This window comes from Camelina sativa, chromosome 1, assembly GCF_030686135.1.
Source record: "Camelina sativa cultivar CO46 ecotype springtype chromosome 1, ASM3068613v1".
In the NCBI taxonomy this organism is placed as follows: Eukaryota; Viridiplantae; Streptophyta; class Magnoliopsida; order Brassicales; family Brassicaceae; genus Camelina; species Camelina sativa.
In genome coordinates, this window is record NC_141880.1 from 13009163 (window position 1) to 13077180 (window position 68018).

At 34.0% G+C, this 68018-nt stretch overlaps 9 protein-coding genes and 1 pseudogene across 13 annotated transcripts; 2 read left to right on the forward strand and 8 right to left on the reverse strand.

Moving 5' to 3' along the window:
* Nucleotides 1–2592: 2592 nt before the first annotated feature.
* Nucleotides 2593–5481, reverse strand: LOC104790197 (disease resistance protein TAO1). Its single transcript, XM_010515901.2, has 4 exons — nucleotides 4805–5481; nucleotides 3556–4675; nucleotides 3184–3477; nucleotides 2593–3093 (listed from the first exon to the last, which is right to left on the reverse strand). The coding sequence occupies exons 1-4, from the start codon at nucleotides 5395–5397 to the stop codon at nucleotides 2722–2724; spliced, it is 2379 nt and encodes a 792-aa protein (XP_010514203.1). The 5' UTR covers nucleotides 5398–5481; the 3' UTR covers nucleotides 2593–2721.
* Nucleotides 5482–5990: 509 nt separating this feature from the next.
* Nucleotides 5991–8053, reverse strand: LOC104790205 (large ribosomal subunit protein uL18z). Its single transcript, XM_010515913.2, has 7 exons — nucleotides 7917–8053; nucleotides 7466–7535; nucleotides 7153–7371; nucleotides 6976–7055; nucleotides 6774–6890; nucleotides 6384–6688; nucleotides 5991–6289 (listed from the first exon to the last, which is right to left on the reverse strand). The coding sequence occupies exons 1-7, from the start codon at nucleotides 7917–7919 to the stop codon at nucleotides 6175–6177; spliced, it is 909 nt and encodes a 302-aa protein (XP_010514215.1). The 5' UTR covers nucleotides 7920–8053; the 3' UTR covers nucleotides 5991–6174.
* A 1075-nt stretch (nucleotides 8054–9128) lies between these two features.
* LOC104790215 (glyoxylate/succinic semialdehyde reductase 1) lies at nucleotides 9129–11151 on the reverse strand. Its single transcript, XM_010515923.3, has 8 exons — nucleotides 10726–11151; nucleotides 10461–10571; nucleotides 10275–10376; nucleotides 10086–10187; nucleotides 9859–9974; nucleotides 9689–9767; nucleotides 9448–9618; nucleotides 9129–9350 (listed from the first exon to the last, which is right to left on the reverse strand). The coding sequence occupies exons 1-8, from the start codon at nucleotides 10828–10830 to the stop codon at nucleotides 9267–9269; spliced, it is 870 nt and encodes a 289-aa protein (XP_010514225.1). The 5' UTR covers nucleotides 10831–11151; the 3' UTR covers nucleotides 9129–9266.
* A 2134-nt stretch (nucleotides 11152–13285) lies between these two features.
* Nucleotides 13286–14550, forward strand: LOC104790235 (uncharacterized). Its single transcript, XM_010515945.3, has 5 exons — nucleotides 13286–13659; nucleotides 13738–13804; nucleotides 13883–14091; nucleotides 14165–14237; nucleotides 14319–14550. The coding sequence occupies exons 1-5, from the start codon at nucleotides 13558–13560 to the stop codon at nucleotides 14471–14473; spliced, it is 606 nt and encodes a 201-aa protein (XP_010514247.1). The 5' UTR covers nucleotides 13286–13557; the 3' UTR covers nucleotides 14474–14550.
* Nucleotides 14460–16497, reverse strand: LOC104790225 (protein DETOXIFICATION 1). Of its 2 annotated transcripts, none has more exons than XR_015561821.1 (6): nucleotides 16224–16497; nucleotides 15581–16125; nucleotides 15401–15482; nucleotides 15265–15321; nucleotides 14736–15180; nucleotides 14460–14640 (listed from the first exon to the last, which is right to left on the reverse strand). XR_015561821.1 is itself a non-coding variant. In XM_010515933.3 (6 exons), exons 1-6 carry the CDS (start codon nucleotides 16464–16466, stop codon nucleotides 14590–14592), a joined length of 1428 nt encoding a protein of 475 aa, XP_010514235.1. In that variant the 5' UTR covers nucleotides 16467–16497; the 3' UTR covers nucleotides 14460–14589. The 2 variants fall into 2 exon arrangements, 1 of the variants encoding a protein (XP_010514235.1); XM_010515933.3 differs by having other exon boundaries at nucleotides 15401–15487.
* Nucleotides 16498–17808: 1311 nt separating this feature from the next.
* LOC104707916 (protein DETOXIFICATION 3) lies at nucleotides 17809–22363 on the reverse strand. 2 transcript variants are annotated; one of them, XR_015561801.1, is made up of 6 exons: nucleotides 19667–22363; nucleotides 19042–19586; nucleotides 18866–18911; nucleotides 18718–18774; nucleotides 18193–18637; nucleotides 17809–18082 (listed from the first exon to the last, which is right to left on the reverse strand). XR_015561801.1 is itself a non-coding variant. In XM_010424376.3 (6 exons), exons 1-6 carry the CDS (start codon nucleotides 19946–19948, stop codon nucleotides 18032–18034), a joined length of 1467 nt encoding a protein of 488 aa, XP_010422678.3. In that variant the 5' UTR covers nucleotides 19949–22363; the 3' UTR covers nucleotides 17809–18031. The 2 variants fall into 2 exon arrangements, 1 of the variants encoding a protein (XP_010422678.3); XM_010424376.3 differs by having other exon boundaries at nucleotides 18866–18952.
* A 670-nt stretch (nucleotides 22364–23033) lies between these two features.
* Nucleotides 23034–26836, reverse strand: LOC104790253 (protein DETOXIFICATION 2). 2 transcript variants are annotated; one of them, XM_087458115.1, is made up of 7 exons: nucleotides 26284–26836; nucleotides 25541–26085; nucleotides 25367–25453; nucleotides 25235–25291; nucleotides 24706–25150; nucleotides 24536–24625; nucleotides 23034–23294 (listed from the first exon to the last, which is right to left on the reverse strand). In XM_087458115.1, the coding sequence occupies exons 1-6, from the start codon at nucleotides 26527–26529 to the stop codon at nucleotides 24575–24577; spliced, it is 1431 nt and encodes a 476-aa protein (XP_087314241.1). In that variant the 5' UTR covers nucleotides 26530–26836; the 3' UTR covers nucleotides 23034–23294; nucleotides 24536–24574. The 2 variants fall into 2 exon arrangements, with proteins under 2 accessions (XP_087314241.1, XP_010514285.1); XM_010515983.3 differs by lacking the exon at nucleotides 23034–23294 and adding an exon at nucleotides 24340–24384 and having other exon boundaries at nucleotides 26284–26688.
* Nucleotides 26837–38912: 12076 nt separating this feature from the next.
* LOC104790277 (protein DETOXIFICATION 6) lies at nucleotides 38913–41445 on the reverse strand. Of its 2 annotated transcripts, XM_010515992.3 has the most exons (7): nucleotides 41000–41445; nucleotides 40370–40914; nucleotides 40199–40285; nucleotides 39901–39957; nucleotides 39583–39821; nucleotides 39272–39477; nucleotides 38913–39177 (listed from the first exon to the last, which is right to left on the reverse strand). In XM_010515992.3, exons 1-7 carry the CDS (start codon nucleotides 41255–41257, stop codon nucleotides 39115–39117), a joined length of 1455 nt encoding a protein of 484 aa, XP_010514294.2. In that variant the 5' UTR covers nucleotides 41258–41445; the 3' UTR covers nucleotides 38913–39114. The 2 variants fall into 2 exon arrangements, with proteins under 2 accessions (XP_010514294.2, XP_010514302.2); XM_010516000.3 differs by lacking the exon at nucleotides 40199–40285 and having other exon boundaries at nucleotides 41000–41427.
* Nucleotides 41446–47320: 5875 nt separating this feature from the next.
* LOC147949860 (S-protein homolog 25 pseudogene) lies at nucleotides 47321–47698 on the forward strand (annotated as a pseudogene).
* Nucleotides 47699–48349: 651 nt separating this feature from the next.
* Nucleotides 48350–54382, reverse strand: LOC104790291 (subtilisin-like protease SBT5.3). Its single transcript, XM_087458089.1, has 10 exons — nucleotides 54098–54382; nucleotides 53893–54008; nucleotides 53716–53813; nucleotides 53199–53363; nucleotides 51798–51906; nucleotides 50281–50815; nucleotides 50081–50178; nucleotides 49754–49999; nucleotides 49349–49677; nucleotides 48350–49112 (listed from the first exon to the last, which is right to left on the reverse strand). Exons 1-10 carry the CDS (start codon nucleotides 54290–54292, stop codon nucleotides 48574–48576), a joined length of 2430 nt encoding a protein of 809 aa, XP_087314215.1. The 5' UTR covers nucleotides 54293–54382; the 3' UTR covers nucleotides 48350–48573.
* Nucleotides 54383–68018: the final 13636 nt, after the last annotated feature.

A 68018-nucleotide genomic window follows, 5' to 3' on the forward strand; every position in this document is an offset into this window, starting at 1 on the left:
AATTAAATAATATATTTTTAGTCAAAGAAAAAATATATTTAAACTCAATAATCATTGTTTTCTAAAAATGTGTAAAATTTTTTAAACATCAATCTTTTAAAGACAAAAAGATTTTTTTTGTTTTTTGTTACGTTTGCGGATGTTTTATTGATGAACCTTTAAATATATTTTTTCCGAACCGTAAGTGGATGGCTATTTTATAATCAAATAATAACAGAATATAGAAGCATCTATAACGTTCTTAAATAGTTAATACTCTGACTAAATACAAGCGTTGCAGTATTTATTAGAAGGAAACAACAAAATAAACAACGGGGAGGTTTCTAAATCATATGCCATAAAACATAATGATGGACCTTTTTCTCATTAATATAATGGAACCAAACATTAATGAACAACAAGTTTGACGCTTCGGTAAGATCTCGTTAAAGTGGTGCCATCATTATGTTTTGATTAAAAACTACGAATATATTAGCATGTGGCCACCTGTAACCAAAACACTTGATAAAACTCTACAATGCAGGAGAATCTGATGGTGTCAAATGGCTGCAGCGATCAATGTCAGCGGATTAGACCGTTTTTTATTCATCATTCATTAAATATAGTTCGCAGTGTGAATTAAATCTAATAGAAAAATCTGTTACGAATCAACTATAAACCGTTTTGTATAGAAATAGAATTAATCCGCAGTGGTCTGCTAATTGCCCTATTTTTGAGACGGTCTAAACCGCTAACGGATTTGGCCGCCCCGATCGCAGTCACTATTCAAACTCTAAGCTTATATTTATGATAATAATGCCATTAGTTGCAGTATGTATATGTACATTAGTGTGTATATACACTTATAGACATATGAGTATGCGCATTTGTCGTATTACTATACAATAATTGTAAATCACGCTACATCCAAAGAACAAGCCTGGAAGCTAGAGATTCCACTGAACTTCTCACGTATAGGATTTAAAATATAGAAATATGATATTATTTACTAGAGATGATGATAGTATAATTTTGTTTTGTACTACTACTTGTGAGTTTTAATGAAGTTTTCAAATCATTGCTACTCTGGGTCTGGTTTTATGATTTTTCATTGACGCACTATTAAAATAGACAAATAGTAATACAGCTTGAAATCTCATAACTCTTTTTGTATTCTTGTAGTACTATATAACACATTTCACATTCTCATAAAGGTGATTTGGATGTTTGGTAGCTTAAGCTAAAACGAAACCTTTGCGAATGTACTGCTGTCTCCCTAAGGTGCATTGCTGGTAAGACGTGGCAGGGGGTGGGGGGGGGGGGGGACGGGGGTTTAGGAGTCTTAAGGAAAATGAAAAAAAATTACATTATGTTTTACAACAGTTTTTTTTTGTAATGAAATATGTGTAGTATAATTAGAAATTTAAATATTATTTTGTGAAATTTTATTGAGATAGTAACTTTTAGTATGTTAATCTATGAAATGGAGTTTTAAATAAATAGAAATAATACCTTAAGTATACATATTTTTTAAACCAAAATAGAGGCACTTAAATTAAATAATATTACGGGGTATGCGGTATGCCGCATGCATAAGGAAAATGCCTTTTTTTTTTATCATTAGGCACGAATTCGTGGCTGATTAGCTCTCCTCACCAACATGCATGTGTTATGTTGTCACATCTGCTCGTCCGAGTTTTAATTTTAATGTCATTTACAAATTTTATTGAGATAGTGACTGTTAGTTTCTTAATCTTTGAAATGGAGTTTTTAAATCAAGAAACTTATAATGCATATTATACCAAAATAGGATCCCTTCATCAGTTACATAATGGGGAGTATAAGGCAAACGCCTTTTATTTATTTTTGTCATTAGGGGCCCTTAAATTACATTTTTTGTTGTTGTTATGTTCGTGGCAGTTTAGCTCTCATCATCATCAACAACAAAATGCATCATGCATGTGTTATATGTTGTCACATTTGCTCGTCAGAGTTTTATGTCATTACAAAATTTGGAGAATCAGGGTTGCTATCTTCATCCAAAGAACAAGTCTCGAAGCTTGAGATTCCACTGCAATTCTGACATATTGGATTAGAGATGGGATACTACTAGAGATGATCTAACCTATATAAAATCATTAATTTGTTTATATGGAATTTTTTTAATCATGACTACTCCGAGTCTACTTTTACGAAATTCATTGACGTTCATTATTAAATAGATAAAGTGGAATCCACCACGACATAGCATAAATCTTTTTGCATTCTTGTATCTTTAACACATTGCCCTTTATTGTGATATGTAAGAGAAATGTAAAAAGAAATTAAAGCAAAATATTTATAGTTATTTATAATGTTTGTCATTCTCTCTGGATGGTTCTCGGTCGACTTGGGTTTCAAAGTTTGTCTCGATCTTCAGGTAAGTTCTCCACCGATTAAGACCGGATCGTTGTTACTAGTCTGGATGTCAGTTTGAAGCAGCTTGCAATAGTTGAAACTGTCAAAACTTGACTTGTGAAAGGAGCAATCTAGTATCTCCAGAGACTCTACAATATTTGGCATCTATATATGATAGATTATGGAACGTGAATCTAATTGAGTGAACTGCGTTAGTTTTCATTTTGAACGAAACTTGAAAATATTAATACAGCCAAACATTAATACAAATTTATAATAATCAATGTTATACAACTAAAATATCAACGTATGTTTTTAGCTATGGAGGAAGGACTATCATTTCTATCACAAAGCTTTTCCAACAGAAGAAGGAAATAACAAAAGTTTAATTTGTTCAGATTCTTTATATTTATGTTTTGTTGAGAGTATCAAGTTGATGTTGGTAGGAAGAACCTCTAGCTTTGAGCATCCTCTTAAAGTCACATTTTGCAATTTATGAAGGTTTTCGATAGAGGTGGGCAGCTCCACTAAACTGGTGCACCTACAAAGATGCAATCTTCGGAGATTATTGGCACTTCCAATGGAGTATGGCAGCTCCACCAAACTTGAGCATCCACAAAGAATCAGTGTTTGAAGGTTAGTGGCAGTTGAAAAATCAGGTAGCTCCTTTAGGTTCTTTGAATGGAACAAATTCATCCTCTTAAGGTTTAGGAGCGGCTGTACAAACAAACAAAGGAAAACATAAGAAAACTTGAAATAAAACATGCTATACATACGAGAAAGACACATCACAATTATATTTCGTACCATATTTCCTTCCCACATCTTCTCAAGTTTGTTGTGTTGCAAGTTTAGCTCCACAAGGTACTCCGTGCAAAAATTGGAAGGCAAACATGTCATTGGAAAATGATCCCATTCTAGTAGTCTAAGTTTTCGAGATAAATTGTTCAAACCTTGCGGTAAGCATAATTTATCACTCTGGTCGCATTTGATTCTTAAGAATTTCAGGTTTAGCATTCCTTCAAAAGCTCTCTCACCTATATTTAATTCGCCTGACAGTTCAGATGAGTTGAAACGTATGCCTATAACACTTCTACTACCCTGTAAAAGACCAAAACATTATGTGTAGAAAGTTATTAAATGAATATACTTTGTAAGGAACAAGGAAATGGAACTAACCGTGCCATCAGTGATCACTTCACAAATATCTCTACCATCAACCAAAAATTGACGTTTTCCAGGTTCACGAATGAATCCTAACTCATCATGACGAACAATTTCTCTACCTAACTGCTCGAGCAGATTATGCATCTTTATCCATCCTTCTTCAATAGATATGAGAGATTTCTCAACTAATACGTGAAACCTTTGCTTCGTATACAACAACTTATGCGCAAGATACTCTTCCACGTTCTCAATTCTTTTATTGTTGAAAATGCATGCTATATGAAGGAATAAATCTTTATCGTCACCACCTAAGGCATCGTAGCTGAACTTTAAAATGCTTTGAAGATTAGAATCAAGGTGAGTCCTTAACCTTGGTATTGCATTGATCCACTCATGCTTTGACATTCCTCGGAAATGGGATCCCATAACTCTTAGTCCCAATGGTAAGTTACCTAAGAGTTTTGTGACTTCTAATGCAAGTTCCTCGAACTTATCTTGGGGGATCTTTTGACCAAAAGCAGACATGCAAAAGATTTGACAAGCTTCTTGTCTTGATGGGAAATCCACCTTGTAAACATGGTTGATGCCATGTGCCTTCAATAGTTTATGGTCTTGTGTTGTGATAATAATCCGACTTCCATGACCGAACCACGTAGTTTCTTTTGCAATAGCATCTAGTTGCATTGACTGATCGATGTTATCAAGAACAATAAGCACTTTTTTGTCATTCAACCTGTTTTCCGCAACTCCTAAATGAGGAACCTCAATATCCATGTGGTTGATAATCTGGGACATAAACTGGTTCTGTAAGTGTAGCTTTGCACTGTACTCATCAGAACACACTTGTCTTGTATACATTAGCTCTTTGATGTTCTCCATAAAGGCGCTTAGTTCAAAACTGTCGGAAAACTTGTTGAATAAGAATCTGGCAATGATGGTCTTACCAATCCCTGATGGACCCCATATCCCTATCATCCTCACTTCATTGGAGTCTAGACATAACAATGGTTCCATCATTTCCATATGAGCTACCATACCAACTAAGTTGTCGAAATCTCTAGATGGTGTAGAATTATTCAATAAGTTGGAAACATCACTTGCGATTTTTTCAATCATGACCGCCTCATTATCCCTAATAGAAGAGGATCACATCCATCAAATCGTCACAAAAACTAACATACACATTTAGAGTTTATAATGTACATAATTTCTTGTTTTAGAAAACTTAAGAAGAACAAATGAAAAATCATAAGAGACAAACCAGTTGTTTGAAACGTAACCGGCAAGTTTTGCCACTTTTGCTAGAGATTGTGTCCATCTCCTAGTGTCCTCCTTTGTTTTACCTGCACATGTTTTTCTAAAGGCACTCCCAAAATCACCAGTAAGCTTCTTTACATCAGATGGATCCACTTTATTGAAAACCACCATCACAGTTTGACCAAACTCTTCTCTGCACTTGATAATCTCAGACTGTTCATCAAGACACCAAGACGAAGAAGCGTAGTTCCTAGAGAGTAAGATGATTGCAATCTTAGAACTTCTGATCGCTTGTACAAGTTCAGGACTGATGGATTCTCCTCTCTTGATCTCATTATCACTAAAAAGAGTGATTCCTTTCTTTTGAAACTCCTTGTGAAGATGACTGAGAAAGTCTCTGCGGACATCTTCTCCGCGGAAGCTTGGAAAAACTTGGTGTGTCCAACTGTGAGATGAAGTAGATGGAGGAACTAGTGATGAAGGAGATAAAGAAACAGAATCGTTTTCTCTGTTATCTTGGTGGAATCTGAATTTTCTAAGAAACGTGAAGAAGCCTATTGCAGCTGCAGCAGTGCTAAGAAAAAAAAAAGAATTCATTAGGTGTGTGCAGCAGAGAAGAGGCTTTGTGTATAAGCCTTATTGATATTTTTTGCGAGAAGACAAAATCAAATAATATGTCACAACAGTATAGAAACGCTCACCAACCCCCATTTCTAGATTTGATTGCTTTAAGGAGTTTTAATAAAAATGAGAGCACAAATAATTTGAATTAGTAGGGGGGGGGGGGGGGGGGGGGAGTGTTTGACTTTTATAGTGAGGTTTAGGTGTGAATAAAATAATTCCATATTAATCTTAACTACCTTGCAAATTGAAGAACACATAGCTCATCCAAGAAATCTTGAAACATTATTGATTGGTAAGACACAAAAATACCAAATAATCTCATGGACGATGAGTTGGTATGTTAAATTCTTACATTTGGCTAGGTAGTAGTAGAGAATGTATGTTATATATAAAATCATAGAATATGTGACACAAAGAATAGACGTCGCTCCAAATAGACTCACTCAAACAAAGGTACCTGTGAATAGATGAGAAGTGTAGGTAGGTACTTTTAGGAAGTAGTAGTACTAACAAAAACTACGAATAAAAGCAAAACTAAAGAAATGGCAGATTCATGAAAACGATAATGGGGGTAATAAGATAATAAATTCTTAATAGATAATGTATCCTCAAAATCAAAATCCTCGAACACAATTAAAATGTGAAAACAAAAGCTGAGTGTTTTAGTCTGAAAACAGAAAAATCGAGGCATTAAGCTCAAAAGATAAAAAGCTACAAGGGGCACGAGATAAAGAAGACTGGAGAACTGATTTACTCTTCATCGTCCTCATCATCATCATCATCACCACCTGCTCCATTCAATGCCTTAACTCTCTCGATCAACTTGTTCTTCCTCTCCTCGTACGTAAGCTTCTTCAAGTTGTACCTGTTTTTTGTTTAATGGAAACAAAATGAGACACCAATGGACAAAGCCAGATAACAAAATTGATTGTTATTAGTAAATTGCTTTTAGTTTCTACCTCTTGTGTCCCTTGGGAGCAGGTTTCTCGGTTTTCTTAGGGTTGGGGTCTGCACGGATAGCTGCATGAACCTTCTTGTAAATCTCCTCAATGCCCTCAGCTTCAACTCCTTTCTTAATGTAAGCACTGAAGTGAGTTTGTAGCTTCTCTGGCTCATCTTCCGCCAACATTTTCATGTAGTTTGAGACGTGGCCACCATAGATGTAATTCCTGTGGATTGCAGCATCGAGTTGCTTGTTCTCTTTATTGAACCCAGCAAACCTCTTGTCACTGTGTGGGATATCAAGACCTCCATCCAAAGCACCCTACAATTTCATGAAGCAAACCAAACGGGTATTAAAGAATTGCTACCGAACACAGTCAACATACAATCAGAGAACAATTTCATACCTTAAGAGCACCAAACACACGGTTTCCAGTTGTGGTCCTGATAAGTCCAACATCAAGAAGAGCACGGAAAGGTCTCCTTGAATCAGTTGGCTCCACGGAGAAGTCCTCACCAGTGGCCTGATTCATTGTGTGATTTGAGTGTTTTAACAGAAACATAAACTCAACCATTTATTTTCAAGATGAAACCAAGTTGACAACATACCTCTAGGTTGCCCTCGTACTCGTCATCCATCTCCAACATCTTCAGAACACGGCGAGCCAAAAGAAGCCCAGTGCAGTAAGCTGGTTTAAGCAAAAAAACATTACATACTAGTAAACCACAAACACAGAATCAAACATATAAAACTGTAATACAACACAATAGGACTGATTCCAATACCTGCAGCATAGTTTGTAAGACCAACAGTGAGACCATACTGAGGCAGCTCATGTGCGTAAGCAGAAGCTTTCACAATGTCACCAGCAATGCTAGCAGAGACAATTTGTGCCACGATGTCTTTGTTGGTAAACCTGACAACAAAACGGTACTTAGGTGTGTTGTACTTATTCTTGTCCTGATTGATCAGACGGATCCTAGCCCTGTAATCAGTCTTTCCATCTACACAAAAAATGAAATAACTTTTCAGTAAAAGGTTGAAACAATGAGAGAGACCAAACAATATCATCAGGAAAACGAAAACAAGAATCTATACCTCTTCTTCTCCTGAACTTCACTTGGTACCGTTTGAAGTAGGCATTCGACTTGCACGACTTCACAAACACCTAATAACAAAACAAATCAATCCTATTTTATTAGTCTAAGATCCAACAACATAAACTGTTAACAAAGATCCAAGGTGAAAACTGAAAACACCATTAAAACGCATATGTGACCTCTAAAACAGAACAAACCACAAAGTCTCAAACTTTTCCTATTTCAATTGCAAAGCAAGTTATAAAACCAAAAACCCATGAAGAAATACATCTAACGAAGCTGAATACAACCATAGGATCATGATTCTCTCGTTACCATATCTAATCAAAAACAAAATGCAGGAGGATTCTATAAGAAATGAAAGGTCAAAATCGGAGTTTCTAAGGAGAAAACTAAGAAGAAACGATGGAGAAATGAGAAGAGAAAGACAGAAGAAGGCTAGGGTTTACCATTGTTTGATTCCTCTAGCTACGAGAGGCTTTGCTGTGAAGATGAGTGTGACGAGAAGACAAGAGGCGGAATGACCTAAATGCGGGATCTTATAAGACAAAACCCTAGGAAACTTCTCTTGGGCTGAAGAAAAAATAATTAATGGGCCTATGGGCTTTTATATTTAAACTTTTCTACTTCACCCATTTCAGCTTACGCTTTAGAGATGAAGGAGTGTAAAAAGTTTACAGTCCAAATAAATTCTACCAATTGAATATTTTTTTTATATATATTTTTGTTTTTGTTAACATTAATAAATAATTATATCACAAAAAATTAGTGTATAAATTATTATTAAGAACCATTTTCTGTAAAAATACTCCAAAAAAGATTACAACCCTCTTTGTATGATAAGTGATGTTCTTTTTTTTTTGGTCAAACGATAAGTGATGTTCTATCAATTGTATTTCAAAAATAAGTGATGTTTGGATTTACAAATTAAAAAAAAAAAAAAAAAAAAAATATTCACTATCAAGTATCAATACAACTTATTCATACTAGTTTATTATGATATATGGTTACTTATATTTACACGAATGCATGAATTGTCTCCTCCTAATATATGAATTCAATGTTTTATATTTACATGAATATGAGTCATTTGACAGAATAAATTTGTTGGGACTTAAATATACAGTAGGACCTCTATAAATTAATACTCGTTAAATTAATAATCTCTATAAATTAATAAATTTATTCGGTCCTAAGTTGAGACTAATGTAATTTTGGACATAATTCGATAATATAATAAAATAATAATTTTTTTTGAAAATTCTTTGCAAATATATGGTCCCATCAATAATATAAATTAATAATTATATAAATATATACACATTAATTTTTATTAGAGTTCATTTTCAATATTTTCAATATTATAACGATTAAATTTTATTTTTAAACTTTTTTTACCAAATTAAGAAAGTCTCTTTATAAATTAATAATTATTAATTTATCGAGAAATTATAACCTCTATAAATTAATAGAATTTCATGGTCCAAAAACATTATTAATTTATAAAGGTTTTACTGTAATCTCTTAATTTTAGTGAAAAATATCTTAGCATCATCACAGGATATGTTTAAAAACCCTCTTAACATAGTTACTTAAGTCTTAATGTGTTCCTATGCACCGGCTCTATGTATTTGCTTCTTTATAAAACGAGGTAAGATGGATTGTGGTTAAGACTTCTTTATTCTGTGAAGGATTAAAATGTGTTTTTGGCCAAATGAGAAATCTCTATTTGGGAAGATAACAATCATTTTCAGTAACCTAGCCATTCCAAATGAGTGGCTTTTGTTTTCAACAGTTTGCTATTCCCGGGAGAATTTGACAGCTTCAATCACAGCAGAGAAGTCGAGATCTCCAAGTCCCAAGCTTCTCGCCTTCTTAAAAGCCTGTCGAAAACAGAAACATATGTCTTTAAGAATTCATGCTAAGAAGGCAACCCTAGAGGAGAACCAATCTGCTCTAGTCTCTGAGTGAGTAACTAACCTCATTTGCAGCTGCGGCTACAGGCATGGAAACAGCATTTTCATCGCCAAGAGCAAGAGCTAGTCTCATGTCTTTCTGCTGATGTTTCAGTGGAAATGCTGGTGGGTAACTGCTCTTATTCATGGAAGGTCCTTTGCCCTTGAACATCGGGTTGGTCATTGCTCCAAGATCCTGCCAATAGCAAAACAGATTCAACCAACACCATTATTTCAGAGAATGCAAAAGTTTTTGATCATCTCACCAGGATATCCAGAAGAGTGTCAGAGCTAAGGCCACTCTTGTCAGCCAATACAAGCCCCTCGGAGAACGCATTCATCATGCTGTTTTCAGATGAAAAGCAATTGAGTAATGAAGTCATGAATGATTCACACTACTAATGGTAGTAGTTGTTAAAAGAGAAGAGTCATTTACCTTCCCATAATCATGTTCACTATTAGTTTCATTTTAGCTCCGTTTCCAACTTGTCCCAAGTAAAACGACTTCTTCCCCAAGACGTTAAAAGCTGGTATTGATTCCTCGAAGAGCGCCTTTAAACAAAAACAAATTATAGTTCTAGATCCTAAGTTCGTACTAGCTACACAGCTATAACAGTTCCTGAGATTGATCCATCCATCTAGAAGTAAAGTTTTGAGTTGTACCTTGTCACCAGCAGCAAGGATAATGAGTTGGCCATCTTCAGCTGGCTTTTTGCTACCTGAAACCGGACCTTCTATAAACCGACCACCCTTCCCAGTGATTGCCTGCCAATATCCAACATAGCTAAATCAAACTAATCAATTTGCTTCTATCTAATTCATCATCCAAAAAGTACAAAGCTTCAATTTAACCTCATTAATCTTTAAAGAAGTCTCTGCATCAACTGTTGACATATCTATATACCCTTTTCCTTCACAGATTTGCTCCAAAACACCGTCTTTGTCGAAAACAACCTAAACAACCGTTCTATAGTTTCATATCATCATCCATCATCAATGCTAAAAACATCGAAGCAGCAAAAAAAGAGATTCAAATACCGAAAGAGCAGCAGAAGGATCAGAGAGCATAGCAATAGTGTATTTGCATTTCTTGATCACTTCAGCTGGAGTCTCACATACTGAAGCTCCATGCTCCACAAGTTCATCACACTGTTCAACATCATCATCATCAACACATACCCTCAAGATTGCATTAAAATTTAATCAAAGTTTTCAACTTTATCAGATCTGTGTGAACAGCCAAACCTAAATCAGATCCTTTTTCAATTTTGATTGGTAATGAGATAGCCTAAAAACACAATACCTTGGAGAGTGTTCTGTTCCATACAGTCACTTTGAATCCATTCTTCAATAGATTCATTGACATGGCCTTTCCCATGATACCCAAACCCAAAAACCCTACTTCCATGGTTCACTCTTATACTCCTTTCTCTCTCTCTCTCTCTGCGATTATATTGCTCAGTGATGGATGGTCTGAGAATGTGACAAAGCTGGAGCCTTTTCTAATCAGAGAACCATTATCATCAAACACTTAACTTAAAAAGAAAGTATTTGCAATTTACTCCCTAAAGTTTGAATCTTTCTGCATCTCTATACTAGCAGCTGAAGAACGACCAAGATTTTGCCACGTACTGTATATGAACTTGGGCTGTCGCAGGAATCTTTGTTTTCCTGGGCACGTGTGCGAAGTTCTCAATCATATTTATTTGGGGAGTTCCACCCTGAAGTTATAGAAAATTGTTCATTTTGTGTGATAGTTTATAAAGTTTCATTTTAGTCCATTCTTTCAAATCTAATGGCTTAAAAAAAAAAAAAATCATGTACTCTTGCAATCGGAAAGAAAAATTCTCAGATTTCAAAGGTAACAAGTCTTTGACCATTTTGTAATTTAGATTAAGGATTCTATAACAAACCCTACACTTTTGTTTTGGGTTAATCCATTTAATCTTTGATCTAATCAGCGGAATAAGTATGTATAATTACTTTTGTGATGCAAATAAAATGATGTTGATGGTGAACATATTTTAATTTTGTAGATAGATGGTTTATTTGACTTGGATAATATTGTATGGTTTTGAGTGTTTAGAGATGACATGAAAAAGGTATTTATATAGTCAAGGAAATATGTAAAAAATCGCCCTTATAATTTTAAATATTTTATGTTTTGAGAAAATTTTATAGAAATACATTAAGGCTCATTCTTCAAACTTTTTATGTATAATCATCCTTACAAAAAAGACAGTGTTCAAGAAAGCGGTCTAAGCCGTATACGCGCTAGGCGCTCAGCAGACGCCTAGATGATCGCCTAAACCGCTTAAAATTATATTAATTTAGTTTTAATATAGATTTATGATTTTTAACTACATATATAAATTTATTAAGTTTTATATATGTATACGTAATTATAAATGTTTATATATTGTTAATATAACTTAAATAAATGTATTTTTCTTACTTTTGTTTATAATTTATATATTTTTTTTTCAAACATATATTTGTATATAATTTTATATATAATGTTTTATAAACGCATAAACCGCCTAAAACCATCTAGACTACGATTAGGCGTTCTAGACGCTGAGTCACCGCCCAGATACCGCCTAGCGTTTTTTTGTACAATGCAAAAAGAATGTGATATTTCTTTTCATTTCTCAATTTTTTTACTATTTAAAAATAAGAAGTTTTTCATTTCATTCTTCTACCGTCTTTACAGAACGAGGAACAATAGAAAAAAAAATGTTTACTCCCAAAATTGATGAGGAACAAATGCAAAAAAGGAACAAATATTAATATTAAGGTTTTATTTGAAAATTTTATGAAAATTAAAATAAGTTTTCTATAGTAATTAAAACTAAAAATATATTTTAAATTACTTTTAAAATTTTATTGTAAGTTAATATTAAATTAATATTTAACATGACATCTATAAATTTAATTCAAAATTTTTATTTTAAAATCAAATGTAAAATCTACACATTAAAAGTAGTATTAGTATTTTCATTGAAAATTGATTTATTTAATATTTAATATATTTTAAAAGATATTGTTATTGGTTGGTTACCATTTATTTTTTTGGGGGGTTTTCAAAAATACCTTTTTTCCTATATCATCACTCTTTAGAAATATACTTTCATGTTGTCCATCTTCAAAAATACCCATTTTCTATGTATAAAATAATTAAATTCTAAGCCCTAAGCTCAAAATACTAAACCCTAACCTCTCAAAACTATATCCTAAATTTAAAAAAGAGAACCCAAACCTAAAAAAAAATTCTAAAAATTAATTTAACAGGAACATATTGTAATTGTGTATAAAAGGATAAAAATGAAAATGTTCAGAAAAATAGTATATTTGAAAAGGATATCTAAAAAAAGGTATTTCTAAAAAATTCTCTATTTTTTTTTTCCCTGCATCTTTTCCTTTCATTTCTTAAAAGTTGTTTCCTTTAAAGTATTTTCGATTTATAGTAAAATATGTTAATTTTTTTACTTCAAGATTACTACACTATAATGAATTTTAACATAACACCCAACTAAAACTTTTTCATTATAACGCACAAAATTTAGAAACTTTAAAAACTTTAACATTTAACCTCATGTGTCAATAAAAATAAAATCCTAATTTGTTTTTTATATTACAAAAAGATATTAAGTTCCAAAATAAAATGTAAGTTATTATTAAAACATTATATCAAATTATTATTTTAGTGTAAAATTAAGGAATATAAGATAAAATACGAATATTATATATCAAACTATATCTCTTGATGCAAATTTATTTTGTAAAAAAAAAACCTTTCAGAGGTTAATAGATGTTTTGAAATTTTTTGGAATAACAACTATTGTTGGAACTTGGAAGTATCTATGCAAGTTTTTTCTTTTCCTTTTTTTTTGTTATCAAAACTATGTTATATCCCTTTTTGATGTGTGTGGTTGGCAACTCTGAGGCTCTGCCTTTTTCATCTCTGTCTCTTCTCATGTTTTCTCTTCTCTTCTTTTGCTTTGCTCCACTTAGAGAATAAATATAAAATAAATAATAGTGTTTAGTTGGAGGCAGAAGATGGAGAGAAACTAAGATTTGAGAAATACTGAATCGTGTTATTGGTGAAGAATACAGTTTCTGTATCTTCCTTAACATGGCATCAATAGCAGGACGATCATTTGGAGTCCCCAGCACTCGTATCTCCATAACTACCCCAACTCTGTCTTCCTCTTCTTTGTTTCCACCACTAACATTGGTTTGTAATGTTTCTTCAGAAATTTCGTGGAGTTTGTATCTCATTTGTATTGATTCAGGTTTTGTCTTCTCTTTGCAGCAATCAGGTAATAAAAAGGACAACCAATTGCGGTGTTCTGTGCAAGAATCTTCAACTACTTCTGCTGGTAAAATTTTGGATTGCATAAAACAAGTATGTTTGGTTCAAAAACACAAGAGAGTAACTTTCTTGTTCTCTTTACTAGTTGCTACCGAAAAGAAAGAAAAAGAAAAAGAAGAGTCAACTGTGGCGGTTCCGGCAAAGAAACTTAAACCCGCCGCTGCGAAAGCGGCTGCAGTTGCGAAACCGCTGAGACAGATGATGGAAGAAGACGTGATTCCTCCTTTAATAGCCATTCTTGAAGCTCAAGATGATATCTCTGAGTTAGATTTATCTTTTCAAGAAGATACTAAGGTTTCTTGAATTCTAACTTCTAACACAATTATCATCATCATCATTAACTAACTTGTGTTTGTTACTGAGCCAGCTCGAAGGTTTTTTCTTGAAGAAAGGTATTCCATATTCCTTTTGGGCCTTCTTCCCCACTGGAAACCTCACAGGTGATTATTTCGTAACCCGGATGATGTAGCATTAAAATCTGAATGTTGTTCATTTCTTAAACCAGTTGTTGCTTAAAACAGGAGCAAAAGGATTTTCAATTTCATCTCACGGGTCAGGTCCAAGCACCGTGGAACCTTTTCTGGTCGACGAGAGGAAACCAACTGCAAACCACGTTGTGTTTTGGGTCGAGAAGCGCCTCGCTGCACAAGGGATCATTCCCGTTTGGGACCAATGAGGTTTTTTATTCACTTGTAACTACTACATTTTGCAAATATTTGTATACCAAAAATTGAAGAAAACATTAAACCCCTATCTCTCTCTCTCAAAACTTGATTAGGAAACATCCTTCGTTTATGCTAGTTCATTTTCAGTTGATACTATTCTCTTCCTCGCCTTCTCAGCCTGCAAGTAAATAGATTCAAAGCATTAGGACAAACAAAAAAAAAAAAAACTGAAGTAAAGCTGAAATGGCTAATCTTCTATTCTTAGTTATTTACCTGTTCCTTCCAATTCATGGAAGCTGTGACAATAGCCAATACAGTGGCTTGCACAGTGGATCCAATCACAACACCGCACCACAGTCCTTTACCGTTAAGATCATGCCTGAAAGCTAAGTAAACTCCAACAGGAGCTCCTACGAGATAATAAGAGAAAATATTGTTCCAAGCTCCAATGTGTTGCCAACCACTTCCCCTAGCAACACCATTAAGAACTGCAGTGAAGCCGTCGAGGATAAAGGAGAGACAGAGCAGAGGAGATAAGTCAGCCACATAGTCCACAACTTCTTTGCTATTACTGAATGCGTAGCCTATGATGTTCCTGAAGGTGAAGAGAAGTATGCTAAAGAAAGCTGACTCTACCAGCCAGAGACAAAGCCCTGCCAATACTGAAACCCTAGCAACTTGTGGATTCCCAGCTCCCAAATTGTTTGAGACCCGTGTGCTGCAAGAAACCAATCACTAATGTTTAGGACATGTATACAGAGGAATTCGAAGATGTTTTATATTAAAGATTGAGATCATATACCTCACAGCTGCCGCAACTCCGGATGAAATCACATAGTGCAAAGTTTCTGTAGTAAGACTGACAAGAATTAAGGAAATTAGGATTAATACTTTTCGATAAAGAGAAAACAAATAGGATACACAAAAGTATTACTTACCATATTGAGAGAACAGAGGTTTCGAGTTTTGGGTTAGAGAGAAGACCTGAGCAGAGTATTAGTAGCTCAAATAGCCACCATTCTAAGCTATTAGAAGAAGATAGAGAAAATGCAAATGAGGTAAGAAGAAGGCATTAGTGTATGTAACTTGATAAACAAACACAACTTATAATGACTTACCAAATCATTGCAGCTGATGGGACTCCGTATTGAAAGAACTGCTTAACACAAGACACAAAATCTTCGGACACAAATCCTCTAGTCTTCTCACAAGAGCTGGAGAATCTCACATAACATGAGAGTATCACAGCGTAAAACCAGAAAGACACACTAGTAGCCATGGCAGGTCCATTGCTTCCCAGAACAAACACCAAAACGAAAACCCAACAAACAAAAACGTGGAACAAAAGGGTGGTCACGGCAGTGTAGAGAAGAGGGAGAACCAACCCTTGTGTCAGTAGAAACCGAGTCAAGGGTATAACAATCGCTTGGGCGAACAAAACCGGTATGAGCCAAAAGGCGTAGGAGCCAGCGATTCTTGATATGTCAGGGTCTTGTCCGAGAGAAATCAAGATGTTTTCGATGTAAAACCAAATAATTGATATGATGAAACAAATTGGTATGTTGGAAGCAATTGCAGAGTATGTGTAAGTTCCGATTTTTTCGTATTGCTTGGCTCCATAAGCTTGGCCACAAAGAGTTTCTAGTGCACCCACTAATCCATACTAAACAAAAAAATTAAATTGTTTTCAATACTTGAGAGAGAGAGAGAGTTGATTGGACTCTTGAATTGGAAGAGGTAAGAGAGTCATAACATAATTACCATAATGCTGAAACCAGTGACGTTTGTGAAAGAGGTAGCAAGAGCGACGCCCGAGAGCTGAAGCTCGCCGTTGTGACCAGCGACCATGACTGAGATGACAGGCAATAAGTACTGAGCAATGGTCACGGTGGCCATAGGAGCGGCCAAGCGGGTCACTCTCTTCAGCTCGGCGGTGAGCTGACCACTTTGCCATGTGGCTTTACAAGTGACCAGCTCGTCTCGGTCAAGAAATGGCTCTTCCATTGTCTTCTTTCTAATTTTGAAGGCTTTGCCTTTGAATTGAGATAAGTGTTCTATCTTTTATATAGTATAGACCGACTCAATCTTTATTGACCATGACACGAATGTTGATGTCAGTGATGACTTTTTTTTTTGTATACAATATTCAATTTAGTTTACACGACTCTTTAGAACGACCAATAAAAGCAATTTGTTTTCCACGACATTCCTGATTTGAACTTTCATATCATTTTATGCTAAACCAAAAGAGTATATTATATTAAGTCGACATATTAAAGTATATTATTAAATTTTAGACATCAGAAATTTCCGTAATGACGTGGTATAGTTTTCTCTTTAATGTGTGTCTAAAACGAAAAGGTTTTCTCTTTAATGGTGGACTTTAAGGTTCTTTACAAATTAAAATATGGGATAATTTCATAGGATAATTAATCTTTTCAATGTTTAATACACCCAGTTTGACCAAAAAGTATCTTTAGTTCTTTATTTATTTAATTATTTTAAAACATAAAGTCGAGGTGTAATTTTTTATATCTAAAAATAATTTAATTTGATTGGTGTACTTCCCAATTCTCAGCTGAAATAAACATATATGTGGTGTTGAAAAAAAACAGTTGAACAAGACTCTATTCAGCTAAATTTAATATTATGCAAATGGTAATTGCAAAATTACTGAATTTGATTGAATCCGGTTGAGTATTTTTTTTTTCTTATCATTAAAACTTTATAATTAAAAAAAAAACGAGGTATTTATCGAAAAAATAAATACATGAGGATCGCGTTCCGAGTAAGTCAGTCACTACTCACTAGACAACAAAGGCAACTCCAACTACAAACGTGCTGACAAAGTAAGTCTTAAGTTTAGGATAGCAAATTCGTTTTGACAACTTCGAAGATATATAGATACTACCTAGCAGCCAGCAAATCCAATATATGTTACAAAATTATCAATATAGATACATATTCAAGATGACATCATGACATCAGTTTTTCTTTTAATACTGTTCATTTTTCTATATTTAATCATTTACATCAAGAACATATTTGAAGAGTAATCTATCATGTTTTGTACCATCTGAGTTTGAACATACAATCTTCTCTTAATTATTTTTGTTGATTTCAAAGTTTATATATTCCTAAAGTGTTTTAATTTCTAATCAAGATTTCTAAATTTTTTAGTTAATGTGTGGTTGGAAAAAAAGAGAGTGAATGATAGATATATAGGAGTGGTGAATCATGTTGGAATGACTTGTTTGCACTCATGTTTGTTGACAAAGTTACGAGATTGGTACAATCTTTGGTGAACCACAGGTTTCAAATCTCAATCTTAAGTTAAGCGACCAAGTTCAAAATAAAATTATCTTCTTTTCCACATTTGTCTCTTGTCTTAGTTCATCTATCTCAAAATGAATTAGGAAACACATGACATGACCGTCTTTTGCAATATGTAGTTACAACATTTTAACATACCCTACCCATATGCATATAATATGGCCTACAAAAATATACATATGTATTTGGTGCATACAAAACAGTTTAGAGGGCTATGAGCTAGAATCACCCTTCGTTTAAGCCAATCCATTTTCAGCTGAGACTATTCTCTTTCTAGCCTTCTCAGCCTACAAATAATAGATTTCAATTACTTCAATGCATTAAACAAAAATAAGTAAAAGAATGTATAAGTGTAATAAGCTGAAATGGCTAATCTTCTATTGTAAGTGTTTTTTACCTGTTCCTTCCAGTTTATGGAAGCTGTGACGATAGTCAGTATAATGGCTTGCACAGCGGATCCTACCACAACACCACACCAAAGTCCTTTTCCGTTTAACTCACGACTGAAAGCTAAGTAAATTCCAACCGGAGCTCCTACGAGGTAATAAGCTACCACGTTGTTCAAAGCTCCAATGTGTTGCCAGCCACTTCCCCTAGCAACCCCATTGAGAACGGCAGTGAAGCTATCGAGGATGAAGGAAAGACAGAGCAAAGGAGATAGTTCAGCCACATAGTCCACAACTTCTTTGCTGTTGCTGAATGTGTAGCCTATGATGTTCCGGAAGGTAAAGAGAAGTGTGGTAAATAAAGCTGACTCTACTAGCCAGAGACAAAGCCCTGCAAATACTGAAACCCTAGCAACTTGAGGAATCCCAGCTCCCAATTTGTTTGACACGCGTGTGCTGCAAGAAACCATATTACTAATGTTGAGAAAGGTATTGCTGGAGAGATGTTTTGGTTTGAGAATTGAGATTATGTTTACCTCACAGCCGCCGCGACTCCAGCTGGAATCACATAGTGCAAACTTGCTGTTGTAAGACTTGAACGAAAGAAATAGGATTCATTAGTTTTTTAACAGAGAGAATCTAATGATAAAGATTAAAACAAGTCATTCAGTATATGATACTTACCAAATTGAAAGGACAGAGGTCTCGAGTTTCGGGTTCGGTAGAAGACCTGAACAGAGTATGAGCAGCTCAAACAGCCACCATTCTAGGCTATTAAAGGAAAACAAAGAAAATGCAAACTAAATAAAAACAAGCACTAGTGTATGACTTGGCCAACAAGAAACTTAAAAGTGACTTACCAAGTCATTGCAGCTGATGGTACTCCATATTGGAAGAACTGCTTGACACAAGACACAAAATCTTCAGACATAAATCCGCGAGTCTTCTTGCAAGAGCTGGAGAATCTCACATAACATGAGAGCATCACAGCGTAAAACCAGAAAGACACACCAATAGCCATGGCAGCTCCATTACTTTCCAGACCAAACCCGAAAACCAAAGCCCAGCAAACCGGGATGTGGAACAAAAGGGTGGTCAGGGTAGTGTAGAGCAGGGGAAGAACCAACCCTTGTGCCAGAAGAAAGCGGGTCAGTGGTATGACAATCGCGTGGGCGAATAAAGCCGGTATGAGCCACAAGGCGTAGGAGCCAGCGACTCTGGATATGTCAGGGTCTTGTCCGAGAGAGATTAAAAGCTTTTCGATGTAAATCCATAGAACTGATATGAGGACACAAATAGGGATGTTGGAAGCTATTGCAGCGTATGTGTAGGTTCCAATTTTTTCGTATTGTTTTGCTCCATACGCTTGGCCACAAAGAGTTTCTAGTGCACCCACTAACCCAAACTGTAAAAACAGAGTTGAAGTGTTATGAAGATTTGAGAGTCAACTTGATATTGAACTAAAGAGGAGAGAGTAGTCATTACCATAATGCTAAAACCGGAGACATTTGTGAAGGAGGTTGCAAGAGCGACGCCGGAGAGCTGGAGCTCGCCGTTGTGACCAGCTATCATGACTGAGATGACAGGCAACAAGTACTGAGCAATGGTCACGGTGGCCATAGGAGCGGCCAAGCGGCTCACTTTCTTCAGCTCGACGTAGAGCTGACCACTTTGCCATGTGGTTTTACCGGGGACCAGCTGCTCGTCTTGCGGAAGAAATGGCTCTTCCATTGTCGTCTTCTTTGTCTTGAAAGATTTGCCTTTCATTTCTGATGATATACTTTTATCTTTTTATAGACAGACGACGAAACCAATGTCACTGTCAACGTAGACTATACTTTTTGGAAATTGTTGGAATAGAATATTAAATTTATACGACTCTTTAGCTCCACCAGTAGAAGCATTTTATCTTTTCCACGAAGATCCTTAAAAAGTATTCTATTATTAAATTTTACATGTTAAAGTAAACATCAAATTAGTTTAACATTACACCAAAAAAAAAAGTAAAGTTTTCTGCAATGACGTTGTATAGTTTCTCTTTAATAATTGTCTTTTTTTTTAAGTTCTTTAAAAATGACAAAATCTTCCATCAACTTCACAAGTAACGTATGACAGTTTTACTTTATAGTCTACGTAGTGGATAAACCAATTAATTAAGCTTTTATCCAATTAAAAGATACTTGGGATACACGTCTACATAATAAATACTCTTTTTGTTTCATAAAGATTAATGTTTGCAAACTTTTATTATTAGGCTTAAATATATTTTTTTCTTTGAGTAAAGAGATATTATTTAATTTTAAACCAATAACAATTCAAAATTTTAAATATTTTCAATGATTACTTTTTGAAGTTTACAAAACATCAATCTTTGTGAGATAAAAAATATCTCAAAACATCAATATTTATAAGACAGAGGGAGTATGTCTTTGAGACTTTGACTTCACAATAAAAAAAAAGAAAAATTGCTAATTATCATTAAATTTGCATACCAAAAACCATTTCAAAACTGTGAAGTGACCTTGGCCAATGGTAAATTCAAATGTAGAAGACACTATCACACTAGGTATTGAACCTCACTCCCAATAAATGTAAAAATTTGGCTAATAGATCAGCTTATTGTGGTCTAATGTTAAGAAAAAAAAGAGAAATTTATTATTTATGCCATGTACAGTGACAACTTTTTTTGAGAAATGCCACTTTTGTTTATTCCTTCTCCCGCCTGTCATAAGAGCAAAATAAAAATACGAGTTTATCCTTCTAAGTTTATTATTCTTTTAAGTACTTCTTTTTTCTCTCAAAAATCACTTTTTACGGATCTTCATCTCTCTCCACAATCTCTCATCTTTTCATGAAACCTTCATCTTGTCTGCAACCCATCGTCCTTTCACATTCCAAGCAAATCTTCCCATTTGTTTCTTCTACGATATCATCTTTGGACTAGACACGGTAAGAGACATATTAATTTTCTCTGTGTGAGGATATTAATTTTCAGATATGCTTACATTTTTGTTGTCTATTAATCAGATCTGTAAATCAGCTGTTGGATCCCAACAAAAGTGTTGAAATCCAAGAAACCATAATTGTAAGTCAAACTAGCTATTACTTGATGGACCAGATTCAAATCTCGTCTACCGCATTTGCCTATCAGTGGACTTCGCTGGTCGTCCGTTGGTCGGTGGAACAATTTTGTATGTGCGTACAAGGGTGGACAGGTTTTAAGCTATTGACGAACAAGAGTTGACAACCAAGCAGATCTGGTCCACTAAAGAGACCGACAGACATAAATGTGGTGGACAAAAACTGGTCGAGCGCTGAATCTGGTCCACCGAAGGCACAATAAGATCGGTCTCTTCGTCAACAAACCTACATGGTGGAGAAAATGGTTTTATATTATTGATGGACAAATATCAACCAAGTAGATATGGTCCCCTAAGAGAGCGAAGGACAAAATTAGCATGGAAATAAAAGCAACTGTTCGGAGGTTGAATCTCGTCCACCAAAGACACAACGACTTCAGTACATGCGTCGTTGACCTATAGGATGGAGATGTTATATTGGTAATAATGGACAAGTATAGTCCAACCAAACAGATTTGGTCCACTTCAGAGGTCGAAGGACAAATTTGGGATGGACTAAATTTGACTAGGTGTTGGATTTGGTCCACTGGAAGTTTGGTACATGTGTGTTTTGTGTTGTAAAAATTCGCCCCTGTTTCAAAACGTCTGTCACTTATCAATTTTCTTTTAATTCTCCTTCCTTTTAATAATAGGGTAAAAACGTATTTTCTTTTTGTGGCATACAATTAGAAAATGGCATTTTCAATAAGGAAATACTGAAAGTGGCATTTGTGATAACTTTAGTTTTGAAAGTGGCATTTCTGATGAAATTCCCAAAGAAAAACCATTTCAAAACTATAAACTTGGGAAACAAGTCCCAAGAATTATTCGAGAAGAAACAAGTCTACCATTGAAAATAAATTTGTGTGCATTAAATTAGTTAGGATTAAGCAAAATAACAAGAATTGAAACATTGAAGCCAATGAAACCATGCCGAACCAAATATTGGCTTGTACTCCCTCCGTTTCATAATATAGGATGTTTTAGAGGTTTTTGCTTGTTTCATAATATAAGATGTTTTCAATTTTTGAGGTAACTTTTAGACTACTTTTATATTAATTATTATTTATTTTATGCAGTCTTGTTTCTGATTGGTTAAACTTTTTAAAAGTAAACATTTCTTATTATGCGTGCTTTGGCTAAAACATCTTATATTTTGAAACGGAGGGAGTATCTTTTATACAATTAGTTTTTTTTTTTTTTTGTCAAAATTCAAAAGATACCCAAAATATCTTAAAATAGAATGATAGACTGAAATACCTAGAAAATAGTAACCACAATTATAAATATGACCCAAAACATTAGTTATGTTTAGACTATAAATAATCAAAATTATCTCAATAACTAAAATATCCAAATGTTGCCAGTTACATTTTAACAAAATTAAACATTTTTTTTTTTTTTTTGCAAATCTAAAACAAAATTTATTAAAATCGAATATATTTTAATGCATATTTCAGACTGTTTGAATATTTTGGATTGGTCGGATAAAGTAATCTGCTTCAGGCTAAACTCTTTAAAATTTCTTTTAATTCAGTTATTTATTTAAATATATGAACCGATCCAAATCAAGAAACAAGCTAAACTGAACTCGAATCTAAAATATATAATGGATCCTAGAATTCTTTAATCGAACTATGCAAGTAGAACTGACCCAAACCAAATCGAATACTTTAACGTATGTGCTCGTGGGATTATTCGTGAATCTGCTTATTATAATGGTATGCGATGTAAGTAACTCGATCCGATAAATTGATCAACAATTATAATGAAAAAAAATCAAATATATTTAATAATGATCATATAACATACCATAAAAAGAAAAGAAAAAAAAACTGGGTATTAATTATTAAAGATCATTACCTGTGAACTCACCAGCAATATGAATATCCCTAACGAGTGGTCAAAAGACAATTTGGTTAAGAAAAATCTTAAAGGTAATGGACGTCGTGGTCAGTAGCAGTCGTCCAATATCATCATTTTGGAATATATTACTACAAAAGAGAACATTGAAAATAAACAAAATTACTTGGGAATCAAGTTCCGAATATCAATGAATAAAAAACAAAGGCAACTGTCAAAAAAACTTGGGAATCAAGTTCCAATCATCAGAGATTAAAAAAAGACAAAACTGTTGTAACAAAAACATTTTTTTCATATTAACTAGACGGTGACAAACGTGCCGCCAAAGTGGATAAATGAGCAAGGTAGCAAATTCGTTTTGACTTGGTTGAAAACATTTGGTACTAAAGCTTACTAGCTAGTGGTTGGCAAATCCAATATATTACAGTATTGTATAAAACTAGATATACACTATACTGATTAGAAATAACAATACAAGTGCTCTGCACACAATGACTATTCCCAATATAGCCAGCCTTTTGTTCTGTATCCAAATTAGTTTTTGACCCATCATGGGACGAATCAAACCAAGTTTCTAACCGACGAAAGGATTTCTAACGACGCAGTGTTTTTGGGTGAAGAAGCGTGCTGCACCTTTGTTCAACATTTTTTTTTCTTCGAATGAAAGTCAAACTTTATTAACATTTTACGTGACCTTTTAATTTAAACCATAAGAAGAAAACAGAGCATTTCGAGCGAATCAGAGCATGTTTTAGTTTAAATGCGCGATCCAAACCAAAGAATCCGCCCATCCTTTGAGTTATAAGAGAATATAACCGAACTGTTCTATCTAATTATTTGTATGGACAAGAGACTTGGGGGACCTAGAAAAATATTTTACCGAAGTAAAAAAATAACGAAAAAATTAATAATTTAGAAAAGCTAAAAACCTAAAAATATATTTTGTTTTATTTAAAAGAACCACAGATTAGGTTCAATATTTTTAGGAGAAGCAAACAAAAAAAGCTAAAATACATAAGAGAAGTATAGTCAAAACACAAAATAGTAGAAAATATAATCTTTAAGGGGTCAACTGACCCCCGTTAAGTCTTACTAGGTCCGCCCCATTTTTCGTTTAGTATGAGGTTTTATTCACTTGCAACTATTACATCGTCTCTCTCTAAATGGATTAAGAAATAGAGGACCCATGACCGTCTTTTAGCATTGGCAATTGGAATATCTCTGTTCCATTTACTACAAGACATTACTTTATAAAACTTGGAATATATACTTTTACAAAAAATTAGTAACACATGAGATATAACATTAACAAATTGTTGCAACCTTTTTTTTGAGAGTGTATGCTGTAAAAGAACTGAGCAATAAGACTTACAAATATTTTGAGATATCTCATCAGAAACACCCTTTTTCTTTAAGCCAATCCATTTTCAGTTGAGATTATTCTCTTCCTTGCCTTCTCAGCCTGCAAATCACAGCATTAGCCAGAATATAGAAGTGTAACAAAAATACTGAAATGGCTAATCTTCTATTCGAAGCTCTAACCTGTTTCTTCCAGTTCATGGAAGCTGTCACGATAGCCAATATAATGGCTTGCACAGCGGATCCTACCACAACACCACACCACAGTCCTTTTCCATTCCACTCACGACTGAAACCTAAGTAAACTCCAACCGGAGCTCCTACTAGATAATAAGCCACCACGTTGATCAAAGCTCCAATGTGTTGCCAGCCACTTCCCCTAGCAACCCCATTGAGAATTGCAGTGAAACCGTCGAGAATGAAGGAGAGACATAGCAAAGGAGATATGTCCGCCACATAGTCAACCACTTCTTCGCTGTTGCTAAATGCGTAGCCTACAATGTTTCGGCATGTAAAGAGAAGTGTGCTAAAGATTGCTGACTCTACTAGCCAGAGACAAAGCCCTGCCATTACTGAAACCCTAGCAACTTGAGGATTACCAGCTCCCAGTTTGTTTGACACTCGTGTACTGCAAGGAACCAATTAAATGACTAATGTTGAGAAGGATACTGTTGAAGAGATGTTTTGCTTTGAGATATGAGATCATGTTTACCTCACAGCTGCCGCGATCCCAGCAGGAATCACATAGTGCAAAGTTCCTGTTGTAAGACTGACATGAAAGAAACATGTTAAATTCAATTTGGTTTCGAGAACACATTGGGTAAAAGAAGCAAATGATACTCACCAAATCGAAAGAACAGAGGTCTCGAGTTTTGGGTTTGGGAGAAGACCTGAGCTGAGTATGAGCAGCTCAAACAGCCACCATTCTAGGCTTTTTAAAGAAGAATGCGAGCGGTATAAGAGAAAGCATTGATGTGTGTAACTTGACCAACAAGGATCTTGAAAATGATTTACTTACCAAATTAATCCTGCTGAAGGGACTCCATATTGGAAATACTGTTCGATACAAGACACAAAATCTTCGGACACAAATCCGCGAGTCTCCTCGCAAGATCTGGAGAATCTCACGTAACATGCAACTACCACAACGTAAAACCAGAAAGAAACACTAATTGCCATGGCAGCTCCATTGCTTCCAAAACCAAATACGAAAACCAAAGTCCAGATACCCAGGATGTGGAACAAAAGGGTGGCTACGGCAGAGTAGAGCAGAGGAAGAACCAACCCTTGTGCCAGAAGAAACCGAGTCAGTGGTAAGACAACAGCGTGGGCGAACAAAGCCGGTATGAGCCAAAAGGCATAGGAGCCAGCCACTCTAGCGATGTCAGGGTCTTGTCCGAGAGAGATCAAGAGCTTTTCGATGTAAATCCAGAGAATGGATATGAGGAAACAAATTGGCATGTTGGAAACAATTGAAGAGTATGTGTAGGTTCCGATTTTTTCGTATTGCTTGGCTCCATAAGCTTGGCCACAAAGAGTTTCTAGTGCACCAACTAATCCATACTGAACAAAAAAATTAAAGTGTTTTCAATACTTGAGAGAGAGAGAGAGAGAGAGAGAGAGAGAGAGAGAGAGATAGAGAGAGAGAGAGAGAGAGAGAGATAGAGAGAGAGAGAGAGAGATAGAGAGAGAGAGAGAGAGAGAGAGAGAGTTGATTGGATTCTTGAATTGGAAGAGGTAAGAGAGTCATAGAATAATTACCATAATACTAAAACCGGTGACGTTTGTGAAGGAGGTTGCAAGAGCGACGCCGGAGAGCTGGAGCTCGCCGTAGTGACCAGCGACCATGACTGAGACGACAGGCAACAAGTACTGAGCAATGGTCACGGTGGCCATAGGAGCGGCCAAGCGGCTCACTTTCTTCAGCTCGACAGTGACTTGACTACTTTGCCATGTGGCCTTGCAAGAAACTATATGCTCCTCTCTCAGAAGAAGTGACTCTTCCATTGTCGTCTTCTTAATTCTAGAAGGACTTGCCTTTGATTTTAGATCATATTCAAGAAACCAATATGATTAAAGTCAATGCAGACTTTTTTTTTGTTTTGTATACTGTGGGAACAGAATATTGAATTTACACGACTCTTGCACGACCACGTCAACCATTACGGACTGCTAGAGTTGCCCAACACCGCCCTATATTCAAAGCAAAGCCCCCACACCACTGGCCATCACTGTCCCGTAACACTCCTCCTGCTGTAGCAAGGCCAGGATTACCATGTGAGGCACCATCTGTATTCAATTTCATCCAACCAACAGCTAGTTTCTTCCAATATATTAATTCTTGATGGTACATGTTTGCTTTTTTTTTTTGTTTACAATGTTAGTTATTAATTTACATGTTTGTTTTATATATAGAAATTATACTATATTAGACAATTTTTTTTTTATTTTGCTTTTCCCCAAACAATTATTGTTATTACCTTTTCAACTCCAAGTGACAATCAATATTAAATGTACATTGTTTTTTTTATCTTTCTCTCAATATTAAAGTATATTTTAAGTTATCAATCACGTTTTGATAAAAATATATTTTTGATTAAAAATGAACATCCAACATAACATCTATACTAAATAAAAGTAGGAGTTATAAGTTTCTTAAGCTGTCCTAGGATTTTAAACAACCAATAGAAGTTAGTCATCTCAGTAATTAATATTTTTACAAATTTCTAGAATTTTAAATATTCAGACTTTTTAAATAACCAATCGGGATAAGACATCTCAATATTTAACATTTTTAAAATTATGTAAAATTTTAATAGCCCTTTTATAAATAATTATGTAAAATGTCAATAGCCCCTCAAAAATTTTAGACAACAGCTGAGAACCATTATAAATAAAACTAATATGCTTCCAACTACGAATGAGCATGACGGTTGATTTATCAGGCATCCAAATTTAAAATTTTAAAAGTTGAAAATATTATAATTATTTATATTAATAAAATTTGGAGCTATAAACCCCTTAAGGCTTCCACATAGGATTTTAAACAATATATCAGGATTCGACATGTTACTGATTAACATTTTTTAAATTTACAGAATTATCTAAATTAACATTTTTAAAACGACCAATGATCTTGGTCTTGGAGTTTGATGAGTTAACAAGTTATTTGGTAGTCTAAAAAAGGTTTTAAATGATTATTCAGTGGAAGAATGTGAAAAAGCTGACAAGAAAGAAGAAGAACAAGAATATAACGAAGAATCGGACGGTAAAAGTAATAATGACAATTATGATGAAAAATTGAAAAATGAAAATGACGAGAAAGAATATGAAGAGTAAGAATACAGTGGAAAAAAATATGAAGACACAGATGGTGGCGATCAGTTAAATATGATAAAACAAGATAAATTGATTTTAAAAATGTTTCGTTTGTCTGGTTGTCAAAGAAATGATTTAGTATATGCAAAGTCACCAGTTCGAATATTCAATATGCCTCGCTTAGACGTCCAGTTAAATCTATGATTCTTTTGTTCAGATTTGATTTATTAGCACAACTGATTTTTATATTTTTTTTAATAGTAATTTAAAGTTTACTATAAGATAACGTTTCATAACTCTAATTAACCATATATAATTTTCATCAAAATATATCAAATAAACCCACACTACGGGTAGGTTCAAAACTTAGTATAGTATAAGATACAAAGAAGAAACATATATTGATTGAAAAATTTATTGCATATGTTAATAGACTTTTTATTATTGTTAATCGTCAGTTAATTCTTAATTATATTTTTGTACTTTCAGGTTGTAAACAACTATAATGGCCATTTAGAAACTTGCATAATATCTCGTTACTCATACCAATTGGAAAACGAAATGCTTGCTTTTTGGATCCAATCACTAACTAATACGAAAAATACAAAAAAAAATTTATCTTTGGAAACTTTAATGGTCAACGTGTTTTCAAAGACATCTATATATACATTTTTGAAGTACATTTTGGGTTTTACCCTTTTAATTATACTAAATTACAAAGTTAATCCCTTGATATATTGACAAAATAACAAAATCTTAACATGTAACATTATAATAACAAGTTGATGGAGACAGAAGGGGCAACTAGGGTTTTGGCGATCAAAGACCAGGATGCGACTATGGAGGATATTGTGGGGAAGGATCGACCTTCGGGAGATCCCCCGGATATCATACGGACGTGGGTGAAGCAAGTCCAAGGGAGTAATGCCGGCGGGATGCCAGTGCCGGAGGAAGTGATGGACGATGCTTTTGTGCGGGAGAGGCTGTCGCTGGCGTACCTTAATGGAGAGGATGGGGAACCAGTTGTCACGATTGGAGCGGAGGTCTTGGAAGCTATGAATGGACTATGGAAGAAGTGTATGATAGTTTGAGTATTAGGGAGAACAATTTCCCTTGTGGCTCTCAACCGGCGTTTGAGGAAAGTTTGGAAACCGCAAGGTGGGATGTATGTTATGGATCTCCCGAGACAGTTTTTCATGGTTCGGTTTGATATTGAGGAGGACTATATGGTTGCTTTAACCGGGGGACCGTGGCGGATGTTTGGGAGTACCCTTATGGCATGGCACGGCACCGGTGTGGGTGCGGGTCTCAAACTTTCCGGTTAATTTTTACCATAAGGCGATCCTTTTGGGTATTACTGAAGGGTTGGGTAAGCCGTTGAAAGTCGATTTAACAACATTAAAGTTTGAACGGGCGAGGTTTGCTCGGATCTGTGTGGAGGTAAATCTTAAAAAGCCCCTCAAGAGCACTATTATGGTGAATGGGGAGAGATATGTGGTGTCCTAAGAAGGCTTACCTAACATTTGTGTCCGATGTGGTATGTGCGACCATTTAGCTCATCGGTGTCCGCATGGACATAATGAGCGGGATATAATTCCAGTACAACCGGTGATTCCTGTCCTTCGTCAAACGAATGGAGTTTCTCAGGCAGAGGACGATTTTACTCCGGTACGACAGCGGGGACGGCTCGCAGGGTCTACCGGACCAAAAGCTGGGCCAAAGGATAGCTTCGCGGCGAAAGGTCCGGCGAGGGATACGGGCCGTAATCTCCGCAAACAGAGGCAAGAAGTGAATCAAGTGAATATTCAAACTGGTAACAGTTTTGGAATGTTAAACTTGGATATGTAAGTGAGGAGATTCGGGATGGAGGAAATATTCCTGGTGCAAACAAGAAAAATGAACAACCCTTGATTGGGCAAAGAAATGAAAAGAGTGGAGTGCGGCAGAAGGCAATGGTTTTGGGGCCTAGGGCTGTTTTGAAGAGTAACGGGCCGGAGAATGTTATTTTTGGGTCTGGGCCTGTGTCGACAAAAAATGGGATGTCGGTTGGATCTCAAATGCAGAAAGGAGGAAAGAGTAGAGTTGGTGATGGACAAAGTAAGAGGCCACAACAGAATCGAAATATTAAGCCTGGTAGGGGGGATAGTGTTCGGCCCAGTTAGAGGGGAGGTCGAGCTTACTGCTAGTGGAAAGAGATTGCGAGTTGAGAAGGACAGAGTAGGGAGAGGGGGGGGTTGCTTCGTTAATGGAGAACCTCGAATCGACCCAACTGTAGTCGGTGTCTCGAGTCGTGAGGAGTCTGGTTCCGTCAGAATGGAGGAAGCGCAAACGAATGTGCCGGATGATTCGCTGGGTGTGCTCGATGAACCTTCGGCTGTAAGGTTGGGCTCGTCTACGACCTGACGGTTGTCCCCAGTTATTCTAATCGTGATAAGTTTCCTGATGATTAATTGTCTATTGTGGAATTGTCGGGGGGCAAATAAACCTCAATTTCGACGTTCAGTTCATTATCTGCTCAAGAAGCATCACACTGATGTGTTGACAGTTTTCGAAACACATGCTGGTGGTGAGAGGGCGGATCAGATTTGTCAAGGTCTAGGTTTTGAGAATAATTTTAAAGTTGATGCAATCGGGCATAGTGGTGGCCTTTGGTTGCTATGGCGCTCAGGAATTGGAGATGTGGAAGTAATTCAGTCTGGGGACCAGTTTATTCACGCGGTGGTGGTTAATGGTGTTGAGAGGTTGAATCTTATAGTGGTGTATGCTGTGCCTTCTGCAGCACGTCGGAGCGGATTATGGAATCAGTTAAAAGAGGTGGTGACTGGGTTAAGGGGACCTATGGTGATGGGTGGTGATTTCAACACCATTGTTCGCTTGGATGAAAGGACGGGAGGGAATGGTCAACTGTCATCGGATTTACTAGCATTTGGTGATTGGATTAACGACCTTTCCCTCATTGATATGGGATTTTAGGGTAGTCAATATACTTGGCGGCGAGGAAGGGTAGAGACTCATTTTGTTGCCAAGCGACTTGATCGTGTATTTTGTTGTCCACAGACTTGTTTGCAGTGGCAGGAAGCTATTGTCAAACATCTCCCTTTCTTAGCTTCGGATCATGCTCCTTTGTTTGTTCAGTTGACGCCGGATATTATTGGTAATGCTCGCCGTAGACCATTTAGATTTGAGGCTGCATGGTTGAGTCATCCTGGATTTAAGGATCTATTGACGACCTCTTGGAATAGAGATTTGAACACCAGTGATGCCTTGTTTTCGCTGTAGAAAGTGTTGAAGAAGTGGAATCGAAAGGTATTTGGTGAGTTTAAGGCTCAGAAGGAAAAATTATTACAAGAGATTGTGGAGGTTCAGCTACGTCTTGACCAGAATCAGACTGACGTGTTGCTGCAGAAGGAGTCGACACTAGCCAAGGAGTTTATGTCGTGTTGGAACAGGAGGAGATGATATGGTTTCAAAAGTCCAGGGAAAAGTGGATAGTCCATGGGGATAGGAACACTACCCATTTTCACACTTCGACTATAATATGGAGGCGAAAAAATAGAATTGAAATGCTGAAGGATGAAGCGGGTAGTTGGATCCAAAATGGACCAGAATTGAGAAAAACATGTTGTTGAGTACTTCCAACGGTTTTATTCTTTGGAGGGTGTGGATCAGTCGAGTATGCGATTGTCGCAGGATGGGTTTGTGCAATTGTCACAAGAAGATCATGTTGTCCTTGCTAAATCGTTCTCAGGATCAGAAGTAGAATAAGCTCTTCGTAGCATGGGGAAGTTCAAGGCCCCTGGACCAGATGGATTCCAACCTGTGTTCTATCAGGATTGCTGGGATGTTGTTGGTGAATCGGTCCTTTAGTTTGTACTTGAGATTTTTGCTACAGGGGAGTTACCGGATGGGGCTAATGATGCCATTGTTGTGTTTATTCCCAAGTTGGGGAAACCGGAGAAGATCACTTAATTTAGGCCTATTAGTTTGTGTAATGTCTTATTTAAGATCATTACAAAAACTATGGTTGGTAGGTTGAAGAATGTTATGACGAAGTTGTGTGGACCTACACAGTCAAGTTTCATCCCAGGGCGTCTAAGTACAGATAACATTGTTATTGTGCAGGAAGTCGTACATTCTATGCGACATAAGAAGGGAGTCCGAGGCTGGATGCTTTTAAATTTAGATTTGGAGAAGGCATATGATAGAATCCGTTGGGATTTTTTAGAGGACACATTACATGCGGCTCGTCTATCAGATCAATGGGTTGGCTGGATAATGAGGTGTGTGACGAGTCCTTCTATGACCGTGTTGTGGAATGGGGAGAAAACTGAGCCGTTTACACCGCAGAGAGGGCTTAGGCAGGGTGATCCATTGTACCCCTATCTCTTTGTCTTGTGTATGGAATGTCTTTGTCATTTGATTGAGGGAGAGATTGAGAGCAAAGCCTGGAAACCAATTAGTCTTTCTAAAGGGGGCCCAAAGCTATCTCATATCTGCTTCGCAGATGATCTAATTCTGTTTGCAGAGGCCTCTATAGCTCATGCTTTAGTGATAAGGAGTGTTTTGGAGAAATTCTGTCTAGCATCTGGTCAGAAAGTGAGTTTGGAGAAGTCCAAATTTTTTTTCTCTGATAATGTTTCTCGGGAGCTGGGAAAGGAAATAAGTGATGAAAGCGGTATTGGATCTACTCGGGAACTTGGTAAATATCTTGGGATGCCATTTTGCAGAAACGGATTAACAAAGATACTTTTGGGGATGTGTTGGAGAGGGTGTCGTCTCGGCTTGCAGGATGGAAGGGTCGAACTTTAACTATGGCAGGAAGACTTACACTAACTAAATCGGTGTTGGCTTCGATACCTGTCCATTCGATGAGTATAATTAAGTTGCCGGTTCACACGTTGAATAGGTTGGACAAGGTGTCCCGAGATTTCCTATGGGGTAGCACGGCAGACCAGAGGAAAATCCATTTGGTTGCTTGGGAGTCGGTTTGCTCACCTAAAGCGAAGGGAGGCCTTGGTATTCGAAGAGCATGGGATATGAATAAGGCTTTAATCGCTAAGGTTGGGTGGAGATTACTCTTGGAACATGATAGTTTATGGGCGAGATTACTGCGTAGTAAATACAAAGTTGGAGATGCTCGAGATCAGTCTTGGAGCAAAGTCAAATCAAATTGGTCCTCTACATGGAGGGGCATTGGTATGGGGTTGCGGGAGGTGGTCTTTAAAGGTTTAGGATGGGTCCTTGGTGATGGTGGGAGCATCAAGTTTTGGATAGATAAATGGTTGTTGAATGAGGCTTTGGTAGATACAACTATAGTTGATGTGCTTGTTATAGATAAACAGTTGACAGTTTGGGATCTCTGGCGTGTTGGGACGGGCTGGGATTCTTCTCGAATATTGCCGTATTTGACAGAACACCGATGGTTAGAGCTTGCCGCAATGGTGTTAGACAACTGGACGGGAGCTAGACATCGATTGTCTTGGAGTGCAACACCGAATGGGCGATTTACGGTGCGATCAGCTTACTCTTTGCTATCGCAGGAGGCTTTGCGAATCCAAAATATAAGTGCCTTCTATACTCGTATTTTGAGAGTGGTGATTCCAGAGAAGGTACAGGTTTTTCTTTGGCTTCTGTCTAAACAAGTGATTCTGACTAATCAGGAAAGGCATCGACGAAATTTGTGTGGAACTAATGTTTGTGAGGTTTGCCATGGAGGGGTAGAGTCGATCCTTCATGTTTTGCATGATTGCCCGACAATGGCTGGGCTTTGGCATCGTCTCATCCTGATCAGAAGAAGGTGAAGTTTCTTTGAGAGTTCTCTCCTTGTTTGGTTATATGATAATTTGGCAAGGGATAATGATGAAGTTGCGGACTACTCGTGGTCAACTATGTTTGCCTTGGCTGTATGGTGGGTTGGAAGTGGAGGTGTGGGAATGTCCTTGGGGATACGAGATTTTGGAGAGATCGAGTTCAATATATCAAGGACCTTACTAAGGAGGTCATCTCAGCGAGTGTGGTACAGAATACTGGACATCATGGTCCTCCAAGGGTTGAGCGGTTGGTTAAGTGGTCGTGTCCAGAGGCGGGGTGGTATAAGCTGAATACAAATGGGGCTTCTAGGGGTAACCCGGAACTGGCTATAGCGGGGGTGTCATACGGAATGATTATGGAGAGTGGTGTGGAGGGTTTGCAGTAAATATTGGGAGATGCTCCACACCATTAGCAGAACTTTGGGGGGGGGGGTGTACTATGGACTCTACCTAGCTTGGTATCGAGGGGTTAGGAAGTTGGAGGTGGAAGTGGATTCGGAGTTGGTAGTGGGGTTTCTAAAAAATGGGATAGAGGATTCTCATCCTCCCTCTTTCCTGGCACGGCTGTGCCATGGCTTTTTATCGAAGGACTGGTTAGTCATTGTGTCGCATGTGTATCGGGAGGTTAACCATCTTGCTGATGGGTTGACAACTTATGCATTTTCATTACCGTTAGGCTTTCATTCTTTGAATTCGGTTCCTTTTGTGCTTGAATCGGTGTTAAGAGAGGATTTGTTGGGCCCTCCGGATAATAATTTACCCATATTTTATATTTTTGGAAACATATTGATTAACATTATTGAGCAATTAATTATTTCTATATTATATAATTTAGAGTTTTAATTGTAATTGGAAATTTCTAGATAATACTCTCAGGCTCATAAACACAATAGCATTTTATTAGCATATTCCATAGTTAATTTCTAACTTCTACGTAACTATCTCCAAAACTGTATATTTGAAAATATTTTAGAAGATTTCATTTGCCCTTCAAATTTTATTCTACTCACTATCTAAAAAAACCTAACCTCAAAACTCTACATATACTCTTCATTCACAGCACCTCCTAAATCACTAACTGGAGCACATTTTTTCGAAAGAAAGAAAAATTTAAAAGCAAACAACTAATGTAGTTTTGAAAGAGATGTCTCCGAATTTTTGACATGCAACATATTTTTCTTATAATAAAGGTACGTACGTTTACTTTATATAGTGGTGAATTGTATATGTAAATAATTAATGATTTGTTGTGAAGCCCCTTTACATCGAAAAATACTTAGGTGAACCAATCGCCTCCTTCTTCTCAACCAATTAAAATCTTCTATACATTATCTTATTTTAAAAATAAATTAAAATTAAATTAAAAAGCAAAACCAATTAAAGAAACAAATTCTGTATACTTTTAATTTAGGAAATTTAAATATGGCTTGATTTAGATTTTACAACTAGAACAAAATAATATGTCGGTTTGGGTTTACAAATAAATTGTTTAGGGTTTAAATTTTACAATCAAAACGAAATTCTGTCGGTTTGGGTTTACAAATAATTTTTTTAGGGTTTAGATTATATAATTAAAACGAAATTATACGTCGGTTTGGGTTTACAAATGAGGTGGTTAGAGTTTAGATTTTATAATTAGAACGAAATTATATGTCGGTTTGGGTTTACAAATGAGATGGTTAGGGTTTAGATTTTACAATTAGAACGAAATTATATGTCGGTTTGGGTTTACAAATGACATTACTATTATACCCTTCAGTTGACCACTAAATATCCACCGGGTCGGGACGCGGATCCTGTATGACCCGAAAACAGAAGAAATAAAATCGCGGATCTGTTTGTAATCCGGGTTAATACTATCCGGATCGTGTATTTGGTTTGATTTAAGAAAAATTATTCACAAAACCAAACAGAGGTATTATCCCTATAAATAAGGAAACGGGTATCCGAGTATTTAATGGCTTCAGTAATATCAAATATTAACTACTACCATACTTAATCCCTATAATTATTACGAATATTAATAATAATGAGAAGTCTTTAATACTTATGGATTGTGACTTTGTTGCTTCCAAAATAATCAATAAATTAAATACGAAATTGTATATATATGTAAACTTATTTGATTTGTTTTTATATTGTGAGATATTTACGGAAACAACAAATCAACTTAATACAATTAAATAAAAACAAATCATCATTTAGTTTAGATTTTTCAATATTTTCTTAACGAAATTATAGTAATTAATTATGATTAGTATAGACGGAAATAATATAAAAAACGCAGAAATTATATATATTTAAAGTTGTAAAGTAATTTACAGCAAATGTGTACTGTATATCCCACATCGACTAAATATTTTGGAATATGGTTCATAATCACTATAAATATATAACTAATATGTTTTGAGTACAAATGAGCACGAAACTTGATTTATCAGGTATCCAAATTTAACAGTTTAATTTGGTTATATATTTGAGCATATTTAAATTTTTAGAAAGTAAAAATATTATAATATATTTACGTTTTTTTTAAAAGTTTAAGAGATTATAAATATTTAAAATTTTAGAGAATGTTTAAATTATTATAAATATTTGAACTCCGTCGAAAGTTTAAAATATTATAATATATTTAAGTAATATTAATATTTTTACTTTTAACAATTTTAAAATATAAAAAAGTTTGAGTTAAACCCGTTAACACAGGTATTTTTATCAAACTATAAATTAAATTAGTTTTTTAAAATTTTGCTGAGATTTGATATATTAAATATTAACTTCTAAATGATAACCTAAATATACACAATCTCACTATAAATACAATGGTTTCCTAACTATTGAAATATCTCATACTAAAATTTAACAAGCAACTTCTCCTCTTTTGACGACAAACCAAAATAAAGAAAAACTCATCCTCTTACAAAACAACTATCTGATATTGCGGTGTGTCTATCCTCTTACAAAAATGATATATGATATTGCGGAGTGTCTATTCTCTTACAAAACTACTATCCAATATTGCAGTGTATTTGTTTCTGTGAAAAGCTATATTTGACAAATTACTTACTCTATTAAGATTTCCAATTTACTGTATAACCCCAAATATACAAATAAACACTATATAAACAAAGAAAATAAGTCTAAATAAAAAACTACATTACAAAAATACAAATTACAAAAAAAAGTAACTAACAAAATATTTAATCCTGTGCTGTAGCACGGGGTATCACCTAATATCATATTATAACATGTTTTATTTTTTAATTTTTTTAACTATAGGTATCATATTGCCAAGTTTAATGTTCTACAGAAGAACAAAATAACAAGTCAGAGCTTTTCTTACCAACCAAACTACAATATTTTTGTTTAATTTTTTTTTAAACTATATTTGTTTGACGGATTACCAGTTTAATTATTACAGTTCTTGATTCCATTATACTCTCATATCACAAAATAAAACTCCCTTAAGTCTAAGCTATTTCATCAAGGGATACAAAGAACTATAAATAACTTTATATGAGTTGGTTTCTAACAATTGTCTTCATAGCTTGATGACAAGTAATTAGCTACTTCCATTGATTATAATTAAAATTTAATACTTGATGATAACTATTACTGTTTGGTAGTTACTAAATAGATGTGTTTTATTAATTATTAATTTTAATATAGACTTTTTAAGTTTACAATTACTACATTTTATTTTAAAAATACAAATAATTATATTTATTTCAAATTTAACTCACATATATTCAGTTATGTGTTTTATCAACTCTTACAACTACAAATATATTTACAAATATAAATGTATTTTATTCATAGTTTATTTTAGCAAATCTGAGTTTTATTATATTTAAAATAAGCATTATCTATAGATTTTACAAGGTCATTTTACAAGGTCAAATCCAACCTATCTAAATTCAATTAAAAATTCAACTATTTATTGCAAATACACCAAAATATATACTAACATTGTAACATCTATATTAAAAAAGAAACTCAATCATTTTATAATATAAAATTAAATAAGTTATTTTCCTGTAGTGTACCACATGTTAAAAATCCCAGTTCTATCGTATAACCTCATACCACTCTTGTTATATCAATACATATGACAATATGCGTCTGCCTTTAAATATTATGTTATATTATTAATTATTAAAATTATTTATTTTAATCAAAGCAAAAAGTTAAAGTACTACTTTGTAATTAAAAAAATTGAACTCTATTACAGATAAAAAATAGAGTTTTCTCTATATATAGTAAAACCTCTATAAATTCGTACTTTATAACTTAATAAACGCTATAAAATAATAAAATTCTCCATTACCATGTCGGCCGATAGAAAAATTAGCAAAACTCAATAAAATTGATAAATAAGAGAAATTGTTATAAGCATCCTTTTGTATATACCAATTTTCATAAATACATTTATGATCATTTTTATTCCATTTTACACAGTTTCAAACTTTCAATATGTTAAATTAACTTTAGAAAAACAAATTTAGGTTTGGATTCTCTATTTTACATTTAGAATTTAATCATTTTATATATAGGAAATGGTATTATATATTGAAAATGGATAATAAAAGAAGATAATTTTGCAAATGAATTAATAATCATGTAAATATATATATATATATATATATATATATATATATATTTTTGGCAAACATCTATATATATATATATGCTTTAAAATTTTGAATTTTCTCCAAAAATCATTTGTATAAATAATTGTTATGTTGTATTTTCATATTTTCAAACTATAAAGATAAATATTCAAGGAAAATACAACATAACAATTCTTTTGATAGTAGAATATTCAATTAACCAAAAGCTGTTTTGTTTATCCACTCACTAAATTCACAAGAACACACTTAATAAAACGCGTGTCGTAGATAGATTCGCTTCCATCTGCATTCCCGTAAATGAAATCTCCTCCACCCCATAAGGTAGGTACAATATCGTCCCATGCCTTTCTCGCCGGTACAGAGAGCCCGAAAGTTTTCCGCTGTCTTCGGGGCCATGTCGGCGTAGAGCTCCATCACGATCCGACCTGCCGGTTTTCCGTCGACTTGGCCATTTTCGGAGAAATTTAAGGTTAGAGTGTTTCGTTTGCCTAAAGCGAGAGCGATGTAACGTCGATAAAAATGTAACAGAGATTAGAAAGGGGAAATATATCAAATATTCATTATTTGTTATAAGTATTGTATATTACAAACAAAATTTCGTCATTAAATTTTAAATGATGTTATACAAATATTTTATCTTTCGAAAATGTATATTCTGAAGATATTGTATTTTTAGAAAGTGTAACCGCCGCATATGAGATAGCATGATAAATTAACTCCTACATTGTCATTCCAATGTTCGCTAGTGATATGAATATATATTGTCCCATAATTTGAAGAAAACAAAATCTATGTCACTGTGACTTGTCTCAAAAATGGAAATAAAGAACCCATCAAGCAAGTCCACTGCCAAACGAAGAAGTCCTTACAACTATTCTCTTTCCTGCTTGAGTAGCCTGCAATTTAAGATGGCATTGGCAGCAATCAACTTCAGTAGAGCAAACAAAGAGTCATCAAGTGTCAAAAAGAAGTAAAGAGATTGTAACTGACCTGCTCATTCCAGCTCATGCAAGCAGTGACTATAGCTAGTATAATTCCTTGCGCCGTAGACCCAACAACCACACCAATCCATAGTCCTCTACCGTTCATGTGACACCAAAATCCTAAGAAAAGTCCAACCGGAGCTCCTAGGAGATAGTAAGCCACCACATTTGCCCAAGCTCCAATATGTTGCCACCCACTTCCCCTAGCGACCCCTTTTTCAAAAAAAAAAAAAAAGGCAAATGCATATCAAACATATTTGAACTCGCGAGATAGATTTTGTATTTTCATTTGCTAGTTTGATAATTTGATCTAATTACCACCAAGCACTGCAGAGAATCCATCAACTAAAAATGAGAGACAAAGCAAAGGAGATAGCTCAGTGACATAGTCCACAACTTCTTTGCTATTGCTGAAGGCGTAACCAAAGATGTTCCTGCAAGCGAAGAGGAGTGTGGAACAAATGGTAGCCTCTAGGAACCAAAGGAAAATACCGGCAAACACTGCCAGCCTAGCAACCTCAGGATTCCCCGCTCCCAATTCGTTTGAAATCCGTGTGCTGCCAAAGTAAACAAGTGTAACTAATCTGCAAAATTCCCATACAAACTAACATTGAGTTGGTTTCATCGATATAATACCTTCCAGCAGCCCCAATACCCATTGGAATGACATAGTGGAGAGATCCAGCTGTGAGACTGTCATGAACACACAATCAAAATGATTGCATAACTAAATTAGATAATGAAATGAAGAGTAAAAAATTGGTTCATCTAAATTTTAAAAAACTAAAGTCATTTCTATTTAAACATGAAGAGTAAAATTTACTCATGAGACCAATATTTCATTCTTAACCTTTTTCTATTTGACACAGTTCCTCATGATACTAGATGTATAAAGAAGTGAGACACATATCCTCAAATGAGAAATATAGATTACCAAATCGAAAGAACAGAGGTCTCGAGTTTCGGGTTAGGGAGGAGCCCTGAGGACAATATAAGGAACTCAAACAAGGACCATTCTATGCTGCATATAGAAAAGAGAAAAAAAAAAGAAACAATCAAAATCAAGCTAGAGGAAGAAAGAGAATCCACCAATGAAATGTTTTACCAAGTCATTGCTGCTGATGGTATCCCATACTGAAAAAACTGCTTGACGCTCGACACAAAATCATCAGATACAAAACCGCGAGTCTTCTCGCAAGAGCTTGAAAATCTCACATACAAAGCGAGAATCAACACGTTGAACCAGTAAGACAAACTAATAGCCAAGGCAGCTCCATTGCTTCCAAGACCAAACGTGTAGACCAGAGTCAAACAAACAGGTATATGGAACAAAAGGGTGGTTATGGCACAATAGAGAAGAGGAAGAACTAAACCCTGAGTCTGAAGAAACCTAGTCAGAGGTTGTTGCACCGCTTGAGAGAACAATGCCGGTATAAGACAAACCGCGTAGGAACCAGCTACCTTAGAGATGTCAGGATCTTGTCCGATTGAAACCAAGAGTTTGTCCATGTAAAACCAGAGAACCGATATGAGTAGACAAATAGGTACGTTTGAAGCTATTGCAGAGTAAGTATAAGTTCCGATTTCAGCGTATTGTTTTGCTCCATAAGCTTGACCACATAGAGTTTCAAGTGCACCCACCAAACCATACTGCAAAAAAAAATAGATTTCAAGACTTTTGAGATTAGATCGGATCTTTGAAACAGAGGAGTATAGATAACTACTAACTATTTACCATGATGCTGAAGCCGGAGACGTTTGCGAAAGAAGTGGCTAGAGCGACACCGGAGAGCTGGAGTTCGCCGCGGTGGCCAGCGACCATGACTGAGATGACGGGCAATAAGTACTGAGCAACGGTCACGGTGGCCATAGGCGCCGCCATGAGGCTGACGTTCTTTAGCTCCGCCGTGAAATCCTTCCTCCATGTCTTCGTCGTCGGCTTAGGACTTCCGGTGATTGTCTGATCGTTTCCCCGTAAAAGTGGATCTTCCATTATCTTCTTGGAGATTCTTTAGTTCTTGTCGACGACCGTAAATTTACCTAGGAACTTGTGAGATGATTATACACGACTTCAGAGAACAGACAAATCTTTATAAATATTTAAAAAACAGAACAGAGACGGACAAAACTAGTGGAGTTGTATTTTGTTGAAAAAAGGACGTCAACTCTATGTGAGTACATAAGGGGAGGTGTCTTGCTAGCTTGGGTTAGTAAGTTTAATTAATTTGGTGGGGCATTAAGTAGGTGATTAACTTTTAAAGATCTGTAAATGAAAAGATAATATTCGACTATTGGTGATTTGGTTTAAATTTTAGAGGATTTTGGAGTGTAATGTATATACATTGAATTTTGAACTATAAAACGTTACTCCAAAATAGCATTCTAGTATTGGATTAATGTAGATACAAAATCCAAAAGAAAAAAAAAATCAAAAAATGCATGCAGAAGAGAGCAACTAATGCCACAGTCACAGATTTACATATTTGTCACAAGAATATGCATGTCAGTGTTATATATATCGTTGGTTTGCTAATGGTCTACCAATGGTCTTTTTTCGGCTTTGTTGTTACTATGACTAATAGTATTGTTATTAATAACTTTTTCAATTTTTTTTTAATTAATGTTTCACCATAGTTAGATCTAAATCGTTCACATGCATTGTCACATTTAAATATATATATGATGTAATGTAAGTTAGGACAGATACATATATAAAAGTGATTGCATTTAATGATTATGTTGAGATATTAAGATTTCTAATTTTGTAAGATTGATAATGTCTTGTACATGAAAACCGTATTTTAATACCTATTTTCTTGATCAATCAAGTAGTATTGCAGAAAGAATGATGTTTCTTTATAATTTGCTTACTTCAACATAATGGAACAATTAATTATCTTAGTTGGAAAATAAGAACAACAATAGACAACAACAACAACACAAAAAAAAAAAAAAAAAATCTAAACTTGTTGTTCCCAAATCTAACAATAATCTCTATATACTTATTTAAGCAGTGTTGTTAAAGTTTAACCCTACTATCATGTGACATATTACAAAAATGTCATTACATTTTATTTTAATTTAATAACTAACAAAAAAAACTTATATTGTTTTATAAAATAGTATTTTCAAAATTATTTAATAAAATTATTTAACAGATTTTATTTATTATTTCAGAAATCTTAGGAAACAATAACAAACTGTATTTTAAACAATTATAAAACTTAATTTTATTTATAAACTAAAATTAAATATTTGCATATCTACATCGTTTAATAATAACAGATATATTTTAAAACTAAGATACAACATTGCTTATATTTAAAAAATATCTCTATATACTTATTTAAGCAATGTCGTTAAAATTTTAACCAGCTTTGATGTGGCATATTACGAAAAATGCTATTACATTTTAATTAATATAATAAGTAACAAAAGAAAATTTTATATTTGTTTACAAAATAATAAAACAATATTAACATATTATATTTATTGTTTCATAAATCTTAGGAAATAATAACAAACTATTCAATTGGCTAAAACTTTTTTTTTTTGGTCAACCAAACATTAATTAGAAAAAAACTCCACGGTTGGTAGTCCAAACCGGTGAGAAAGTGTTTACAAAGGAAGTTGCAGAAATAAGAGATCTAGATGACCGTGGAAGGCAATTCGCCCTCAGATTCAAAGAACGTGAAATCTTGGAGAAGGAGAATAGTGGAAAAGCCGCCCTCAGCATGTGGAAATCGTCTAAAATATTTGAAAACGCAGGCCAATTTTCGGGAGCTTGAATCATCACGACTAATTCTGCACAGTCCGTTGCGAAACAATGACAAGCCACTCCGTTTGCAAGGAGACACTCCATGGCCCAAATCAAAGCCTCGCACTCTGCATGAAGTGTGGGAGGACTTCGCCAAAGACTTCGATCTCCTAATAAAAAGGTTATCTCATGACCATTATCACACCACCACCCCAAGCCTGGACTGATGTCGGAGCTTTACCAAGAACCATCAATTTGACAACAAAGATCTTGACTCAAAGAACCCTAGGGAATCTCCGGACCGGGTAGATATGTATTATCAGACGGGTCCCCTACTTGTATCTGAACATCCTCCCAAAACATCTGATCACTTGCAGCCTGATTAAGCACCTCGTCGGCGTTAATTGCGTTCCTTGAAAGATTTTTTTATTCCTATCCTTCCAAATCGACCAGAAAATCCAAGGTAACCGATGAAAAGAATCTTGAACATCCGAATGAGAGGACCCTCGCCCATAGATTAAATACAGATTGGAAAACACCGACTCAAAAGGGAAACCCCTGGCCTGACCTGAATCGGGGATACCTCCCAAACGTGACGAGATCGAGGACACTGAAAAAGAGCATGATTAATTTTTTCACACTCTGAGTCACATCTTTTACACTTAATATCACATTGAACCCATCAATGCGCCAAACGATCTGTCAGTGGGAGAGAACCAGAGACATTTTGCTAAAAGAAATGTTTAATTTTAGACGGAGCATGAAGTTTCCATGCTTGGGCTCTTAAAGCCTATCACTAAGATTCTTTGTTTCGATTGAATTTTTTTTTAATCTCACTTATTTCGGAAACTCATTCAGCTTTTGTTTCAGGAGATCTAATTACGGATAATATTATTATTGCCCAAGAAATGTTTCATGGTTTAAATACCAATAGGCATTGCAAATCCGATTTTTTGGTATTTAAGATTGATATGAGTAAAGCCTATGATCAGACTGAATGGAGCTTTCTGAAGGCGGTTCTAGAACGGATGGATTTTGACGATAGATGGATTTCTTGGATTATGTGGTGTGTGACCTCAGTCTCGTATCAAGTTCTATTAAATGGAAAGCCCCGAGGATCAATTTCCCCGGAACGAGGGTTATGTCAAGGGGACCCTCTGTCACCGTATCTGTTTATTCTTTGTACGGAGGTATTGATTGCTAATATTAGAAGAGCATAGAGGGAGAGTAAGATTACGGGTATCAAGTTAGCACGTGATTGCCCACCTATTTCACATCTGTTATTTGCAGATTACAGACTCTTTCTTCTGTAAAGCCAAAGAGGATGAGTGTAAGAATGTTATGGATATTATTGGTAACTACAGTAAAGCCTCGGGCCAAGAGGTAAATCTTGCAAAATCATCTATTTTGTTCGGGAAAAAAGTACCAGAACAAGTTAGAGAGCAGCTAAAAACCATCATTGGTATTTCTAAGGAAGGGGGGATGGGATCCTATCTGGGATTATCCAGAGTATGACTTTAAGTAAGTCCTTGAGGCCAGATAGGCTGGTTTGGAATTATTCAAAATCTAGGAAGTACATGGTTCGCTCGAGTTATGCGTTGGCTCTGGATATGGTGGCTGAGGTTGAAATTGGCTAAAAATATATATTTTTTATACACAATATTCACTATATAAACAATTTTAAATGTTTAATGTTGACAATATACATATACATAATCTATTATAATTTTCATATATAAAGTTAATATATACTAACATGTTATACCAATAACTGCAATAGTGTTAATATTAACACCAATCACTATTGTAAATTTGGTATATTAAGATCTCTAAACACGATCACATCAATTTGTAATACTAGATCACGGGTCAATACATGTGTTTGTTAGATTTGATTTTTAGACTTTACTAAATTTATAATTAACGAATTTGGCATTGCACTCAAACCAAAATAGTAGTACCGACTATGGGTCGAAATCTGAATATGAAAGTGAATATATAATTTTATAAAATATATATTGATAAATTTTCTATTATTATTTTGTAACAAAGAAATCTAAATTTATATAAATATTTTCCCTCGTTGTACATCGTGGATCACTATTTAGTATCATACTATGATATAAAATCTATTTAAAACCCATTTAAATAGAGATCTATCCATATATAATAAATAAATTATAAAAAAACAAATAAAAAAGATAAAAAGAATTACATTATTAAATATTCTATTTTCTACATCATTACCAAATTTTCTCTGGTTTAGTTCATACCAGAGACCAGAATATTCTATAGGGCTCCCTCTTAAACGTCACTCCAATCGGCACCTTGTAGGCTTTACTTGAGAATTTTTATCAATTATACTATCGACACATAATTACTTGTTCTGCTACTATATGTTTTTTCTGCTACATCCTTTGCTTAGTTTTGGATCTATATTATTCATTCAAAACTTTAAAAAATTCACGTAGGACATCTTGTTTGACTTTACTCAATCATATTTGACATGTGATTAGTTCACTTGCAGTTATATTGTTATCTTAATATATTATGTATTAGGTAAGTTGGCTCACACTCCTTTTAGTCTAAGTAATAGATTGATAAACTTTGGCATATATATATATATATATTAGATTTTAATCCGCGGTCTACCGCGTGCATATAATTTTTTTTTTATATTTTATGGTGTATTTGTTTGTTAAATATTGGATGTTTTGTAAATAGAGGAATAACTAAAAATTTTGACTGTTTGTGCGGCTAAATGTTTATATTAGTTTTTTAACCCGTAATAAATTTCATGACCATTTATGTATTATATTTTGTTTTGTTTAGTGTTTGAGATTCTATTTTGATTTTTAATTATTATAACAAAAATAAAGGATCTAGATACATAATAAGTAATTTATACGCTGTGATTAAAAATAACATTTTTCCTAATGATTAAATTATTTTACACAAACTTAGTTAAATCAACTTGATTTTTATATGTCAAATATTCTAATATTAGTAGTGTTGAAAAATAACAAAATGAGGATTTAACCCGTATTAGCACAAATTTAATAATATTTTATTAATTCTAACATGTCCTCTTTATAACCCATCTACTATATAACCACATTATATAGTACTTTATTTTTTTTTTAATTTTACATCTTCGTAATATTTTAAAATTTTATTAAGTTTATATATATTAATTATACTATTTCAATAAATGTGAATCGAATCAAAACTCACAGGTTTTGGAAAACAAAATGGAAATAAAAAATTGTTATTTTCTTTGTTTGCAAAGGATTCAGAGATAGAATATCTTCAAAACACAATAGAAAGTGTGCTTAAATATATCATAATTTCTGTTTCCATATTAATTGCTGTAGTTTTTTTAGTTGGAATGGAATGTAAAATATTTTAGAAACAAAATCTGAAATAATGTTATTTTTGGAAAATTTTTAGGGATTAACTTTGTAAATAAATTTTTAAATAAGTCCAATAAAAGTGTAAAACTCATAATGTACTTCAAAAATGTATATATATATATATATATATCAATTTATTGCCTTATCTAAATTAAACACAAACGTGAACCAACTAAACTTTTAAACCAAAAATATTCTAACAAAGATATTGGAAATATATATCATTCAATTAAAAAGTATGAATATTGAACTACTTCAAAGAAAATTTATTAAACGAAACATTACCAAAAGTTAGAAAAGAAAAGACCAATTACGTTCCAAACTTGCTGAAAGGCACGTTTCCTCTGAAACAATTACGATATCCATGTGACGAACAGGAGATTTCCAGACTCTTACAGGTCCTCTTTTGTTGGTAATAGAGAACATGTTGTAACCATTTGAACAAAAAGAAGAAGAAGAAAAAAAGAGAACCTATTGTAACCAGAGAATGTTAAATAATTTTTGAATAAATTGGTAAAATTTGAAATTAAGTATTACTTTATTAGTTTGAAGGCCGAGCTATAATTTAGAAAAGTTCACTTTTATTTGGTTTGATCTTATTGGCGAGCCATAGTTTTCGACAATGAACTTTCTTATGACCAAAAATTTAATTGGTTCACGTTTATTATTATTTATTACTTTTTGGGGTTTTGGACCAAAAGTTTACGTCTAATTTATGATTAAGTTTAGGTAAGGCCATAAATAGATTATTTACTATAATTAAAATTTATAGTGTTTTCCCCACATAATTATAAATTTTGTACATTCATGACTTCATCACACAAAAAAATATCTTAGATCTAAGAAAAAAATGAATCATCTCATAGCTTTTGCGTTAGTTATTACAATGCATTTTTCGTTGAATGAAGCTTGCAAACCAAATATTGTAGAAATTCATAACCAACTCGCTCCTGGTAGAGTTCTTATGCATCATTGTAGGGGTAGTATTAACGAGCAAGATAAAGGTGTCAAATCTTTAAAATTCAATGAGACTTTCGTCATTGAGTTTTCGGATGTTTCCAGCAGACGTGAAAGGACAGTGTGGACTTGTCTCTTATCGCAAGGGGATAAAATGGAGTTTTTCTTTGATGTTCAAGTATACAGAGCAGCTTCTAGTGAACGATGTGGACAGTACCGCTCATGGACAGCCAAATCTGATGGAATTTGGACCAGAAGAGACCGTACAAAACCGTCGGGGCATGTACTTAACTGGAAAAAGAAATAAGTTTTTTTTGTCAAAAAAAAAAGAAAAGAAGAAGAAAGAAAGAAGAAAAAGAAGAAAGAAGAAATAAGTTTGTGTTTTTTATTTGTTTCACATCTTTTAAAATTATGCTAATTTGATGTTTGATTATATAGCAAAGTATTGTAATAAACCAAGTGTTCATTGATATATTTGTATCAATGTTTTAAATAATAATAAAATATATTACTTATTTTATACCAATTTTTCTTTTTAAGATATATTGTTTTCTAGTTAAAACTTTTTTTCTTTTGCAAATATTATTTTTTTATCTTATCATCCAAAAAAATGCTACGATCAGAATGATGTTGCCAAACAAAACGATTTAGAAAATGATAGATGAAATAGAGAAGTAAGTATTATATAATATATATATATATATTTTTTAATTGTCTAACAGTATATATGGCTTAATATGGCTTAACAGGATTTTTTTTTTCTTTTCTAAGTTGTATTATTCTTTGGGGTATTTTTTTTAATTGTATTGCCGTATAACTAAGGAAGTCAATCTATACAACATATTTAGTAACTAACTAGTGAATCAAATAATAACTATATATAACTTATAACTTATAACTATTATATAGTCTACCAAAAATATGTCGTGTACTTCCCAAATATTAAATAGGGGAAGAGAAGAACAAACATCCGGTTGATGTGCTATATTATTGATTTTATGATCACCACAACATTATACTACTGAACAATATGATAAACCACACCAACCACTACGCCATTCTTTGTAAGCCTTAACATTCAAACACAAGAAACTAAATTTCGTAAAAACAAATATCACCATTGGCACTACAAATCTAGTTAGTCCCTTTCATAGATATTATCAACTTGGATTTAGCCAAAAGTCAGAGCTTCACCACAATAGGACTTCTCACACGATGCTTCTTGTCTGACCAAACCAATTCTCCAAACACGTAGCCCTTCGCCTTATTCCCTTTATCCTTCACAAGTGTCACTTTAAACGTCTTTTTCTCTCCAACTTTGGTAAAATTCAAGCTCGTGGGATTAACCGCGACATAAACACCTCGTGGGTTAGTCACCCGGACGGTATAAGTAGAAGGTCGTCCAACGTTTTTTACAGTCCTTGAGACTGTAACTTTACTTGATGTTAAGTTTGGAACTGTGATGGAAGGGTAGTTAAGGTTGACAAGACTGGTTTTGGGGCTTGAACAAGTAAAGTTATTTCCTGAGAAGACAGCGATTTGTGATGCATTGTATCCTAGGGAGCATAAGAAGTTGAGATAATCCTTGATGCCTGAATCGTATACCAGACCGGGATTCACAGCTAGATTTGGTTGGACGTGTCCTGCCCCAAAACTGAAAGGTGTTGCCTTCATGTTGGTTGCATTTTGTATAGGTCCAGGAATGTCATCCATTGTTGTTGCTGAAAGGGAAAAACAAAAAAAAAGTATGAAAATACTACAAGACTAAGAAAAAAGACATTCCATTTCCAACATGTACAAAACCAAGAAAACAGAACATAGCCATTAAAGAAACAAGATTTGGTTAACTGTGTTCTATGCCCCAATTAGTAAATGTTAATGTGATTCAACTGATAATGTATTAGACTTCATTTTTTTCCAGCAATGCCTTAGCTCCCGAATCGAAATACATTCTTACCGGTTGTCATAATGGCAGAGCGGATAGCTGCGGGGCTCCAAGAAGGATAGCGAGTTTTGAGAAGACCCGCAATGCCAGAGATATGAGGACAAGACATGGAGGTTCCTGAAACAGCATTGTACAGAAGTCGTCGAGGATCAAACTGTTCGTTTGTTGGAGATACTGCGCCAGTGTAGGCAGCAATCACACTCACACCAGGAGCAGTTATGTCAGGCTTCAGAATCTCAGGAGCTACTGTGCTTGGACCTTTAGAAGAAAACGAAGCCATTACAGGTGCTGGTTTTAACCCCAAAGCTGTCCTCGAAGGAGTAATGTGCGCGATCGGGTTCCTACATCAACAAACAAACTTTTCTTTTAGAACTTGAAACATATTTAGTTATAGGTAAAGTGACTGAAGATTCTTACTTGGTTTGGCTGACATATCTTGACACAGCAAGACTGTCCTTAGAAGTGAGCTGTGTGGCTGGGAGGACATGCGGATCAGCGGTTAGATCATTCCCGGTAACATTAGTGTTCTCAAGAACCATCCCTACGCCACCGGCTAAAGCCACGGCCCGACCCTTTTCTACCCTCCCGTTTTGTCCTCGAAGACACACTAATATCTTCCCCTTTGCCTTTTTAGGGTCAAGCGATCCAAGTTTGCACAATTGTCTACACCAAGACAGAGATACAAAGTTAACAAATAACATCAAATCTTTCAAATAAGTAATTAACGAGATTAGCCAAACTCACGCATCCAATGCTGAACCGTTCTTAAACTTTGCTGTTATAGATGCTATTATTGGATAGAACTTAGCATGTGGCAGTGCCGTGGATGACAAGCTTTGTCCCTATGAATACAGAAGGTTTAAGCTCAATTCCAAGAATTCGAGAATTCATTTTCAAGATTTGAAAATTTGGATATGATCCAATCTTTTGTACTTGAGTCTAACCTTATAATGCTTTCCATTACCAAGCACAAGATTGCTAGCAAACTCACGGTCCATGGTACTAGCACCAACGGTGATCTGCCACGGCGCGGCATTCGAAACCGTACCATCCCCCGGTCCAGAGTTTCCGGCGGAGCAAACAACCACGATGCGTTTCTTAGCAGCGTGAAACGAACCAATAGCGACACTGTCATTGAAAAACGAGGTTGGCTCGCTGCCTAACGAGACAGAGATGACGTCAGCTCCGTCGTGTATGGCGGCATCAAAAGCTGCGAGTACGTCAGCGTCGTAGCACTCGTTTCCTTTCATGGGAGGCCAACAGACTTTGTACGCGGCGACTCTGGCACGTGGAGAGCCACCTTTGGCCGTGCCGTTACCTTGTCCAAAGACGCTAACCCCAGGGACGAAAGCTCCGCCGGCGGTGGAGAGAGTGTGGGAGCCATGGCCGTCGAGATCACGTGGAGAGTCGAAGCTTGAGTTGAGAGGTCCCACGGCGGCTGCGTAGCCTTTGTGAAAATATCTTGCTCCGACCAGTTTCCTTCATTCACATTTCTTGTATTAGCTTAACATGTTTATTGTAAGATTTACAAATTACAAGTTTACTATAAAGATCCCTTTACAAGTTTCGCTACTTTTTGACTATTCATACAATAAATAAAAAGCAAATGGATTAAAAATGTTTTAAAAGTAGAACTTTAAGTTTTTACAGGGTTTTATAAAACAAATTAAAAAGTATATTACATGGTATCGATTTAATTTTTACCTTGTAATAAAAGGGAATCATAAAATGAATATCTTTTAGTTTCTTTTTGGGATTCTAGTTCTATCTTTTTACAAGAGGAAAACAGATTAAAAAGTATATAAAAGTAAGTTCAGAAAAAATTGACTAGGATTAAAAAAAAAAAAAAATCTACAAAAGTAATCGATACTTTAACAATTTAAAAAATTGCATGGTCGATTGTGTTGATTAAGTAAATTATGTTTTTTAAAAAGAATTGAATGTTATTTCCTTGAATTACAAAATATTTTATTTAACCCAGAAAATGAAAACATGCTCTTCAATATTTTCATTTAAAAATTGGTATTTAGGAAATAGTATTATCATTAAAAAATATATTTTAAAACGTAAAATTAATGTAATTTGTTTTTTTCTTAAATAGTTATCTAGTCCTATCACTCAAAGTATACTCTGTATAGCCCCATCACGGATGTTGAAATATGAGTTCTATTTTTCCTTTTACCATAAACAAACCCACGGATGTTGAAATATGGAACCGTTCAAACTCCAAAACATGACTTGTAGCTACAACACGTGTCTTCTTATTGTTGATGAAAATTTTGAATATGAAACATAAAAAACACTTAATTCCACCACTAGGTGTGATGAGTGTGTCAACTCCTAAGAGTTGGCAACAGATAATTCCAGAATTTGTTTGTATCTTATGATAATTACTTAACGTGAAAATGACTGAACGCCAATTTGAAAGAACAAAAAATGTAAAAGAAAGATAGAAAAGAACCTATTGCAATGGAAAGTGGCATCTTTTTGGTTTTGACATATTCCCTTCCATCTCGAAGGAATTGGTCCCAAGCCCTCATCTCTAAAGCTCTTTGATTCTGGCCACACACCTTTTTGATACACAGAAACAAACATATTTTGAAATTATTCAATATATAGGTGATAAGTGGGATTGAGTTAATAAAATATTTTCTTAATGTCCTATGACGTCTCATAATCACACAACTACTCATAATATATTCAAAAGAATCTGAGTTTGTGTAAACAGATCCCTATTTTTTCTAGTTATGGCAACTAAGATTGTTTCTCTGAATCAATATTAAATTATTTAAAGAAGGTAATGAAAGGTTCTGGTTCTCATGCATATCCAAAAGCATTTGCATTCTTTATAAACTTTTTTGAGTACAGATTCGGTAAGAGAAGAAATTTCTCGAACTAAAAACTTGTAAACACTTGTAATCATCTAGGGGAAACCGAAGAATTACGAAACAAAGAAAATCACAAAATCTCTAGTGAGATCACTAGCTAAATTTAAAAGTTTGTACATCATTCATTTACAGATCAGATCACCAGGACCAGCCTGTGGATATATATATTTCCTTAGGAACAGATCCCTATTACGTTGATTTTTGAGGAAATTTTGGAAAACCTTTAGGTCCGTAGTCTTTTTCGGCCAGGACCAGCCTGTGGATATATACATTTCTTTTAAACAAGGTTCAAATTAGAGTAGATAGATATCACAATCTCCTCCATTAAAGGATGCTAAGACCACTAGACTACCCACTTGGTACATTACTTTTTTTTATTTTTCTGAAAACTTAAGTCATTAGTCAATTAAACTACTATATTTAGAATGCATTAACTTCTTACTAGAATACAGTTGCGTAGTGCCAAAACAGTGAAACACGTCACATGTACGATGAGCTATTCACCAACTTTTCTCTATTCCTTAAATCTATATATGTATATGGAAAGTTTTTATTTATTTATTTTGATCTCTTATTTTTATTAATTCGTTTTCCTATCTTCTTGTGGAATGTGGATAATATAATAGGGAATATGATTTATAGAGGATTAAGTGTTTATTATTAAAGTCAAACTTTACGATGCAGTCAACATATATATCAAATTTGATTAATGAATATGCATATGCGCACATGCGTGCATATATATGGCTGATTTGATTATTGTTGACATCTAGAGATCTTAACTACTAGCTTAATCAAATTTGACAAACGAATATTTTACATTTCTTGTAATACAAGTTTGAAAAATATAGTTTTTAAAGTAAAGGACGTATCTTCCCAAAAACCCATCTCAAGGCTCCCAAAGTTGCAAAGGTTGACTAAGAAAAAAAACAAAATATTTAAAACAAAGAGAGAGAAAGAGGAGAGATACGGACCCGTATCGAGATTTGCGATTATGGTATCTTCTCCGAATCTAGCTTTTCTCCAAATGGAAGAGGAAGGGACGTAAGAGTTGTGTTCCAAACCCAAGAAGTCCCATGATCGTGTGGTGTGGAGCTTCAAGGCTTTGTTTGGAAAGACGGACACAACTTCGGGGTGTTCTTGAAGTGTAATCAAGAAAAGAGAAAATATAGCTTAACTCCGTAACACCATCTTTAACGAAGCAACGATGAATTGTTTCTTACAATAACTAAAAAATCTATTTTTATCACACATTTTTCTTTTTGATTTATTTTTAATACTAATACCAATAAGGAAATGACACATGTCTATTTTCACATAAGCAACGGTTCTTGCAGTGCTCCACGAAGCAACGCTTCTTATTCTTTTTTGTTCTCTCTTCTTTTAATTATTTGTTTAATAAGAGCATCAACGCGAGCAACCCCACTAATCATGCCCTAAGCACAAAGAGAGAGAGAAGACAAAAACGTAATTAATGTAATGTATACTTACTTGAGATTGCATATGCGAGGTCGTGGTCGAGATGAGCAGCAAACCCGTTGATGTGCTTTGTGTACGAATAGAAAATGTCGTCTGTAGCTTTCTCACGGCTGTTTCAACAAGACTTAAGTCAGTGAAAATGGTTAACAGATTTAAATGTAATTAATGGGTTGTTTAGTTTAAGAGAACCTTCCGGTGAAGGAACCAAGAAAGTCGTAGTGTGTTTCTCTGACGCGATCCATGGCATCTTCTGTTATCTCTCCGACATGAGAGTGCGCTCCAAAGTACACCACATATGACAACGACTGAAAGCAATCAAAACACTAATTAATAGATGAATGTGAAATTATGGAAGAGTGTATTATATATAGTGTGTTATAGGTAATGAATGTACATCTTTAGAAGCAAGGATGGGTTTTGAAACCAGGTGGAGAAGAACAAGAAGAAGAAGAAGAAGAGAGGGATATGTTAGCTTCATTCTTCTTCTTCTGCTACTCTCACTATGTATCTTTTGTTGGATTTTTTGTTTTGGTTGTGCCGGGTGTGTTGGTTGCTTCTTTATAATGAGAGTTGGTTTTTTATTTTCCATTTTTTAATTGTTTCCGAAAACTATTTCGGTTGTGCCGTGAGCGTTTTTTGTATGTAAAACTTAAAGTAACAAAACAATTAAACCCTTTTCAGAACTTAAAATTAAAACGATATGTTATATAATATCTTTTGAAACAATTAAGTTGTATAATGATATCATTTTCTACGAGATAATCAAATACGGTTTTTTATGATCACTAATGATTTCGAAATATTACGGTTCACAAAAAATAGGGGAAAATTAACACTAATGATTTCGAAACACTAATTATTTAAATGTATTAGTCATCGATGTTCATAAACTCCATTATTGTGAGCACAATGTGTTGGAAGTGTTGATTTCGAAACACTAATTTGTTGCTGAAAAAGGGGAAGCTTAGGGTAATAAGGTTGTTCTGGAATAAAAATGATAAGATGCTCAAGTGGTCACATTGCGTCACATTAATGGAGTTTCCATTGATGCTAAATTTGGTAGCAAAAACTGATAATTTATGGCCTGTTGGTTGGTCCTAATCTAATCATTGTCTTCTGTATACTTAAAGATCAAAAACTATGTCTAAAAGAAAATATGGTTTATCAAATAATTGGTACACAATTGATACTATTTTTGAGTAGAATATGGGGAATAGCACAACGATAGATGCAGTAAAATAAGGATAACAGCATCAAGTGAAAATGAAAAATTTGAAAATTATATGAGTAAAAAGATGAATTGCACTAGTAAAACAAATCACTAACTAAAATATTAAAAATGTCCTTTTAGAGTTGAATATTTCTATAAAGCACACATAAATCTACCTAATATATATGCACCGAATTACATGTCTGCATTCACATTAATTTTTCTGCATTTATTTTTACGGTTTTACAAAGCTATTTATAATTTGGTGTGATCGGTTTGATAAGAAAAATATTATTATGTTGATTTGAATTTGGTTTAGTACTGTTTAAAAATATATATTGGTTAATTTAATTTGAATAGAATTAATATAGATGTATTTTTCATATATAATAATAATAATAATAATAATAATAATAATAATAATAATAATAATAATAATAATAATAATAATAATAATAATAATAATAATAATAATAATAATAATAATAATAATAATAATAATAATAATAATAATAATAATAATAATAATAATAATAATAATAATAATAATAATAATAATAATAATAATAATAATAATAATAATAATAATAATAATAATAATAATAATAATAATTACTAAACAATACATGTTTTGGCCAACTCTTATCTCAAACGAAGCTTTGATTTTGACATTTTAAGCCAGACTTGAGATATTTAGAATTGATTTTGTGCTAGTCCGAATGTATCCACATGAGTAAGACCACTTGTTGTTAGGCCTCATACTCAATTACATACACCCAATCAACATTTGGTCAAATATTTTAATTGCTCAAATATCTTTGACAAAAAAAATATTTGGTCAAATATTTAGTACTTAACACTTCATAAAGCCACTTGCTTCTTATGTCCATATTCCAAGTATAACACATCCACATACATGATCGATCTTAAGTATGTAACATGATGACCGGTTTATGTCTAATTATGAGTTCGAGGGTCATAATGGCTGGTTTAAGTTGAACCATAGGTTTGACGGTCGTGAATCTCGTGATGGGATATATAAAGCAGAAATGCCGATCATGATGCTCAATGCATGCATAGATTGTTGAGGTGGTGGAAAGTTTTAAAATTATATTTTTGAGGGTTACGCTGACGGCCGTGATGGCATAGATAAAGTAGAAAGATTAAAAATTAGATCATGATGCTCAATGCATCCAAATTGTGAGTTAAATGCTTGAAGGTTGTCTTCGTCAATATAGGTGTATAAGAGTATCTGAACATGGACATGAGACATACATATATATTGGTTAAAAAGGTTATGTGTGTTTTCCGCATGAGAGTACTGTCATTTGATTGTATTGCTTGATTGAAAATGTGGCAATATGATGACAACGTATGATAATAACGTATGAGCGGGAATCAGAGCCAATTCTCTGACTAAATCTAATGATACTAGTGAATTGAAAATGTTAGTTAAGTATGGTTCCAGGTTCCAACCCTATGTTGTTTATATTTAAGGCCTTTTTTATTTTATTTTTCTACAATTCAGTTTGTACTTGGTTTCAATTTTTTTGTACAATTAAGTTTGTATTTGGGTTTTCTATTTTTTTTTACTGATCAGGCAGCAAATGATTTCATATTAGAGGACAAAAAAAAAAATCATGTTGACATGACCAAAACAAGGCAGAATTTTGTTCAAAACAACGCGGCTTGCCCCTTCTATGGTCACAAAGAAACTTCGATTCACCTGTTCTTCCACTACTCTTTCGCCCAACAATTATGGTCCCAGGCTCCATACATATCGCAAATAGATCAAACCAAAGTCTCTAGCCTACAGAAGGGAATTGAAATCATTGGTCATCTTCAGTGCCTACCTCCAACAGGTCCCATCGGTAGCTCTCTTGGATTCTGGATTCTGTGAAACATTTGGAAACAACGCAATAAACAAATTTTTGAGAAGAAGAGCAACCCTACTTCGACTGTACTCAACCAGTCAATCTCCCAAACCAGAGAATGGATCATTGCCCAAACGGCCGTGGAAACCACAGGAAAAGCACAACTCAAGACTCACCAGCGAGTGATTAGAGCAGACGTGATCCAGTGCTTTACCGACGCCTCTTGGAATGAGGATACTAGGGCTGCAGGACTCGGTTGGATCTTTACTGACCCGATCTCTAAGTCGGAGATCCAAGGAAGAGACATAGCCTGGAATGTTAATTCCCCCTTATAGCGGAAGCGTTGGCACTGAACCGAGCCATGCTATAGGCTTTAGATCTGGGATACCAGAACATTGAATTTGCTTCAGATTCGCAGACGCTGATCAAAGCAACAAGATCGGAACTCCAGCATAAGGAGATCCACAGGATTCTTCACGATATCCTGAAGATGGCTCAACGGATGGACAAGATCAACATCCACTTTGTGCCGCGTGAGAAAAATCGCAGAGTAGATGAAATCGCAAAAAACGCTTTAGTTTCTTTATCCGTAAGTTTGTTTTCAATTCCCTCAACCCATATATTGGGCGAACCAGATGTAAACCAAGAACCGACGGTTGAATTATGCGTTTGGAATTAAATCAAAAGTGAATGGGTTTTGACAAAAAAAAAATGGTTCAAAATCAATATGAAGTTTTAAATCCCTAATGTCGACTTAAAAATTCAAAAATCTTGTATATAGTAAAAATTATCATTCTCATTCGAACCCTTACTTATCTTTTAGTTCAGAGTTTTTAATTTTTAAAAATATACATAATTTTTTTTCGGTTTCATAAAAGTTCTTTTATGCAGCATAGGATATGATATCTTAGTTATATTGATTCATCGTTTCAATTTTTTTGTGGAAGAATTGCATCACGTTTCAATGCTATTAAAAAAAGACCATATTTTCTTATGTCTAAAACAAAAATACACATCATCATTTAATAAATTATTATACGAAACAATACTTTAAACTTCTGATGATAGTATAGGTGGCGGATTTTTTTAAAAAATCTTTATTTGAAGGGTTTAAAACATCTCAATAAATCTTTGACAGGTTTAGGTTTGTCACATAGACCGACTAGTACTTGAAATTTATTTTCTACTAAATATCTTAATTATTTTTTTATCAATGATTTAATTGAAAATAATAAAATAAATCTACCAATACTTAAGCTTTTTTCATTAAAATCTCTATTTGTTAGATTTGTAGCATATTAACCAATAACCACGATGTTTCCTTTTGCATGTTTTATTGACTCTCTAGTCAAACCCAAATGTTGCCTTCCAAACAATAACTTTGGGCCATTTCAGTTTAATTAATCATAGCGAAGTGTAAAAGGCTCAACGCTTTTGACTTTCCAATCATGTTTGTTCCAAATGGAGACGGTGCGAGATGGTTCCACAATAACAAAAACAAATACATGAACTGTATTTTGTGTATATAAATACTTTTCACTCCTATCACAGTTATTCCGTATATCAGTTCATATTCTCTTGGGTTCCTTACAGAAAAAAAGATAAATATGTAGAAAACAGTGCATTTATTAATTTTTATTTCAATATTTCTCATCTTCTCAATATTGCTCTTCTTTGGTTTTACAAATTCATCTTATTTATATATTGACTATTTACACCTTATCCTTTAATCATTTGAATTTTGTCAAACACGCTTTTTATTTCAATCTCTATACAGTTTTTTTTTGTTGATTCTACAATATAAAAAGTAATTAAAAAATAGTTTCAATGATAAAAATTTAGTAATTTGGATTCTAATCCACTTGTAGTTCTACAAGTAGCAAAGGCTGAATCAGCATGTTATCTTCCTCACTAACTGCTTTGATCTAGTGAAGATGACATTTACACCTTATTTGGAAGACATAAAAATTAACAAGGCCGATTTCACGTCATTTTCGTTAGTTTTGATTCTTCGTACATAGAATGGTAAAATGGATAATTTGGCGCGACATGTTCATTCTGAACCGCATTGCATTATTTATGTAAACAATGTACTTTCGTATTGGCTCTTTTGAGTTAATGTTCTTTAGTTGTTGAAGAAAAATTAATAGTATTTTATATCAATTAATTACAAAAAATTAGCTAGTTAGAACTGAAAATATTTCATATATGAAAAATTACAACGAACTATCACCATTGCAAATAAACAACATTAATTACAACGAACTATCACCATTGAAAATAATTATTAATGATTTTTATTTAATCATTAATTTAGCTTTAAAAATAAAATTAGTTATAAGAATGAATAAATTAAAGATATATAAAAATATATAGATATTGAATTAAATATATTTTTTAATCATGAACAACCAAAAATGTTTATATATAATATTTATTATTTTTGATTTTTCATGAACAATCATAGTTAAGTTATGTTTTGACAAGAAATAATAGTTCCTAATTTCATAGGGAACCTCAAAGAGGCTCTATTTCATTATATTCCATCTATATCCCAATTCCATTCATATTTTTTAAAAATAACACTATGATCCGGTAAGGTCGCATTGCACACGCGCGAACATGAAGATAACGTAATGGACCAATGATTTTTTTTCTTTTCTCTTTTGGTCACAAGACCAATGGTAAAGTGACAAATTAGACAACGTCCTTAGTGTTATATGATTCCCGAATGGACCCATATATGCTTTTCTGTATGTTTGGAATGCGTCTTTGCTACCAACACTTGCAATACGCGTGCGTGCGTGGAATCTACTTTACTTGTTTTGGATGCTAAGTAAAGGTAGTTTTTGAGAATTTGAGATAACCAATGTTCTAACGCGGCACAGCACCTTTTCCACGAATATGTAGGTATACGTCGCTCAATGTTGGGCTCTCCATTGTATACCAACATTCAAATTTATCTCTATTGAAGTCGACGGGTTGTTCAGATTTTTCCTTTTTGAAGTCCTTTAAAGACATAGCACCTTCTTTAATCAAACTTTCCGTTAAATTCATAATCCCATCAAACATGATCCTCAAACTCTAGTTACATAAGTGAAAGTTTGATAATGTCTACCACTCTACCTCACAAATTTTTTATAAGTCGAGTTGTATCCCTTATTCCGTAAATGACTAATGTTTATTCATCCAATTTAACACTAGATTTGACGGAAACTTATACAATTATTATGGAAAAAGGACACAACTCGATTTGTAGAATTTGTGTGGTAGACATTGACAAAAATTTCACTAGTGTATAGCTAGAACCCCGAATGTCGAGTACTCGAGTTAAATAGAATTTTGGACTTAATCGTAACTTTGCGTGGAGATACAACCCGCCTATCCTCTAAATATTGATAACTAGGTGTTAGCTCATGCTACGCGTGAGTTCTTACATAATCGATATTTTATTTTGAAAAATAATATAAATTAACATATTATTATTATTTTGTTTTTTTGGTGTACATCAAAATTTAAAGACTACGTAGTATAGTATGAATTTAAATAAAGTAAACAAATCAAATTTTTTTTTATGATAATATATTTAGTGCAATTAAGTCATATTGTATTTTACATATCATATGTAAGAGATATATAAATTAAGGATCTCAATGTAATTATATATTTATGTAATACCTAGGTTTCCTCTTGTATCTAGTATATATATTGTAAACCTTGCATCTAATAAATCATTTAGCCTACATTATTACATGGTATCAGAGCATATCGATACCTAAAAGAAAAACTCTATATATTTGTTTCTTTCTCTTCCGCCTCCGTTTTCTCTTCTCTTTGCACGATGTCGACTTCAAATGTCTCATCTGCTGACACCGTTGCTGTTTCTAACAACAACACCCTCGTTCATATTAACACCTATAATGTTACTAAGCTCACTGCTTCCAATTTTCTTATGTGGAGTCGTCAGATCCACGCCTTATTTGACGGGTATGATCTCGCCAACTATCTCGACGGCACTGTCACGGTGCCAACCTCGACGGTCACTGTTGCTGAAGCTACCACGGTGAACCCTGACTACACAATCTGGAGACGACAAGATAAACTTGTCTACAGTGCTCTCCTTGGATCCATCTCCACCTCTGTCCAGCCGATTGTCTCTCGTGCTACAACATCCAGTGAGATCTGGTCCACTCTTCATACTACTTACGCTAAACCGAGTCGTGGCCATATTCTCCAGTTGCATCATCAAGTGACACAATGGACAAAAGGTAGTCGCTCTATTGACGACTATTTTCAAGGCCTTGTCACCCTCTATGACAAACTTGTGCTCCTTGGCAAGGTTTTTGAGATCGAGGATCAACTCACGAAGATCCTCAAGGGCCTCCCAGATGACTACCAACTGGTGGTCACTCAGATCGAAGGACGTGATACAACACCTTCCTTAGCTGAAGTACATGAGAAGTTACTTCTTCATGAAGTAAAGATTCTCACCGCTGTTGCTCCTCCTCCTGCTCTTCCCATCACGGCAAACGCTGTCAGCTACAACAAAAACAACAACAGCCGCAGGAATAACCAGTCACACCGTGGCAACAACTCCAACAATCGCTCCTACCAGAATTGGCAACAACAACAATTCTCCTCGCGACAAGATCACCGATCTCCACGTCCATACAATGGTCGTTGTCAAATTTGTGGCATTCCTGGTCACAGTGCTAGGCGTTGTTCTCAGATTCAACTCCAAGGACCTCCGACGCCTTACCAACAACATGCTCCATGGCCGCCGCGTGCAAATCTGGTCACCGCTCACCCACACGGTTCCAACCCTTGGGTCCTTGATACTGGTGCGACACACCATCTAACAAGCGACCTCAACAACTTGGCTCTCCATCAGTCGTACCTTGGTGGTGATGAAGTCACCATTGCCGATGGTTCAACTCTTGCCATCTCGCAAACGGGTTCCATTTCACTTCCCACTTCTTCTAAACATTTACATTTAAACGATGTGTTGTTTGTGCCGAATGTTCACAAGAACTTGATATATGTTTACCGTTTGTGTAACGCTAATCAAGTCTCTGTCGAATTCTCCCCTGCACATTTTCAGGTGAAGGATCTCAGCACGGGGGTCCGGTTACTCTAAGGCAGGACTAAAAACGAGTTATACGAGTGGCCCATCAACCCGCCTGCCTCGATGTTTGCATCACCGACACCAAAGACGAGTCTCTCCTCTTGGCACTCTCGCTTGGGTCACCCCTCTTTACCCGTTTTAAAAGCTGTTGTCTCCCACTATTCTCTTCCTATTTTGCAGTCTTTGCAAAAGCCATTGACTTGCTCTGACTGTCATATCAATAAAAGTCATAAGCAACTTTTTTATTCAAACACAATCACCTCAAATCATCCTCTCCAGTATATATACTCTGATGTGTGGACCTCACCTCTTGTCTCCATTGATAATTACAAATATTCATCTTAGTTGATCATCATACCCGCTACACCTGGTTGTATCCGTTAAAACACAAGTCGCAGGTCCGTGATACATTCATTGCTTTCACAGCCTTGGTCGAGAATCATTTCAAATGCAAGATTGGCACTCTATACTCCGACAATGGTGGAGAGTTTATCGCGTTACGTCCCTTCTTGTCCTCCCATGGGATCGCTCACCTCACCTTATCGCCACACACTCCGGAACATAATGGTATCTCGGAACGTAAGCATCGCCATGTCGTTGAGACTGGTCTCACGCTTCTCAGTCACGCTTCAATGCCAAAAACATTTTGGACGTATGCCTTTGCTGTTGTCGTGTACCTCATTAACCGTCTGCCAACTCAAGTTATTCAATCAATCTCTCCGTTTTAGAAGCTCTTCGGTCAACCCCCTAACTACCAAAAGCTGCGCATCTTTGGTTGCACATGTTATCCGTTGCTCCGACCTTATACCAAGCATAAACTTGATGACCGCTCAGTACCTCTCGTTCACACGTCCGGATATTGCTTATGCGGTGAACTGTTTATCATAGTTCATGCATCGACCAACGGATCTTCATTGGCAGGCTGTCAAACGCATCTTGCGCTACCTTGCTGGAACGCCATCACATGGAATTCTTCTTCGCCCAGGTACACCGTTGACTCTTCATGCCTTCTCCGATGCAGATTGGGCTGGTGACACTGAGGACTACGTCTCCACCAATGGTTACATTCTTTACCTCGGCGGCCATCCTATATCATGGTCCTCGAAGAAGCAACGCGGTGTTGCTCGTTCCTCTACGGAGGCCGAATATCGAGCAGTTGCAAACACTGCCGCAGAGCTTCGCTGGGTCTGTAATCTTCTTTCAGAACTAGGCATACGGCTTCCTTCTCCCCCTATCATTTATTGTGATAACATGGGCGTCACATACCTCTGCGCTAATCCGGTCTTTCACTCAAGAATGAAACACATCGCACTCGACTATCACTTTGTTCGTGGCACCATACAGAGTGGCGCTCTCCGTGTTGCACATATCACCACCAACGACCAACTTGCTGATACCCTCACCAAACCACTTCCGCGTCCACGTTTTACTCTCTTAAACAACAAGATTGGAGTTCGACCACTCCCTCCATCTTGAGGGGGCGTGTAAGAGATATATAAATTAAGGATCTCCATGTAATTATGTATTTATGTAATACCTAGGTCTCCTCTTGTATCTAGTATATATATTGTAAACCTTGCATCTAATAAATCATTCAGCCTACATTATTACATCATATGCCATATATTTTTGTAGTTGTAATCATATTTCAAAATCATTGTGATATATATTCTCAAAAAAATTATTTTGTGGTGTTAGTTATACATATTTTTATTTATTTATGGTGATAGCTTAAAGAGATTTAAAATATTTCAATTAAGAAAAAAATAAAATAATAAAGATTAGGTTTGCAGTGTCTCATACATATATAACTAAGTGAGTCTAACCATAGACTATTAGACTAATACATTTTCCATAAAAGTAAAATTTAAAAAACAGCAACTACTTTATTAGGTTATTATCTTAAAGTCTTTAATTGTGTCTAGACTTTGATTTATATGAAATTATAATGTTTCATATAGAAAAAAATAATTAAACTATATATCATATATTCAATGTATATCCTATTCAAATAAACCGAAAATTTTATGAAGTTAAGATATCATTGGTTAAATCAAGGAAAAATAAGGATATTGTAGAAATTATAAAATTATGGGAGATTTGAAATATGACGCCATGAGGGATATGTGTCCTTCTTTAAATAGATAATACAAAAATTGATGTATCAAAGGTAACTATTTGAGAGTTACAAAAGTGCAATTGAGTGCATACTAATACATTTTTAACATATTCTATTATATTAAATTAAATTCATTGAGAACACTACTATGATATTATTATGGTGCGGATAATGAGAAAGTTGTTTTTCTCACAGACTGTTCTGATTTGGTGAAGATGGTGTATTCGCCTTCCGAGTGGCCTGCTTTCAAGACATATCTGGACGTTATTGAAGAAGATAAGGATGAATTCCTATCATTTTCTGTAGTTCAGATTCCCATATCACAGAATGGTAGTGCGGACAAACTGGTGCGTCGAGCTAGAGTGGAGTCGCATTTGTGAACAATTTTCATTCTAATTGGCTCGTTTGAGCTAATCTTGTATTATGTTGGCAAAAAAAAAAGATATTATTATGGGAGTTACAAACAAACTTTTATACTTTTCCAACTCCTAAAACTAAAACCCATTTAATTTAAAAGTGAGTGTTGGTGGATCCATAATTTGATTCAAAAGTATAATATGTTACACATTGATGTTTTAAAGAATAGAAACATCTAATTCTCAAATAAACTTGATTTTTTGTTAAAACCAACATATGTGCATTTAAATTTAACTATAGAAATTTAAATAATAAATATGAATAGATTAGAAAGGCAAGAAATATAAAAGAAATATTTTAAATTGAAATATATATAATACTTTCTAAATTAAAATTTAGAATCAAACTCTTACAACATATATGAGATATAACAACATTTGATATTGGTGGGAGAGGAGGAGAGAATTTATAATCCAAATTAGATATTTTTAAGAACAATGTAAAATATACTCCCTCCGTTTCAAAATATAAGATGTTTTAGAGAAGTTTTTTGTTTCATAATATATGATGTTTTCAAGTTTTTATGCAAATTTTAGATTAGTTTAGTATTTTATATTTTGCAATATTGTTTCTGATTGGTTGAACTTGTTAAAAGTAAAGACTTCTTAATTTGCGTGCTTTAGTTAAAACATCCTATATTTTGAAACGGAGGGAGTATATCATATAGTCTCTAAAATTAAAATTTAGCATTAAAAATTTACAATGATATTTCATTTATTTTCTTGTAACCCATACAACAAAAATAAGAAATCAAAAACAAAAAAAAACAAAAGAAAAAATGATTTGAGGTATTGTGGAAGAGAATGAGAGAAGTGGAAGAGAATGAGAGAATGTGAAAATGAGAAAGTAAAAAAATGTCAATATGAGACTATGAGAGAATGAGAGAATACTTATTTATATGATAAAATTGATGGAAGTTACATTTAGAATTATGGAGTTACAATAATAATTTATTGTGTTTGAATAAAATTGAGTGGTGTAATATGATTAATGCATAATTTATTTTATTTTCAGTTATAATTTTATTTTAATGTGTGAATTAAATGTAGTGTGTTAACTGGGTCTTAAATATTTTTTAATTGCTTTAAATGAGTTTTAATGTATGAGTTAAATATTGTGTTAAAGCAATTAAACAATTAAAAAAATAAAAAAATTAGAAAACATTAAATGAAAATCAACCAATAAGGAGAGACCAAAACATTATTTTCCGTGCATAAGCACGGATTTACATATTTCTCGAATAATTTATTTTTTATTGTTCAGCTTGCATAATAGGCCCATTTATGAAAAATGTTAGAAATACCATTTTGTTGATATCCCTTCTCAAAAATACCAATTTTTTTTTCATTTTTGCCCTCTTTCACTCAATTATAATGTGTTAAATTAACTTCTGAATTTTATTTTTCAGATTTGGATTCTCTATTTTATATTTAGGATATAATTTTGAGGGGGTAGAGTTTAGTATTTGAAGTTTAGGGTTAAAATTTAGTTATGTTTTATATTAAAAAGAGTACTATTGAAAATGGACAACAAACAATGGTATTTTTGTAAAAAAGTATAGTAAAAAGGATATTTTTGAAATGTCCCTAGTTTTGTTTGGTATTGTTGACCATTCAAGCTAAAACAAATACTGTGTATTGTACATAATAAAAATGAATATTTACTATGATATTCAAAAATTCAGTTTAAGTTGTTCATGTAAACTAATACATAAACTAAAGAGTTAAATTAACTAAAATCCAAATTCAATTTAAGTTTTTTATATAAATTATATACATACCCAATAAAATCATATGAGTGGCAGTCAAAATCTTTAAACAAATTCCAAAGATTAATTTTATCTATAATTTCTTTTATATTCTACTTAATTTAAATTATATTGCTAGGTTTAATTCTAATTATTTTCTCTTTGTAGTACAACTGGATTGGAAATGGAATATCAAATCTTATTTTATATAGAAAAATCATTAAATTACAAAACTTGAATTAGATAAAAATAATAATGATCTTTATATAATTATATGTTGGATCACAAGAACTAAATATAATGATGAGTATACTAAAAAATGTATTAAAAAATTTTGGAGGTAAGAGAGAATTAAGGAAAATAAATTTAATAATTGTATTGGAATAGTTTATTTCATTAAAACATTGCATACTTTTACAAAAAAAAAATATGTAAGAAATAATCAAACATCTAGATAAAGAATAAATATGATTTCTTTAGCTTTATTATCTTATTGTGCAATGATCAAAATTAATATTGTTTAGAATCTGCATGATAAGGTTTTTTGTATAGCCATCAAATTTTTATTATACGTATGTAATTTAAAATTAAAAATATGAAGAAAACAAAGAAGGAATGAAGCAATACATAAAACAAAGAAATATAATTGAAAACACAATATAAGATATATCCAACCAAATATATAACTAAACACTTACAATGAGTTTTCAACCCATGCAAAAACATAAAAAAACAAAGAAAAATTTAGAATTTGAGAGATGGTGGAGGAGGATGTGGGAATGATTACTTATAGAATTTGAAGTGGTAGAAGTTATATTTCTAAATTTATTTAATTAGAGGGGTTACAGTTATGATTGATAGTGTGTTTAATTGAAAATGAATGTAGGAAAACAATAGTCAATTCACAATTTATGTAATTTCAGTTACAATTTAGTAGTAAATAGTGAATTTAAAGTATGAATTTATGTATATGACTAAATGTGTTGAATTTTAAATTTAACTAAAAAGAAATATTATATTTTAAAACATTAAAGAGCAAATTGACCAATAAGGAGAGAGAGAAACCTTACTTATATATATATATATATATGTGTGTAAAAATGAATATTTACTATGATATAAACTAATACAGAAACTAAAGAGTTAAATAATTAAAATCCAAATTATTTTGTATGTAACGATTAAATATATTCCCTACAAAATCATAGGAAGTGCAATCAAAAGCTTTATATAATTATATGTTGGATCACAAGAACTAAATATAATGATGAGTATACTAAAAACATGTATTACAATTTTTTTGGAGGTAAGAAAGAATTAAAGAAAATTAATTTAATAATTATATTACAATAGTTTATTTCATTAAAACATTGCATACTTTTACAAATAAAATAAATATGTAAGAAATAATCAAACATCTAAATAAATAATCAAACATCTAGATAAAGAATAAAGATGATTTATTTAGCTTGATTATCTTATTTTGCAATGATCAAAATTAATATTTTTTGAATCTGCATGATAGTTTTTTTTGTGTAGCCATCAAATTTTTATTATATATATGTAATAATAAGAAAACAAAGAAGAAATGGAGTAATACATAAAATAAATAAATAAAATTAAAAAAACAATATAAGTATATCCAACAAAAATATATAATTAAACACTTACAATGAGTTTTCAACCCATGCAAAAACATAAACAAAACAAAAAAATATTTAGAATTTGAGATATGGTGGAAGAAGATGTGGGAATGGCTATTTATAGGATTTGTAGTGATAGAAGTTATATTTTTATAATAAATTAATTAGAGGAGTTACAAT

Excerpts from the sequence above, each read along its gene's own strand:
- LOC104790205 (XM_010515913.2), bottom strand. Across the intron at positions 7,056-7,152 it reads TCTTACAAACTATGCTGCAG|CTTACTGCACTGGGCTTCTT; the intron begins GTATTGGAATCA and ends TGCTTAAACCAG. Across the intron at positions 6,689-6,773 it reads GTGTGTTTGGTGCTCTTAAG|GGTGCTTTGGATGGAGGTCT; the intron begins GTATGAAATTGT and ends ATGAAATTGTAG.
- LOC104790225 (XM_010515933.3), bottom strand. The coding sequence starts at position 16,466 with ATGGAAGAGCCATTTCTTGACCGAGACGAGCTGGTCACTTGTAAAGCC. Across the intron at positions 16,126-16,223 it reads TCACTGGTTTCAGCATTATG|TATGGATTAGTGGGTGCACT; the intron begins GTAATTATGTTA and ends TTTTTTGTTTAG. Across the intron at positions 15,488-15,580 it reads CCATCAGCTGCAATGATTTG|CTTAGAATGGTGGCTATTTG; the intron begins GTAAGTCATTAT and ends TTCTTCTAATAG.
- LOC104707916 (XM_010424376.3), bottom strand. The coding sequence starts at position 19,948 with ATGAAAGGCAAATCTTTCAAGACAAAGAAGACGACAATGGAAGAGCCA. Across the intron at positions 18,953-19,041 it reads CCATCAGCTGCAATGACTTG|CCTAGAATGGTGGCTGTTTG; the intron begins GTAAGTCACTTT and ends TTCCTTTAATAG. Across the intron at positions 18,775-18,865 it reads ACCTCTGTCCTTTCAATTTG|TCTTACAACAGCAAGTTTGC; the intron begins GTAAGTATCATA and ends CTTTCGTTCAAG.
- LOC104790291 (XM_087458089.1), bottom strand. The coding sequence starts at position 54,292 with ATGGAAAATAAAAAACCAACTCTCATTATAAAGAAGCAACCAACACAC. Across the intron at positions 53,814-53,892 it reads CTTGGTTCCTTCACCGGAAG|CCGTGAGAAAGCTACAGACG; the intron begins GTTCTCTTAAAC and ends TTGTTGAAACAG. Across the intron at positions 49,678-49,753 it reads AGATATGTCAGCCAAACCAA|GAACCCGATCGCGCACATTA; the intron begins GTAAGAATCTTC and ends TTGTTGATGTAG.
- LOC104790277 (XM_010515992.3), bottom strand. The coding sequence starts at position 41,257 with ATGGAAGATCCACTTTTACGGGGAAACGATCAGACAATCACCGGAAGT. Across the intron at positions 40,286-40,369 it reads CCATCAGCAGCAATGACTTG|CATAGAATGGTCCTTGTTTG; the intron begins GTAAAACATTTC and ends TTCTATATGCAG. Across the intron at positions 39,958-40,198 it reads ACCTCTGTTCTTTCGATTTG|TCTCACAGCTGGATCTCTCC; the intron begins GTAATCTATATT and ends TGTTCATGACAG.
- LOC104790197 (XM_010515901.2), bottom strand. The coding sequence starts at position 5,397 with ATGAATTCTTTTTTTTTTCTTAGCACTGCTGCAGCTGCAATAGGCTTC. Across the intron at positions 3,478-3,555 it reads AAGTGATCACTGATGGCACG|GGTAGTAGAAGTGTTATAGG; the intron begins GTTAGTTCCATT and ends GGTCTTTTACAG. Across the intron at positions 3,094-3,183 it reads AGATGTGGGAAGGAAATATG|CCGCTCCTAAACCTTAAGAG; the intron begins GTACGAAATATA and ends TTGTTTGTACAG.
- LOC104790235 (XM_010515945.3), top strand. The coding sequence starts at position 13,558 with ATGGCATCAATAGCAGGACGATCATTTGGAGTCCCCAGCACTCGTATC. Across the intron at positions 13,660-13,737 it reads TGTTTCCACCACTAACATTG|CAATCAGGTAATAAAAAGGA; the intron begins GTTTGTAATGTT and ends TTCTCTTTGCAG. Across the intron at positions 13,805-13,882 it reads ATCTTCAACTACTTCTGCTG|TTGCTACCGAAAAGAAAGAA; the intron begins GTAAAATTTTGG and ends TCTCTTTACTAG.
- LOC104790253 (XM_087458115.1), bottom strand. The coding sequence starts at position 26,529 with ATGGAAGAGTCACTTCTTCTGAGAGAGGAGCATATAGTTTCTTGCAAG. Across the intron at positions 25,454-25,540 it reads CCTTCAGCAGGATTAATTTG|CCTAGAATGGTGGCTGTTTG; the intron begins GTAAGTAAATCA and ends TTCTTTAAAAAG. Across the intron at positions 25,151-25,234 it reads GGGATCGCGGCAGCTGTGAG|TACACGAGTGTCAAACAAAC; the intron begins GTAAACATGATC and ends GGTTCCTTGCAG.
- LOC104790215 (XM_010515923.3), bottom strand. The coding sequence starts at position 10,830 with ATGGAAGTAGGGTTTTTGGGTTTGGGTATCATGGGAAAGGCCATGTCA. Across the intron at positions 10,572-10,725 it reads GGAACAGAACACTCTCCAAG|TGTGATGAACTTGTGGAGCA; the intron begins GTATTGTGTTTT and ends GATGTTGAACAG. Across the intron at positions 9,975-10,085 it reads TCCTTGCTGCTGGTGACAAG|GCGCTCTTCGAGGAATCAAT; the intron begins GTACAACTCAAA and ends TTTTGTTTAAAG.